This window comes from Hyla sarda, unplaced genomic scaffold (genome assembly GCF_029499605.1).
Source record: "Hyla sarda isolate aHylSar1 unplaced genomic scaffold, aHylSar1.hap1 scaffold_547, whole genome shotgun sequence".
Taxonomy (NCBI): domain Eukaryota; kingdom Metazoa; phylum Chordata; class Amphibia; order Anura; family Hylidae; genus Hyla; species Hyla sarda.
Window position 1 is genome coordinate 67363 of NW_026610558.1, and position 72089 is coordinate 139451.

Sequence of the window (72089 nt, forward strand, 5' to 3'; positions counted from 1 at the left end):
TGCGCTCAGTACTGAATTATGGAGTATGTATTGGTGTCAGAGAGTTTTCTTACACGTTTCTGGTTGTATTTCTCTGTATCTAGAAGATCTAGTCCTGCCTCTTGTCTAGGGTAAAAACACAATTAGGGATTACAATGAGTGAGGATTGGCATTATAGGGTGTGGTCGTGGCTTATAAAATTTGTGACAATACCTCCAGCCAGAAGCCCACAAAGAGTCCAGTAGAAGCAGAAGAGCCCTTGTACTGTTTCTATCTCTTCTAGTTCAAGAAGATTAATGCAGAAACAGATGGACTGAAGTCAGTTCTTGGGTAATATATTTAAAACTCACTCAGCGGGGGGCGCCATGACAGACCCAGAGCTGGTGAGAGCATGCCCATTGTATCAGCCTTATTCATATGGGTGCCAAAACATGGAGGCTAAGATCTAGTGAAGCAACTGATCTGTGACAGCCACAGTGCCCATAAAATACAACAAACCATGGGAAACTAAAGATAGTAGGAGAAGGCGAAACGTTCAAATACTTGGGAGTAAATGTTGGAAGGCAAGTTTCAAAATATCGGGAATTAAATATGTGACTCTTTCTTAGGAAGATAAAAACAAGAATTAAAATTTGGATAGGTCTACCACTTAGAATTAATGTTGAGCGGCATAGGCCATATTCGAATTCGCGAATATTCACGAATATATGGACGAATATTCGTCATATATTCGCTAATTTCGCATATTCGTAATATTCGCCTTTTATTTTCGCATATGCGAAAATTAACATACGAAAATTAGCATATGCAAAAAAATTAACATAAGCGAAAATTTGCATATGCGAAAATTCGCACGCTGGTCTCACACAGTAGTATTAGAGCCTTCATTACACCACACAAGCTGGAAGCAGAAAGGGATGATCACTGTGATGTGTACTGTGATAAAAAAAAAAAATATTCGTAATTACGTATATATAGCGCTATATTCGCGAAAATTCTAGAGCAACACTACTTAGTATGGCAGATAGGATCAGTCTACTAAAGATGATAATCCTGCCCCAGCCCTTGTTTGTGTTGACCAATAGTCTGGTATGGTTAGGAGAAAGAATATTTAAGGAAATTGAAGCCATGGAAAGGGAAAAAAACAAGAATGAAATTAGGATACTTATGTAGGGAAATAAAAATGGAGGATTAGCTGTCGCAGACTTCAGATTCTATTACATAGCGGCCCAGTGAAGTATGTGAAGAACTGGAAGGAAACAGAGAAGTGTGAGGAGATGGGAGAATTCTTAGAATCCAGGTTGGGTGCCAGGGAACCAATAGCACAGATGGTGGATAAGGTTTGGGCACAAATGAAGAAGGTAATGAAGGTGGAAGGCGCCATAGACTGTACAAGATTATTTAACAATAAGAAATTTAAGGAATTTGAGGGACAGGAGTGGAGATTTTGGGATAATTATAATTGAAAATATGTTGCAGATCGAGGTGATCTATGATGGTTTATCTGTAAGGGGAGGAGCTCTGTCCGACCAAGCTCAACAATTTTAAGATGAAGAGGGGTTAATATAAATTTTTATAATTATAATTTTTGTTTCCTCTGTGTGTTTTTCTTCTTCTCCTTTTCACTCCCTTATTCCTCTCCTTTTGCCTTTTTCTTGTAGCTGTCTCCCTTTCCCTCTTACCCTGGGCTCTCCCTTTCCCCCATTATGATGAAATAGTAATTGTGAGATTGAGGACCCCTCCACTGGATTAAGTGAATGAATAATAGAACGAGTAATCTCCTTATTAATTCTTAAAGAGACGGGGTTGTGAAATAGTTGTTTAAAATACTCCCCGAAATTGTTGATCCTGGAGTTTGTGTGAACAGATAGTCAGGGAGGAGTGCGGTGTGAAGGCGCAGGGAAGAAGGTTAAGAAAAGGGGAAAAAAGAGAGAAAGAAAATGTAAAAATGCAGGATGAATGAGAGAGAATAAAGAAATGAGAAGGGGAAATGTAATGGGGGGGGGGGGGGAGATTGCAAGTTGGAATTGGGGGGTGGGGGGATTGGAGATATCATTATTGATCTATTTTGTTTTGGTTTATTTTGTATACTTATATGGTGGTTTAGTTAGGGATATGATGTGGGAGGGAAAGGAGAGGAGAGGTATTATTTAAATGTGAGTGATGAGGGTCGGACAGGGCATTGGAACCGGACTTGAGAAAAAGAAAAATACAAAAAACCTCCATGATCCCCCCACATCAAACCTCCCTGATCCCCCCACATCAAACCTCCCTGATCCCCCCACATCAAACCTCCCTGATCCCCCCACATCAAACCTCCCTGATCCCCCCACATCAAACCTCCCTGATCCCCCCACATCAAACCTCCCTGATCCCCCCACATCAAACCTCCCTGATCCCCCCCACATCAAACCTCCCTGATCCCCCCACATCAAACCTCCATGATCCCCCCACATCAAACCTCCCTGATCCCCCCCACATCAAACCTCCCTGATCCCCCCACATCAAACCTCCCTGATCCCCCCCACATCAAACCTCCATGATCCCCCCACATCAAACCTCCATGATCCCCCCACATCAAACCTCCCTGATCCCCCCCACATCAAACCTCCCTGATCCCCCCCACATCAAACCTCCCTGATCCCCCCACATCAAACCTCCATGATCCCCCCACATCAAACCTCCCTGATCCCCCCCACATCAAACCTCCCTGATCCCCCCCACATCAAACCTCCCTGATCCCCCCCACATCAAACCTCCATGATCCCCCCACATCAAACCTCCATGATCCCCCCACATCAAACCTCCCTGATCCCCCCCACATCAAACCTCCCTGATCCCCCCCACATCAAACCTCCATGATCCCCCCACATCAAACTTCCATGATCCCCCCACATCAAACCTCCCTGATCCCCCCACATCAAACCTCCCTGATCCCCCCCACATCAAACCTCCATGATCCCCCCACATCAAACCTCCATGATCCCCCCACATCAAACCTCCCTGATCCCCCCCACATCAAACCTCCATGATCCCCCCACATCAAACCTCCATGATCCCCCCACATCAAACTTCCCTGATCCCCCCCACATCAAACCTCCCTGATCCCCCCCACATCAAACCTCCATGATCCCCCCCGACATCAAACCTCCATGATCCGCCCACATCAAACCTCCCTGATCCCCCCCACATCAAACCTCCCTGATCCCCCCCCCACATCAAACCTCCATGATCCCCCCACATCAAACCTCCCTGATCCCCCCACATCAAACCTCCCTGATCCCCCCCCACATCAAACCTCCCTGATCCCCCCCACATCAAACCTCCACGATCCCCCCACATCAAACCTCCCTGATCCCCCCACATCAAACCTCCATGATCCCCCACAGCAAACCTCCATGATCCCCCACATCAAACCTCCATGATCCCACAAAACAAACCTCCATGATCCCCCCCACATCAAACCTCCATGATCCCCCCACATCAAACCTCCCTGACCCCCCCCCCACATCAAACCTCCCTGATCCCCCCACATCAAACCTCCCTGATCCCCCCACATCAAACCTCCCTGATCCCCCACAACAAACCTCCATGATCCCCCACATCAAACCTCCCTGATCCCCCCACATCAAACCTCTATGATTCTCCACAGCAAACCTCCATGATCCCCCACAACAAACCTCCATGATCCCCCCACATCAAACCTCCATGATCCCCCCACATCAAACCTCCCTGATCCTCTACAACAAACCTCCATGATCCCCCCACAACAAACCTCCATGATCCCACAAAACAAACCTCCATGATCCCCCACATCAAACCTCCATGATCCCCCCACATCAAACCTCCCTGACCCCCCCCACATCAAACCTCCTTGATCCCCCCACATCAAACCTCCCTGATCCCCCACATCAAACCTCCATGATCCCCCCCACATCAAACCTCCATGATCCCCCCACATCAAACCTCCATGATTCTCCACAGCAAACCTCCATGATCCCCCACATCAAACCTCCATGATCCCCCCACATCAAACCTCCATGATCCCCCCACATCAAACCTCCATGATCCCACAAAACAAACCTCCATGATCCCCCACATCAAACCTCCCTGACCCCCCCCCACATCAAACCTCCCTGATCCTCTACAACAAACCTCCCTGATCCTCCACAACAAACCTCCATGATCCCCCCACATCAAACCTCCCTGATCCTCCACAACAAACCTCCATGATCCCACAAAACAAACCTCCATGATCCTCCACAACAAACCTCCGTGATCCTCCACAGCAAACCTCCCTGATCCCCCACAACAAACTTCCATGATCCCCCAAAACAAACCTCCATGATCCCCCACAACTAACCACCATGATCCCCCACAACAAACCTCCATGATCCCCCACATCAAACCTCCATGATCCCCCCCCACATCAAACCTCCATGATCCCACACAACAAACCTCCATGATCCTCCACAACAAACCTCCATGATCCTCCACAACAAACCTCCATGATCCCCCACAACAAACCTCCATGATCCCCCACAACAAACCTCCATGATCCCCCCACATCAAACCTCCGTGATCCTCCACATCAAACCTTCGTGATCCTCGACATCAAACCTCCATGATCCCCCACAACAAACCTCCATGATCCCACACAACAAACCTCCATGATCCCCCACAACAAACCTCCATGATCCCCCCCACAACAAACCTCCATGATCCTACACAACAAACCTCCATGATCCTACACAACAAACCTCCATGATCCCCCACAACAAACCTCCATGATCCCCCCACATCAAACCTCCGTGATCCTCCACAGCACACCTCTGTGATCCCCCACATCAAACCTCCATGATACCCCCACAACAAACCTCCATGATCCCCCCACATCAAACCTCTGTGATCCTCCACAACAAACCTCCATTATCCCCCACAACAAAGCTCTGTGATCCCTCACATCAAACCTCCCTGATCCTCCACAACAAACCTCCATGATCCCACACAACAAACCTCCATGATCCTCCACATCAAACCTTCGTGATCCCCCACAACAAACCTCCATGATCCTCCACAACAAACCTCCATGATCCTCCACAACAAACCTCCATGATCCCACACAACAAACCTCCATGATCCTCCACAACAAACCTCCATGAACCCCCCCACAACAAACCTCCATGATCCCCCACATCAAACCTCCATGATCCCCCCACATCAAACCTCCATGATCCCCCCACAACAAACCTCCATGATCCCACAAAACAAACCTCCATGATCCCCCACATCAAACCTCCATGATCCCCCCACATCAAACCTCCATGATCCCACAAAACAAACCTCCATGATCCCCCACATCAAACCTCCCTGACCCCCCCCCCCCCCACATCAAACCTCCCTGATCCTCTACAACAAACCTCCATGATCCCCCCACATCAAACCTCCATGATCCTCCACAACAAACCTCCATGAACCCCCCCACAACAAACCTCCATGATCCCCCACATCAAACCTCCATGATCCCCCCCCACATCAAACCTCCCTGATCCTCCACAACAAACCTCCATGATCCCACAAAACAAACCTCCATGATCCTCCACAACAAACCTCCGTGATCCTCCACAGAAAACCTCCCTGATCCCCCACAACAAACTTCCATGATCCCCCAAAACAAACCTCCATGATCCCCCACAACTAACCACCATGATCCCCCACAACAAACCTCCATGATCCCCCACATCAAACCTCCATGATCCCCCCACATCAAACCTCTATGATCCCACACAACAAACCTCCATGATCCCACACAACAAACCTCCATGATCCTCCACAACAAACCTCCCTGATCCCCCACAACAAACTTCCATGATCCCCCACAACAAACCTCCATGATCCCCCACAACAAACCTCCATGATCCCCCACAACTAACCACCATGATCCCCCACAACAAACCTCCATGATCCCCCACATCAAACCTCCATGATCCCCCCACATCAAACCTCCATGATCCCACACAACAAACCTCCATGATCCCACACAACAAACCTCCATGATCCTCCACAACAAACCTCCATGATCCTCCACAACAAACCTCCATGATCCCACACAACAAACCTCCGTGATCCCCCACATCAAACCTCCGTGATCCTCCACAACAAACCTCCATGATCCTCCACAACAAACCTCCATGATCCCCCACAACAAACCTCCCTGATCCTCTACAACAAACCTCCATGATCCTCCACAACAAACCTCCATGATCCTCCACAAAAAACCTCTGTGATTCCTCACATCAAACTCCATGATCCTCCACATCAAACCTCCGTGATATTCCAGAACAAACCTCCGTGATCCTCCACAGCAAACCTCCCTGATCCCCCACAGCAAACTTCCATGATCCCCCACAACAAACCTACATGATCCTCTGCAACAAACCTACATGATCCTCCACAGCAAACCTATATGATCCACCACATCAAACCTCCATGATCCTCCACAACAAGCCTCCATGATCCTCCACAACAAACCTCCATGATCCTCCACAACAAACCTCCATGATCCTCCACAGCAAACCTATATTATCCACCACATCAAACCTCCATGATCCTCCACAACAAGCCTTCATGATCCTCCACAACAAACCTCCATGATCCTCCACAACAAACCTCCATGATCCTCCACATCAAACCTCCGTGATATTCCAGAACAAACCTCCGTGATCCTCCACAGCAAACCTCCCTGATCCTCCACAGCAAACCTCCATGATCCTCCACAACAAGCCTTCATGATCCTCCACAACAAACCTCCGTGATCCTCCACAACAAACCTCCCTGATCCTCCACAGCAAACCTCCATGATCCCCCACAACAAATCTCCATGATCCCCCACAACAAAAATCCATGATCCCCCACAACAAATCTCCATGATTCTTCACAACAAACCTCCATGATCCTCCACGACAAATCTCCATGATCCCTCACAACAAACCTCCATGATCCTCGACAACAAACCTCCATGATCCCCCACATCAAACCTCCATGATCCTCCACAACAAACCTCCATGATCCTCCACAACAAACCTCCATGATCCTCCACAACAAACCTCCGTAATCCTCCACAACAAACCTCCACGATCCTTCACAACAAACCTCCATGATCCTGCACAACAAACCTCCATGATTCCCCACAACAAACCTCCATGATCCTCCACAACAAGCCTCCATGATCCTGCACAACAAACCTCCCTGATCCTGCACAACAAACCTCCATGATTCCCCACAACAAACCTCCATGATCCTCCACAACAAGCCTCCATGATCCTTCACAACAAACCTCCATGATCCTGCACAACAAACCTCCATGATTCCCCACAACAAACCTCCATGATCCTCCACAACAAACCTCCCTGATCCTACACAACAAACTTCCGTGATCCCCCCACAACAAACCTCCATGATCCTCCACAACAAACATCATACAGTTGAGAAGTCCGGAGCGCTCCTAGTGATATTGTTATATTCTCCCATCATATCCATGTGTTTCTCATATCCATGTGTTGTATCTGGTTTTGCAGCCTTGTTCACCATTATAGCCATAGACTAGAGTGACCCTTTTTCTGGACATTCCCTTTAAGGATTCAGTTTCTGGAGATGTGAATATTACGGCTTCTCCTTTTCCCCCCTCCACAGCAAACCTATATGATCCACCACATCAAACCTCCATGATCCTCCACAACAAACCTCCATGATCCTCCACAACAAACCTACATGATCCTCCACAGCAAACCTATATGATCCACCACATCAAACCTCCATGATCCTCCACAACAAGCCTCCATGATCCTCCACAACAAACCTCCATGATCCTCCACAACAAACCTTCATGATCCTCCACATCAAACCTCCGTGATATTCCAGAACAAACCTCCGTGATCCTCCACAGCAAACCTCCCTGATCCCCCACAACAAACTTCCCTGATCCCCCACAACAAACTTCCATGATCCTCCACAACAAACCTACATGATCCTCCACAGCAAACCTATATGATCCACCACATCAAACCTCCATGATCCTCCACAACAAGCCTCCATGATCCTCCACAACAAACCTCCATGATCCTCCACAACAAATCTCCATGATCCTTCACAACAAACCTCCATGATCCTCCACAACAAACCTCCATGATCCCTCACAACAAACCTCCATGATCCTCCACAACAAACCTCCATGATCCCCCACATCAAACCTCCATGATCCTCCACAACAAACCTCCATGATCCTCCACAACAAACCTCCATGATCCTCCACAACAAACCTCCGTAATCCTCCACAACAAACCTCCATAATCCTTCACAACAAACCTCCATAATCCTTCACAACAAACCTCCATGATTCCCCACAACAAACCTCCATGATCCTCCACAACAAGCCTCCCTGATCCTGCACAACAAACCTCCCTGATCCTACACAACAAACTTCCGTGATCCCCCCACAACAAACCTCCATGATCCTACACAACAAACATCATACAGTTGAGAAGTACGGAGCGCTCCTAGTGATATTGTTATATTCTCCCATCATATCCATGTGTTTCTCATATCCATGTGTTGTATCTGGTTTTGCAGCCTTGTTCACCATTATAGCCATAGACTAAAGTAACCCTTTTTCTGGACATTCCCTTTAAGGATTCAGTTTCTGGAGATGTGAATATCACGGCTTCTCCTTTTCCCCCCTCAGGTGTCCAAGAGATCCAGTGCACGTTGGACGACCGTAAAGTTTTCCTCCACGAGCTCTCAGACGTCAGCTTCAGCGAGTGCAAGTTCTCCTTATCTCTGACCGATTTCTTGATCATTATATTCTCTGGAGTCGCCGTTTCCATTGCTGCCATTTTCTCGAGTTTCTTCTTGGCCACCACCGTGCACTGTTTCCACAGATGTGCGCCGAGCAAGGATGAAGATGAGGATGAGGACGATGACTAAGACCCTTCACCGGCTTTGTCTCAATGTCTTCACCTTGTGGGACCCCAAAACTACAATGGCCCATTGGTTATATAGGATAAACTGTGTTCATTGTAGAACAGAAAGGCCAAACTGGAAAATCGGCTTAAAGGGAACCTGTCCCATTATAAATGGCGTCCAATCTGTGGGCGCCATGTTATAGAGCAGTAGGAGCTGAGAAGATTGACAGATAGTCTTGCAAAGATATTTTGCCATTTATCCATGTAAAGCTAGGATCATTCTGGGCTAAGGAGTAAATAGGGCATTCCTACTTACAGCTCTCTATGTGCACACATATTCACAGATAGCTGTAGGACCGCCCACATGACTCATTAGACCAAAATGAGAAGAGGTAACCATGAATAAATGAAAAGTTATCCCGGAACTTTCTTCTGCTGTTTAACATGGCGCCCACAGATTGGACTACATTTTAATAATGACAGCTTCCCTTTCATAGTAGAAGACACCTAAATGGCACCCTGATGGGGTTTCCACAGGTGAGCAGACACTTTACAGAGCCCCATGGGCCTCCTCAGTCCGGGAAGATGCCAATTCTTGATCTGTCTTTATGGCATGTAAGAAAATATTTTAAGATGGATTTCCTCTTTAATTCCTTATGGTGAAACCATATTCTAGTGTTAAACACCAATTTACATGGCAAACCATAAGAGCCCTGCTATGTGCTGATAAGGTCCGACAGAACAAAACTTACCCGTCCACAGGAAGGAGCATCTAGTCAGCGACTACCTGAGTCATGTCCTGACTCTTGTATATGGTGTGCAGGGTGGGGCACAGACACATGGTAGTAGAGTGCATTTCCTTCTGCTTTGTGGGCTACAATTTCCTCCATTGTCTTCCAGCCAAATGCTTCTCAGCAAACCTCCGCCCCTCAGTCGCCCCTCAGTCGCCCCTCAGTAGGCCTCCATAAACCCTGGGTAGGATTTCCCTTCATGCATCATTTACTGCCAGACTGAGCTTAAAGGGTTTGTCCTGTCAGATCCTAATTTATTTAACCTTTATGACGCATCAGAAAAGTAAGTGAGACCCTGATGTCTATTGTTTGGACCGTGGCTTAGAACGAGATGTCCCAGATCCCAGTTCTTGGCTGGAAACTAGGACCATGGAGGTGAACATAAATGGTCTCTTATTAGTTATTTTATTCTTTTCTATGGGGGAGGGGGGGGGGGGGTTATGCAGGTTATCCAATTAGGCCATGAAAAGTCCTGAAAATGCAATAAAAATCTGATTTATACAAAAAGAAAACCTTATCCCAAAAAATCTACTGAACATTACAACTGTTGATTCTTTGCAATAAACATTTAGCCTGAGACTTCTGTCTCCAAAAAATGCAAAGCAGGGGGAGTAGGTGACGTATCCACCATAAAGAGTCCACCATAAAGAATCCACCATAAAGAGTACAACATATAGAGTCCTCCATAAAGAGTCCTCCATAAAGAGTCCACCGCCATAAAGAGTCCACCATAAAGAGTCCAACATATAGAGTCCGCCATAAAGAGTCCACCACCATAAAGAGTCCACCATAAAGAGTCCAACATATAGAGTCCTCCATAAAGAGTCCACCACCATAAAGAGTCCACCATAAAGAATCCACCATAAAGAGTCCAACATATAGAGTCCTCCATAAAGAGTCCTCCATAAAGAGTCCACCACCATAAAGAGTCTACCACCATAAAGAGTCCACCACCATAAAGAGTCCAACATATAGAGTCCTCCATAAAGAGTGCTCCATAAAGAGTCTGCCACCATAAAGTGTCCACCATAAAGAATCCACCATAAAGAGTCCTCCATAAAGAGTCCACCACCATAAAGAGTCCTCCATAAAGTGTCCACCATAAAGAGTCTACCATAAAGAGTCCAACATAAAGAGTCCACCATAAAGAGTCCAACATAAAGAGTCCACCATAAAGAGTCCACCATAAAGTGTCCACCATAAAGAGTCCTCCATAAAGAGTCCACCACCATAAAGAGTCCACCATAAAGAGTCCACCATAAAGTGTCCACCATAAAGGGTCTACCATAAAGAGTCCACCATAAAGAGTCCACCATAAAGAGTCTACCGTAAAGAGTCCACCATAAAGAGTCCAACATAAAGAGTCCACCATAAAGAATCCACCATAAAGAGTCCTCCATAAAGTGTCCACCATAAAGAATCCACCATAAAGAGTACAACATATAGAGTCCTCCATAAAGAGTCCTCCATAAAGAGTCCACCGCCATAAAGAGTCCACCATAAAGAGTCCAACATATAGAGTCCGCCATAAAGAGTCCACCACCATAAAGAGTCCACCATAAAGAGTCCAACATATAGAGTCCTCCATAAAGAGTCCACCACCATAAAGAGTCCACCATAAAGAATCCACCATAAAGAGTCCAACATATAGAGTCCTCCATAAAGAGTCCTCCATAAAGAGTCCACCACCATAAAGAGTCTACCACCATAAAGAGTCCACCACCATAAAGAGTCCAACATATAGAGTCCTCCATAAAGAGTGCTCCATAAAGAGTCTGCCACCATAAAGTGTCCACCATAAAGAATCCACCATAAAGAGTCCTCCATAAAGAGTCCACCACCATAAAGAGTCCTCCATAAAGTGTCCACCATAAAGAGTCTACCATAAAGAGTCCAACATAAAGAGTCCACCATAAAGAGTCCAACATAAAGAGTCCACCATAAAGAGTCCACCATAAAGTGTCCACCATAAAGAGTCCTCCATAAAGAGTCCACCACCATAAAGAGTCCACCATAAAGAGTCCACCATAAAGTGTCCACCAAAAAGGGTCTACCATAAAGAGTCCACCATAAAGAGTCCACCATAAAGAGTCTACCGTAAAGAGTCCACCATAAAGAGTCCACCATAAAGAGTCCAACATAAAGAGTCCACCATAAAGAATCCACCATAAAGAGTCCTCCATAAAGTGTCCACCATAAAGAGTCCACCATAAAGAGTCCACCATAAAGAGTCTACCATACACAACTGCAGACGTCTCATTCTTCAGGGACCAAATCATCTTCTATATTCTTATCATTATTCAACATGTTACAATAGACATTTTTACCTGATATGTGATGTACCTCCATGTCAACTGCAAAGGGACTGGACAGGCTCTAGAGAGGAAGCCTATCCTTCTCTAGTATCTCCATATACATAGAAATAATACACAGTTATAGAGAGGAAGCCTATCCAGAACCTTCTCTAGTATCTCCATATATATATATATATAGAAATAATATACAGTTATAGAGAGGAAGCCTATCCAGACCCTTCTCTAGTATCTCCATATATATATATATATAGAAATAATATACAGTTATAGAGAGGAAGCCTATCCAGACCCTTCTCTAGTATCTCCATATATATATAGAAATAATATACAGTTATAGAGAGGAAGCCTATCCAGAGCCTTCTCTAGTATCTCCATATATATATATATATAGAAATAATATACAGTTATAGAGAGGAAGCCTATCCAGACCCTTCTCTAGTATCTCCATATATATATAGAAATAATATACAGTTATAGAGAGGAAGCCTATCCAGACCCTTCTCTAGTATCTCCATATATATATATATAGAAATAATATACAGTTATAGAGAGGAAGCCTATCCAGACCCTTCTCTAGTATCTCCATATATATATATATAGAAATAATATACAGTTATAGAGAGGAAGCCTATCCAGACCCTTCTCTAGTATCTCCACATATATATATAGAAATAATATACAGTTATAGAGAGGAAACCTATCCAGACCCTTCTCTAGTATCTCCACATATATATATAGAAATAATATACAGTTATAGAGAGGAAGCCTATCCAGACCCTTCTCTAGTATCTCCATATATATATATATATATATAGAAATAATATACAGTTATAGAGAGGAAACCTATCCAGACCCTTCTCTAGTATCTCCACATATATATAGAAATAATATACAGTTATAGAGAGGAAGCCTATCCAGACCCTTCTCTAGTATCTCCATATATATATATAGAAATAATATACAGTTATAGAGAGGAAGCCTATCCAGACCCTTCTCTAGTATCTCCATATATATATATATATATATATATATATATATATATATATAGAAATAATATACAGTTATAGAGAGGAAGCCTATCCAGACCCTTCTCTAGTATCTCTCTATATATATATAGAAATAATATACAGTTATAGAGAGGAAGCCTATCCAGACCCTTCTCTAGTATCTCCATATATATATATAGAAATAATATACAGTTATAGAGAGGAAACCTATCCAGACCCTTCTCTAGTATCTCTCTCTATATATATATATAGAAATAATATACAGTTATAGAGAGGAAGCCTATCCAGACCCTTCTCTAGTATCTCCATATATATATATATATATATAGAAATAATATACAGTTATAGAGAGGAAGCCTATCCAGACCCTTCTCTAGTATCTCTATATATATAGAAATAATATACAGTTATAGAGAGGAAGCCTATCCAGACCCTTCTCTAGTATCTCCATATATATATATATATAGAAATAATATACAGTTATAGAGAGGAAGCCTATCCAGACCCTTCTCTAGTATCTCCATATATATATATAGAAATAATATACAGTTATAGAGAGGAAGCCTATCCAGACCCTTCTCTAGTATCTCCATATATATATATATATAGAAATAATATACAGTTATAGAGAGGAAGCCTATCCAGACCCTTCTCTAGTATCTCCATATATATATATAGAAATAATATACAGTTATAGAGAGGAAGCCTATCCAGACCCTTCTCTAGTATCTCCATATATATATATAGAAATAATATACAGTTATAGAGAGGAAGCCTATCCAGACCCTTCTCTAGTATCTCCATATATATATATATAGAAATAATATACAGTTATAGAGAGGAAGCCTATCCAGACCCTTCTCTAGTATCTCCATATATATATATATATATATAGAAATAATATACAGTTATAGAGAGGAAACCTATCCAGACCCTTCTCTAGTATCTCCATATATATATATATATATATATATATATATATATATATATAGAAATAATATACAGTTATAGAGAGGAAGCCTATCCAGACCCTTCTCTAGTATCTCTCTATATATATATAGAAATAATATACAGTTATAGAGAGGAAGCCTATCCAGACCCTTCTCTAGTATCTCCATATATATATATAGAAATAATATACAGTTATAGAGAGGAAACCTATCCAGACCCTTCTCTAGTATCTCTCTCTATATATATATATAGAAATAATATACAGTTATAGAGAGGAAGCCTATCCAGACCCTTCTCTAGTATCTCCATATATATATATATAGAAATAATATACAGTTATAGAGAGGAAGCCTATCCAGACCCTTCTCTAGTATCTCCATATATATATATATATATATAGAAATAATATACAGTTATAGAGAGGAAGCCTATCCAGACCCTTCTCTAGTATCTCCATATATATATATAGAAATAATATACAGTTATAGAGAGGAAGCCTATCCAGACCCTTCTCTAGTATCTCCATATATATATATATAGAAATAATATACAGTTATAGAGAGGAAGCCTATCCAGACCCTTCTCTAGTATCTCCATATATATATATAGAAATAATATACAGTTATAGAGAGGAAGCCTATCCAGACCCTTCTCTAGTATCTCCATATATATATATAGAAATAATATACAGTTATAGAGAGGAAGCCTATCCAGACCCTTCTCTAGTATCTCCATATATATATATATAGAAATAATATACAGTTATAGAGAGGAAGCCTATCCAGACCCTTCTCTAGTATCTCCATATATATATATAGAAATAATATACAGTTATAGAGAGGAAGCCTATCCAGACCCTTCTCTAGTATCTCCATATATATATATAGAAATAATATACAGTTATAGAGAGGAAGCCTATCCAGACCCTTCTCTAGTATCTCTATATATATATATATAGAAATAATATACAGTTATATATCAGACAGGAGGCTCATATCTTATGCATTATTCTTTCTTTAATAATGCCCATAGCAGAACTATTCAGTAATCAATTCAAACAGAAAAAACTTCAACTCCCAGCAGTCCTAGGGCCACAGAAGCCACTCCTCGTCTGTAGCCACTATATAAGGACTGCCCATACATAGATCCTCCTCTTTCTTTCTGCTCATAGCAGACCTAAGATAAGTATACTCTATGTGTTTGATTTACTGTTCACTTATATAGCGATTTTTATTACTGTATATTACCCTTGAGACCTGTGTGGTACTATCCCTTAGGTGGTTAGTACTCACACTGCAAGAATTTTTTCTTTTCCCTTTTCTCCTGTATTCTCTGCTGTGAGAGCCGGAAATCTTCCGGTGCCGATTTCCTCTCCCCTATCGCCGCTTCGTCCGCATCTCCGCATCTCCGCATCTCCGTATCTACCTTCCCCTCCCCCTCCCTTCCCTGCGCCATTTTACCTTCTTCTCCGTCCGAGTTCGCGCGCGCGGGCTGGGGCGGAGCCTTTCCCCTGGTTGGTCCGCTCCTCTTTGTGGCCTGCGCTCGGGAAGGGGCGGCGTTCGGCGTACAGTGTGGTTGAGAGGCGCTCCTGCGACCTCCAATCAGGACCCAGAGGGACGTAGTCTCGCGAGACTTCGTCCCCTGGGCTCATATACTCCGGGCTTACCTCACACCACAGCGCCAGTGCTACGCTAGCGGTGTGGAGGTCGGAGCCCGTTTTCTATCAGTAGGTTTTTTACCCAGTAGGTTTTTTACCAGCTCTAACGGAATTTATTCCGCTTTATTAGATTCTTAGTTGTGCCTGGGTCAGTTATTTTACCCACTTTCCAGTGAAATTCTTTATCCCTATCCTAAAGTTAGTATGGCTGAAGAACCCTCATCTGTCCCCCTCAGAGGGGAGGGTCCTTCCCTGGATGCAGCACAATTTATGACTGCCACCCAGATCCAGGACTTAATTAATAAGTCAGTCCAAGCGGCCCTGGCCTCATCCATAATGCCCTCTGGCCTGCAACAACAGGTTCCCAATATCTCGGCTCCCCTTCATGGCGGAGATCCACATGTAAAAAAGGGCAAGGCTTCCCATAAAAGGAAGCACACCTCTGACTCCCCGGCAGGGGAAGATAATAACATGCTCCAGACAGCCCCTACCCCGGTCTGTCAACCCCAGCATCCCTCTGACTCCGCTCGACCCCTGGGCCTCGGGGAGTTACATGGCAAGAGGCGTAAGTCCGCTAAGCGCACTAAACCTGACTCCTATGTAGACTCCTCTACTGAGGACTCTTCGGGTTCATCTAATGAGTCTGAGGACTACGAGTCAGACCCAAATGTTGAACAGGATGCTGGGGATACGGCGCTCGTCACCGACGCCAACCCTGCCATGCAGGGCAATGTTGTCCTGGATTCCACAGGAGAGCCCCTTTTTCACCCAGACGCGATCTCCCATCCGAGATCAGGCGACTGGTCTCCACTTCCCCACGTGGCCCAATATGTAGAGCTCTGGGCTCGTAAATCCCTGGATAGGTCCAGCCGCAATAAGCTGAGGGCAGAATGCCCTAGACCCTTTATCCCCAATAAGGTGGTGGCTACCCCGGAGGTGGACCCCATCCTGATGAAATACTTATTAAAATCGGGTAAATTTCCTAAGAAGGGAATAGAACGTTCCTTCAAAACCATACAGGAGCGTATCCTGGATTTAATGGGTCCACTCATTAAGATCCTTAATTTAGCCGAGCATGCTGCGGCGTCGGAAGAACCCGTGGACGTCCGTCAGCTCCGCGGCTGGGCCCAGAGAGCCATTTGCCTGGCAGGTACTGCCAACACCACCTGCTCAGTCGAGAGACGCCGGTCAATCCTGATGCGCCTCGACCCGCAACTATCCCATTTGGCCGAGACCGAACCCGGTCCCTCGGCAGCAGGCATGCTTTTCGGTGATAGTTTGATGAAGGACGTCAACAGATTTGTCGGCCTTTTTACCGGCTTAGATAAGGCCCAAACTTCCCTTAAAAAATCGGGGTCCAGTAATATTTTTCCCCGGGCCGGCAGAAGTAGAGGCCGATCTGCCGGCCGTTCTGCTCCCTACAGGCCACAGGGCAGACCAGTGGCCCAATACCAGTATTCCCAGGCTCCTCCTTCCTACACCGTTCCAGTGGTCCAACCATCCCCATTCTTCCCTCCTCGTGGTCGACCCTGGAGAAGTCGTGGCGGACGTGGATACCCCCGCTCCCGTCCTTCTACCGGTGAGTGTACCATACAGACCACTTTCTCATATACCTGTGGGGGGGCGACTGATGTATTTTACCCAAGCCTGGTCTGCGATTACGGCAGACGTGTGGGTCCTTCAGACAGTGGCGGGGTTTTCACCTAGAACTCCAGTCCTTACCGGTTCTGGGTGTAATTCCAGCCCCTATCCGGTTCTCGGAGCAAAACGCGATCCTCATAGACAACGAGGTGCGAGATCTCCTGTCCAAACATGCGATCATGGAGTCCGACCAATCTTCCCTAGGGTTCATAAGCAATCTCTTCCTAGTAAGGAAGAAAGGGGGCGGCTACCGCCCGGTCATAAACCTGAGAGACCTAAACCAACATGTCATGTATCGCCATTTCAAAATGGAGGGAATTCACTCACTCCGGGATCTTTTGCTGCCAGGAGACTGGCTGGTGAAGGTGGACTTGAAGGACGCCTACCTTACCGTTCCCATTCACCCGGAGTCACAACAGTTCCTCCGTTTTCTTTGGAGGGGCAGATTGTGGCAGTTTACGTGCCTTCCGTTCGGCCTATCATCCGCCCCGTGGTGCTTCACCAAACTGATGAAACCGGTGGTGGCGGCTCTGAGGAGCAGGGGGGTTCGTCTGATCATTTACTTAGACGACCTTCTTATCATGGCCCGATCCAAATCTCAGGCCTCCCTTCACATGTCGTGGACAATATCGTTGCTACATACTCTAGGCTTCGTGGTCAACCGAGAAAAGTCGGTTCTCGTCCCGGCTCAGGAAATGGAGTTCCTGGGTTTCTTGGTGGACACCAATCGCGCACTACTGCGGCTCCCCAAGTTCAAACTAGCCCTGATCCGCAAAGAAATCAAGGCGGTTTTGCGCAAAGGATGCTTGTCATTAAGGATTCTGGCGCGCCTGGTGGGGCTCCTGGCGGCTTCCATCCAGGCCATCTTTCCGGCCCCTCTGCACTACCGAGCCCTTCAGAGGCTCAAGATCTTACATCTGCGCCAAGGTCTCAGGTACGCGGACAAAGTACCCCTCTGTCCGGCGGCTACCGAGGAGTTACATTGGTGGCTTCGTCATGCGGTCGAGTGGAATGGCAAGGCCATTTTCAACCCGCGTCCGGACGTCATCATAGAGTCGGACGCGAGCCGTCTTGGCTGGGGCGCTCGATGCGGGGAGATTTCCACAGGAGGGACTTGGTCCGCATCGGAAGTCGACCTGCATATCAATGCACTGGAGCTTCTGGCGGCTTTCTTTGCCGTCAAGAGCTTCATGCCTCGTTCGTCCAACTGTTGTGTGTTATTACGCATGGACAACGTGGCGGCGGTTCAGTACGTCAACCGCTTGGGGGGTACCAGATCCAAGATCCTGGCAGACCTGGCCAAGGAATTTTGGCACTTTTGCCTAGCTTGCAACATTATCCCGGTAGCGGAGTACATTCCAGGGGTCTCCAACACGGTGGCCGATTGGAATTCTCGCTACCTTCTCGATTCCAGCGACTGGCGCCTGGACCGTTCAATTTTTCTGCAGTTGCTTCATCTTTGGGGCCCGTTAGGCGTGGACCTTTTCGCTTCTCGTCTCAACCACCAACTGCCTTGTTTCTTCAGCTGGAGACCGGATCCAGAAGCGTCTGCGGTAGACGCTCTCCGCCTCCTCTGGCCGAGGGGAACTCACTATGCCTTTCCTCCTTTCCAGTTGATCCCCAGGGTCCTCTTGCATACGACGAACCAGAGGGCGACGGTTGTGCTGATCACACCTTGGTGGCCGACACAACCATGGTTCCCTCTTCTTTTGGGGATGATCGTGGATTATCCCCGACTGTTACCCCAAGTTCCTCACCTTCTCACCAACCCGGCCGGGAGCCTCCATCCCCTGGTGATGGAGGGCAACCTGCCTCTCCTAGCGTGGTTGGTTTCGGGATCCCGGACACGGATCAAGACCTTTCAAGATCAGCTAGGGATCTCCTCGCCCTGGCCTGGGCCCCCGGGACTAGATCGGCATATCGATCAGCCTGGAGACTCTGGGTTCGTTGGTGTGATCAACGGCAGGTTGATCCCGTACATGCACCTGTGTCTGTAGTAGTAAACTTTCTGCCACATTCTTTTGAGTCTGGCAAATCCTATAGCTCCATTAATGTGTACCGATCGGCTATTGCGGCTTATCACTGCCCTGTGGACTCTTTGCCGATTGGCAAACACCCGTTGGTTTGTAGACTTTTACGCGGTATTAAATTTAAACGTCCCCCTCGGCCTAGGTATCAATCGACCTGGGATGTCTCCAGGTTGCTCGATATGTTTGCCTCATGGGTGGACAATGACGTCCTTTCCCTGAAACTGTTGTCTTATAAACTGACGGTCCTTCTTTGTTTGGTATCCATCAAACGTGTCTCGGACGTGAAAGCTTTGGATATCTCTAGGCGACAATTTTCGCCTCAGGGAGTCAAATTCTCGGTGGTCCGTAGGACCAAGACAGGTATTCACTCGGTTTTTTACCCGTTTTTTCCCGCGCATCCACGGCTTTGCGTGGTTCGTTGTTTACAGGCGTACGAATCACAGACGGCGGATCTGCGCTCTCCGGATTTCTCTCAGCTCCTGGTCTCATATGTCAGACCACATCATCCAGTTTCCTCCGCTACTCTAGCACGCTGGGTGCGGTCTGCCATGGAGATGGCAGGTATAGATGTGTCTCTGTTTGGAGCTCACTCTTCCAGGGGCGCTATGGCTACGAAAATCGTCACATCAGGGGGCTCCCTCTCTGACTTATTGATGGCGGCCGATTGGTCTTCGGAGACCACCTTTCGCCATTTCTACTTCAGGCCGGAGGACCACGTGTCTATGTCAGTCTTATAATACTCTGATTGTTATTGTTCTTACTGTCATTGCTGGTTGTTAGCTTTGAACTTGCATAAGATATGAGCCTCCTGTCTGATATATAAATCGAGATTTTCCTAGCTTGTGACGGAAAATATTAGTTATATGAAGACAGGAGGCGAGTATCTTCCCTCCCTACCCACCCTGTTATGATTCTTTGTTCTCTTTGCAGGATATTGAAAGCAGAGGCGGTTTTCCTGAGTTCGGATGACCTGTTTGGTTCCTGTTATTTGGTTCCTCTATAGTCCCCGTTGGGACGAAGCTGAAGTTCCCTTTGCTCCGGGTTTCTGCTGTTCCGGGCTGAATGACCGACGGCTGCTGTTCGTCGCGGATGTCTGGGTGGAGTTATCTTCTGTGCGGTTCTGGTTCGCATCAAGAAAGAGGAGGATCTATGTATGGGCAGTCCTTATATAGTGGCTACAGACGAGGAGTGGCTTCTGTGGCCCTAGGACTGCTGGGAGTTGAAGTTTTTTCTGTTTGAATTGATTACTGAATAGTTCTGCTATGGGCATTATTAAAGAAAGAATAATGCATAAGATACTCGCCTCCTGTCTTCATATAACTAATATTTTCCGTCACAAGCTAGGAAAATCTCGATTTATAGAGAGGAAGCCTATCCAGACCCTTCTCTAGTATCTCCATATATATATATATAGAAATAATATACAGTTATAGAGAGGAAGCCTATCCAGACCCTTCTCTAGTATCTCCATATATATATATATAGAAATAATATACAGTTATAGAGAGGAAGCCTATCCAGACCCTTCTCTAGTATCTCTATATATATATATAGAAATAATATACAGTTATAGAGAGGAAGCCTATCCAGACCCTTCTCTAGTATCTCCATATATATATATATAGAAATAATATATAGTTATAGAGAGGAAACCTATCCAGACCCTTCTCTAGTATCTCCATATATATATATAGAAATAATATACAGTTATAGAGAGGAAGCCTATCCAGACCCTTCTCTAGTATCTCCATATATATATATAGAAATAATATACAGTTATAGAGAGGAAGCCTATCCAGACCCTTCTCTAGTATCTCCATATATATATATATAGAAATAATATACAGTTATAGAGAGGAAGCCTATCCAGACCCTTCTCTAGTATCTCCATATATATATATATAGAAATAATATACAGTTATAGAGAGGAAGCCTATCCAGACCCTTCTCTAGTATCTCCATATATATATATAGAAATAATATACAGTTATAGAGAGGAAGCCTATCCAGACCCTTCTCTAGTATCTCCATATATATATATATAGAAATAATATACAGTTATAGAGAGGAAGCCTATCCAGACCCTTCTCTAGTATCTCCATATATATATATATAGAAATAATATACAGTTATAGAGAGGAAGCCTATCCAGACCCTTCTCTAGTATCTCCATATATATATATAGAAATAATATACAGTTATAGAGAGGAAGCCTATCCAGACCCTTCTCTAGTATCTCTATATATATATATATATAGAAATAATACACAGTTATAGAGAGGAAGCCTATCCAGACCCTTCTCTAGTATCTCCATATATATATATATAGAAATAATATACAGTTATAGAGAGGAAGCCTATCCAGACCCTTCTCTAGTATCTCCATATATATATATATAGAAATAATATACAGTTATAGAGAGGAAGCCTATCCAGACCCTTCTCTAGTATCTCCATATATATATATAGAAATAATATACAGTTATAGAGAGGAAGCCTATCCAGACCCTTCTCTAGTATCTCCATATATATATATAGAAATAATATACAGTTATAGAGAGGAAACCTATCCAGACCCTTCTCTAGTATCTCCATATATATATATATAGAAATAATATACAGTTATAGAGAGGAAGCCTATCCAGACCCTTCTCTAGTATCTCCATATATATATATATAGAAATAATATACAGTTATAGAGAGGAAGCCTATCCAGACCCTTCTCTAGTATCTCCATATATATATATATATATATATATATATATATATATATATAAATAATATACAGTTATAGAGAGGAAGCCTATCCAGACCCTTCTCTAGTATCTCCATATATATATAGAAATAATATACAGTTATAGAGAGGAAGCCTATCCAGACCCTTCTCTAGTATCTCCATATATATATATATAAATAATATACAGTTATAGAGAGGAAGCCTATCCAGACCCTTCTCTAGTATCTCCATATATATATTTATATATATATATATAAATAATATACAGTTATAGAGAGGAAGCCTATCCAGACCCTTCTCTAGTATCTCCATATATATATATAGAAATAATATACAGTTATAGAGAGGAAGCCTATCCAGACCCTTCTCTAGTATCTCTCTCTATATATATATATAGAAATAATATACAGTTATAGAGAGGAAGCCTATCCAGACCCTTCTCTAGTATCTCCATATATATATATATAGAAATAATATACAGTTATAGAGAGGAAGCCTATCCAGACCCTTCTCTAGTATCTCCATATATATATATAGAAATAATATACAGTTATAGAGAGGAAGCCTATCCAGACCCTTCTCTAGTATCTCCATATATATATATATAGAAATAATATACAGTTATAGAGAGGAAGCCTATCCAGACCCTTCTCTAGTATCTCTCTCTCTCTCTATATATATATATATATATATATATATATATATATAGAAATAATATACAGTTATAGAGAGGAAGCCTATCCAGACCCTTCTCTAGTATCTCCATATATATATATAGAAATAATATATAGTTATAGAGAGGAAGCCTATCCAGACCCTTCTCTAGTATCTCCATATATATATATATACATATATATATATATATATGTAGAAATAATATACAGTTATAGAGAGGAAGCCTATCCAGACCCTTCTCTAGTATCTCTCTCTCTATATATATAGAAATAATATACAGTTATAGAGAGGAAGCCTATCCAGACCCTTCTCTAGTATCTCCATATATATATATAGAAATAATATACAGTTATAGAGAGGAAGCCTATCCAGACCCTTCTCTAGTATCTCCATATATATATATATATATATATATATATATATAGAAATAATATACAGTTATAGAGAGGAAGCCTATCCAGACCCTTCTCTAGTATCTCCATATATATATATATATAGAAATAATATACAGTTATAGAGAGGAAACCTATCCAGACCCTTCTCTAGTATCTCCATATATATATATATATATATATATATATATAGAAATAATATACAGTTATAGAGAGGAAGCCTATCCAGACCCTTCTCTAGTATCTCCATATATATATATATAGAAATAATATACAGTTATAGAGAGGAAGCCTATCCAGACCCTTCTCTAGTATCTCCATATATATATATATATATATATAGAAATAATACACAGTTATAGAGAGGAAGCCTATCCAGAACCTTCTCTAGTATCTCCATATATATATATATAGAAATAATATACAGTTATAGAGAGGAAGCCTATCCAGACCATTCTCTAGTATCTCCATATATATATATATAGAAATAATATACAGTTATAGAGAGGAAGCCTATCCAGACCCTTCTCTAGTATCTCCATATATATATATATAGAAATAATATACAGTTATAGAGAGGAAGCCTATCCAGAACCTTCTCTAGTATCTCTATATATATAGAAATAATATACAGTTATAGAGAGGAAGCCTATCCAGAACCTTCTCTAGTATCTCCATATATATATATATATAGAAATAATACACAGTTATAGAGAGGAAGCCTATCCAGACCCTTCTCTAGTATCTCCATATATATATATATAGAAATAATATACAGTTATAGAGAGGAAGCCTATCCAGAACCTTCTCTAGTATCTCCATATATATATATATATATATATATAAATAATATACAGTTATAGAGAGGAAGCCTATCCAGACCCTTCTCTAGTATCTCCATATATATATATATATAGAAATAATATACAGTTATAGAGAGGAAGCCTATCCAGACCCTTCTCTAGTATCTCCATATATATATATATAGACATAATATACAGTTATAGAGAGGAAGCCTATCCAGACCCTTCTCTAGTATCTCCATATATATATAGAAATAATACACAGTTATAGAGAGGAAGCCTATCCAGACCCTTCTCTAGTATCTCCATATATATATATATATATATATAGAAATAATATACAGTTATAGAGAGGAAGCCTATCCAGACCCTTCTCTAGTATCTCCATATATATATATAGAAATAATATACAGTTATAGAGAGGAAGCCTATCCAGACCCTTCTCTAGTATCTCCATATATATATATATAGAAATAATATACAGTTATAGAGAGGAAGCCTATCCAGACCCTTCTCTAGTATCTCCATATATATATATATATAGAAATAATATACAGTTATAGAGAGGAAGCCTATCCAGACCCTTCTCTAGTATCTCCATATATATATATATAGAAATAATATACAGTTATAGAGAGGAAGCCTATCCAGAACCTTCTCTAGTATCTCCATATATATATATATAGAAATAATATACAGTTATAGAGAGGAAGCCTATCCAGACCCTTCTCTAGTATCTCCATATATATATATATATAGAAATAATATACAGTTATAGAGAGGAAGCCTATCCAGACCCTTCTCTAGTATCTCCATATATATATATAGAAATAATATACAGTTATAGAGAGGAAGCCTATCCAGACCCTTCTCTAGTATCTCCATATATATATATATATAGAAATAATATACAGTTATAGAGAGGAAGCCTATCCAGACCCTTCTCTAGTATCTCCATATATATATATATATATATATATATATATAGAAATAATATACAGTTATAGAGAGGAAGCCTATCCAGACCCTTCTCTAGTATCTCCATATATATATATAGAAATAATATACAGTTATAGAGAGGAAGCCTATCCAGACCCTTCTCTAGTATCTCCATATATATATAGAAATAATACACAGTTATAGAGAGGAAGCCTATCCAGACCCTTCTCTAGTATCTCCATATATATATATAGAAATAATATACAGTTATAGAGAGGAAGCCTATCCAGACCCTTCTCTAGTATCTCCATATATATATATATAGAAATAATATACAGTTATAGAGAGGAAGCCTATCCAGACCCTTCTCTAGTATCTCCATATATATATATATATAGAAATAATATACAGTTATAGAGAGGAAGCCTATCCAGAACCTTCTCTAGTATCTCCATATATATATATAGAAATAATATACAGTTATAGAGAGGAAGCCTATCCAGAACCTTCTCTAGTATCTCCATATATATATATATATAGAAATAATACACAGTTATAGAGAGGAAGCCTATCCAGACCCTTCTCTAGTATCTCCATATATATATATATAGAAATAATATACAGTTATAGAGAGGAAGCCTATCCAGACCCTTCTCTAGTATCTCCATATATATATATATAGAAATAATATACAGTTATAGAGAGGAAGCCTATCCAGAACCTTCTCTAGTATCTCCATATATATATATATATATATATATATATATATAAATAATATACAGTTATAGAGAGGAAGCCTATCCAGACCCTTCTCTAGTATCTCCATATATATATATATATAGAAATAATATACAGTTATAGAGAGGAAGCCTATCCAGACCCTTCTCTAGTATCTCCATATATATATATATAGAAATAATATACAGTTATAGAGAGGAAGCCTATCCAGACCCTTCTCTAGTATCTCCATATATATATATATATAGAAATAATATACAGTTATAGAGAGGAAGCCTATCCAGACCCTTCTCTAGTATCTCCATATATATATATATATATATATATATAGAAATAATATACAGTTATAGAGAGGAAGCCTATCCAGACCCTTCTCTAGTATCTCCATATATATATATAGAAATAATATACAGTTATAGAGAGGAAGCCTATCCAGACCCTTCTCTAGTATCTCCATATATATATAGAAATAATATACAGTTATAGAGAGGAAGCCTATCCAGACCCTTCTCTAGTATCTCCATATATATATATATATATATATATATATATATATATATATAGAAATAATATACAGTTATAGAGAGGAAGCCTATCCAGACCCTTCTCTAGTATCTCCATATATATATATATATAGAAATAATATACAGTTATAGAGAGGAAGCCTATCCAGACCCTTCTCTAGTATCTACATATATATATATATATAGAAATAATATACAGTTATAGAGAGGAAACCTATCCAGACCCTTCTCTAGTATCTCCATATATATATATATATATATATAGAAATAATATACAGTTATAGAGAGGAAGCCTATCCAGACCCTTCTCTAGTATCTCCATATATATATATATAGAAATAATATACAGTTATAGAGAGGAAGCCTATCCAGACCCTTCTCTAGTATCTCTATATATATATATAGAAATAATATACAGTTATAGAGAGGAAGCCTATCCAGACCCTTCTCTAGTATCTCCATATATATATATATATAGAAATAATATACAGTTATAGAGAGGAAGCCTATCCAGAACCTTCTCTAGTATCTCCATATATATATATATAGAAATAATATACAGTTATAGAGAGGAAGCCTATCCAGACCCTTCTCTAGTATCTCCATATATATATATAGAAATAATATACAGTTATAGAGAGGAAGCCTATCCAGACCCTTCTCTAGTATCTCCATATATATATATATAGAAATAATATACAGTTATAGAGAGGAAGCCTATCCAGACCCTTCTCTAGTATCTCCATATATATATATAGAAATAATATACAGTTATAGAGAGGAAGCCTATCCAGACCCTTCTCTAGTATCTCCATATATATATATATAGAAATAATATACAGTTATAGAGAGGAAGCCTATCCAGACCCTTCTCTAGTATCTCCATATATATATATATATATATATATATATATATATAGAAATAATATACAGTTATAGAGAGGAAGCCTATCCAGACCCTTCTCTAGTATCTCCATATATATATATATATAGAAATAATATACAGTTATAGAGAGGAAGCCTATCCAGACCCTTCTCTAGTATCTACATATATATATATATATAGAAATAATATACAGTTATAGAGAGGAAACCTATCCAGACCCTTCTCTAGTATCTCCATATATATATATATATATATATAGAAATAATATACAGTTATAGAGAGGAAGCCTATCCAGACCCTTCTCTAGTATCTCTATATATATATATAGAAATAATATACAGTTATAGAGAGGAAGCCTATCCAGACCCTCTTCTCTAGTATCTCCATATATATATATATATAGAAATAATATACAGTTATAGAGAGGAAGCCTATCCAGACACTTCTCTAGTATCTCCATATATATATATAGAAATAATATACAGTTATAGAGAGGAAGCCTATCCAGACCCTTCTCTAGTATCTCCATATATATATAGAAATAATACACAGTTATAGAGAGGAAGCCTATCCAGACCCTTCTCTAGTATCTCCATATATATATATATATAGAAATAATATACAGTTATAGAGAGGAAGCCTATCCAGACCCTTCTCTAGTATCTCCATATATATATAGAAATAATACACAGTTATAGAGAGGAAGCCTATCCAGACCCTTCTCTAGTATCTCCATATATATATAGAAATAATACACAGTTATAGAGAGGAAGCCTATCCAGACCCTTCTCTAGTATCTCCATATATATATATATAGAAATAATATACAGTTATAGAGAGGAAGCCTATCCAGACCCTTCTCTAGTATCTCCATATATATATATATATATATATATATATATATATATATATATATATATAGAAATAATATACAGTTATAGAGAGGAAGCCTATCCAGACCCTTCTCTAGTATCTCCATATATATATAGAAATAATATACAGTTATAGAGAGGAAGCCTATCCAGACCCTTCTCTAGTATCTCCATATATATATATAGAAATAATATACAGTTATAGAGAGGAAGCCTATCCAGACCCTTCTCTAGTATCTCCATATATATATATAGAAATAATATATAGTTATAGAGAGGAAGCCTATCCAGACCCTTCTCTAGTATCTCCATATATATATATATAGAAATAATATACAGTTATAGAGAGGAAGCCTATCCAGACCCTTCTCTAGTATCTCCATATATATATATAGAAATAATATACAGTTATAGAGAGGAAGCCTATCCAGAACCTTCTCTAGTATCTCCATATATATATATATATAGAAATAATACACAGTTATAGAGAGGAAGCCTATCCAGACCCTTCTCTAGTATCTCCATATATATATATATAGAAATAATATACAGTTATAGAGAGGAAGCCTATCCAGAACCTTCTCTAGTATCTCCATATATATATATATATATATATATATATATAATAATATACAGTTATAGAGAGGAAGCCTATCCAGACCCTTCTCTAGTATCTCCATATATATATATATATAGAAATAATATACAGTTATAGAGAGGAAGCCTATCCAGACCCTTCTCTAGTATCTCCATATATATATATATAGAAATAATATACAGTTATAGAGAGGAAGCCTATCCAGACCCTTCTCTAGTATCTCCATATATATATAGAAATAATACACAGTTATAGAGAGGAAGCCTATCCAGACCCTTCTCTAGTATCTCCATATATATATATAGAAATAATATACAGTTATAGAGAGGAAGCCTATCCAGACCCTTCTCTAGTATCTCCATATATATATATATAGAAATAATATACAGTTATAGAGAGGAAGCCTATCCAGACCCTTCTCTAGTATCTCCATATATATATATATATATAGAAATAATATACAGTTATAGAGAGGAAACCTATCCAGACCCTTCTCTAGTATCTCCATATATATATATATATATATATAGAAATAATATACAGTTATAGAGAGGAAGCCTATCCAGACCCTTCTCTAGTATCTCCATATATATATATATATATAGAAATAATATACAGTTATAGAGAGGAAGCCTATCCAGACCCTTCTCTAGTATCTCCATATATATATATATATAGAAATAATATACAGTTATAGAGAGGAAGCCTATCCAGACCCTTCTCTAGTATCTCCATATATATATATAGAAATAATATACAGTTATAGAGAGGAAGCCTATCCAGACCCTTCTCTAGTATCTCCATATATATATATAGAAATAATATACAGTTATAGAGAGGAAGCCTATCCAGACCCTTCTCTAGTATCTCCATATATATATATATATAGAAATAATATACAGTTATAGAGAGGAAGCCTATCCAGACCCTTCTCTAGTATCTCCATATATATATATATAGAAATAATATACAGTTATAGAGAGGAAGCCTATCCAGACCCTTCTCTAGTATCTCCATATATATATAGAAATAATACACAGTTATAGAGAGGAAGCCTATCCAGACCCTTCTCTAGTATCTCCATATATATATATAGAAATAATATACAGTTATAGAGAGGAAGCCTATCCAGACCCTTCTCTAGTATCTCCATATATATATATATAGAAATAATATACAGTTATAGAGAGGAAGCCTATCCAGACCCTTCTCTAGTATCTCCATATATATATATAGAAATAATATACAGTTATAGAGAGGAAGCCTATCCAGACCCTTCTCTAGTATCTCCATATATATATATATAGAAATAATATACAGTTATAGAGAGGAAGCCTATCCAGACCCTTCTCTAGTATCTCCATATATATATATATATATAGAAATAATATACAGTTATAGAGAGGAAGCCTATCCAGACCCTTCTCTAGTATCTCCATATATATATATATATATATATAGAAATAATATACAGTTATAGAGAGGAAGCCTATCCAGACCCTTCTCTAGTATCTCCATATATATATATATAGAAATAATACACAGTTATATATCAGACAGGAGGCTCATATCTTATGCATTAATCTTTCTTTCTTTAATGCTCATAGCAGAAACATCATGCAATTTTTTCAAAACAAAAAACTACAATTCCCAGCAGTCCCCTGTATACTCCTCCCCTCCCAGCCTGACTGGCTGCTATAAAAGGGGGCTGCTTGTAGATCCTCTTCCTCTTTCTTTCTGCTCTGGCAGCAAGTTAAGTATATGATCTGTCTCATATGGTTTTCTTTGTTTCCTTTCTAATTATATTGTCATATAGGATCATATACGGTTCATTCATATATGATTGTCCTGTATTTTTGTGATTTTATTGTTTTATTATTATTATAATTATTATTCTTATATGTTATATCTGTCTTCTTCTACTTACAGATTGTGAGTCTGTAATTTGAGTCGCACGCTTCGCGATCCTTCTTTTCTGTCCCAATTCTTTCCTTTCCTCCCCCCCCCTTTGTTCCTTCCTTTCCCCTTCTTTTCCCGCTTGTAGTCTTACCCGACTCCATATTGGGGGAGGGCCTTAGCGTCTTCTTGTCGGCGTTCCCGCCGTCTCTCTCTCTTTTCGCGGGCTTAGAGGGTCGGGGGCGTGTTCTAGTGACGCGCTCCTGACGCGCACGCTTACATCATTGACCGCGCGTCCTATCACAGAACTCGCGACCGTAGTCTCGTGAGATTACGCCCGCGAGCGCTGTAACTGAGTTACGCCTCCTCGCTCCGGCGCCAGTGTTGTGCGAGAGGAGTGAGGGAGCGGCAGCATCGCGTACGGTCTGTCTGTATATGTGGCAACGTTTGTCCTATGAACATACCTTTCAGAGCTTAGCTTGTTATACGTATCCAGGGCTGTTAACCCTTACCTGGCTGTAGATACCGCGGTATATATATTTTATTCTACCTTAGTCCTAGCTACTTGTAGCTTCTAGTCTTATCATGTCTGAGGACAACCATTTTATTACTCCTGTCCCCACATTGTCCGGAGTTGCTGGTAAAGCTGGAGATCTAGAAACTTCCCATTTCTTGTCAGCAGCACAAATTCAGGACCTTATCAATAAGTCCGTCCAAGCTGCTTTAACATCTGCAGCTTGGCCTACTGTACCACAGGCCACTACATCTGGCATCCGGACTACAGGGGGTAAAGCCCCTTCTAAACGAAAACATGTATCAGCTCAACTCGACTCCCCGGCAGGGGAAGATAATAATATGTCCCAGACAGGACCCAACCCGGCCTGTCACGCCCCACATCAATCTGAACAAGTACGACCCTTGGGCCTCAAGGAGACAATAAAGAGGCATAAGACCGCCAGACGGTCTAAACCTAATTCTTTTGACACCTCTAATGATGACTCATCTATCGAATCGGAGGTAGCTGATGATGATGATTCAGAGTCTGCGGACTCAGATGCGGGGCTCATGGCAGACTTTGATGATGCCACAGTAAACACGCCAAGCGAGGCGATTCTAGATACACTAGGGCAGCCATTTTTCAGCCCTGATGCTATTTCGCATCCACGATCAGGAGACTGGGCACCGCTACCTCAGGTCGCTCAGTATATAGAGTTCTGGACCAGAAGGGCTATCGACCGGTCCAACCGCAACAAATTACGGGCAGAATGCCCTAGACCCTTTATCGCAAAGAAAGTGACACTGACGCCGGAAATAGACCCCGTCTTGCTCAAATACCTGACGCGGTCCGGTAGATACGCTAAAAAAGGGATAGAGCGTTCTTTCAAGCTCATCCAAGATAGAATTTTGGATATGTTAGGGCCACTAACCAAAATTCTTAATCTATCAGAACAGGCGGCCTCCACGGCCCAACCGGTCGACTTAGAGCAGCTAAGAGGCTGGGCCCAAAGAGCCGTGTGTATGCTCGGTAGTGCAAACACTACCTGTTCAATTGAAAGGAGGAGATCAATCCTCATGAAACTGGACCCTCAGCTATCACACTTAGCTGAGAGCGAACCAGGTCCCTCTGCCGAGGGTATGTTGTTTGGAGAGGACTTACTCAAGAATATTAACAAATTTGTGTCCCTCTTCACGAGCCTTGACAAGGCCCAATCTTCACTGAAGAAGGCGGGCCAATCCGTCAAGGTTTTTGGCAAGGCCGGCAGAAGCAGAGGCCGATCTGCCGGCCGCAACGCTTCTTTCAGGCCCTACAACAGACCAGGTGCCCAACAATATCAGCCCGTACACCAGCCGTATGCTTTGCCAGTGGCTCAACCCGCACCATTTTTCCCCCCCCGGGGTCGACCATGGAGAGGACGCGGGGGACGTGGTTATCCCAGGTCACGCCCGACAACTGGTGAGTACCCTTCCACTTTCTCTACCACATACCTTAGTGGGGGGCAGACTAATGTATTTTACCCACGTCTGGTCCACGATTACGGCAGACGCCTGGGTTCTCAACACTGTGAAGGGATACATCATAGAATTCCTGTCTGTGCCAACTCTAAATGTTATTCCACACCCAATACGATTTTCTACTCCAAATGTAGCCCTCATAGACGAGGAACTACAGGAACTTCGGATAAAAGGGGCGGTTCAGGAAGTAGACCCCCAGTCGCCAGGGTTTGTCAGCAACCTCTTCTTAGTCAAGAAGAAGGACGGCGGCTATCGCCCGGTCATAAACTTAAGAGATCTAAACCAACATGTGACATATCGTCATTTCAAGATGGAAGGGATCCATCTATTAAGAGACCTCCTGTGGCCAGGGGACTGGCTAGTAAAAATCGACTTAAAGGACGCGTATCTCACCGTCCCAATGCACCCTTCTTCACAGAAATTCCTAAGATTTCTTTGGAGAAACAGAATGTGGCAATTCACTTGCCTTCCATTCGGTTTGTCATCGGCCCCGTGGTGTTTCACCAAGTTGATGAAACCCGTGATAGCTGTTCTTCGGAGCAGAGGGGTGAGACTCATAATATATCTGGACGATCTACTGATCATGGCACGGTCCAGGTCTCAAGCTCTGCTACACAAGCAGTGGACAGTGGCTCTGTTAGAGGAATTAGGATTCCTCATCAACCACAAGAAGTCGGTGCTACACCCGGCCCAAGAGATGGAATTTTTGGGTTTTCTAGTGGACACCCAACTAGCCGTTTTACGTCTACCAACATCAAAACTGGCTCTGATTCGCAAGGAAATCAGAGCGGTTTTACGCAAGGGTCAAACTTCTTTGAGGCTGATCGCACGGATAGTCGGTTTACTGTCGGCTTCCATTCAGGCGATCTTCCCAGCTCCACTCCATTATCGAGCACTCCAACGCCTCAAAACCCTGCATCTCCGGCAGGGTTTACGGTACGCCGACGAGGTAACACTATGTCCCGAATCGGTGTCGGAGTTGCATTGGTGGTTGCGTCATGCCGTAGAATGGAACGGCAGGACGATATTCAACTCCTGTCCGGATGTGATCATAGAATCCGATGCGAGTCGCCAAGGCTGGGGAGCTCGTTGCGGGCGAGACTCCACCGGCGGGATATGGTCAGAAGAGGAATCTCTTCTCCATATCAACGCTCTGGAACTCCTGGCAGCGTTTTTCGCTATCAGGAGCTTCCTGAGACAGAAGTCCAATTGTTGCGTATTATTACGCATGGACAACGTGGCGGCAGTACAATATGTCAACCGCCTGGGAGGCACGAGATCCAGAATTTTGACGGACATTGCGTCCGATTTTTGGCATTTCTGTCTGTCCCGGAATATCTTTCCTATAGCGGAATATCTTCCAGGGGTCGCCAACGAGGTGGCGGACTGGAATTCTCGCTACTTGACCGACTCCAGCGATTGGACCCTGGATCGGTCGGTTTTCCTGGCGCTCCAAGAATTATGGGGCCCACTACATACGGACCTCTTTGCTTCACGCCTCAACTGTCAGTTACCCCGATTTTACAGTTGGAGGCCGGACCCGGAAGCGTCTGCAGTAGACGCACTCCGCCAGAAGTGGGCGACAGGGACACATTATGCGTTCCCTCCGTTCCCTCTGATTATCAGAGTCCTTCTTCAAGTTGCGACTCAGAAAGCGACGGTGGTTCTGCTCACTCCATGGTGGCCGACGCAACCGTGGTTTCCTCTCCTGTTGGGGATGTCAATGGACTATCCCAGATTAATTCCGCACTCACCTCGTCTCCTAACGAATCCAGCCAAGGGTCTTCACCCTCTGGTTCTGGAGGGCAATCTCACACTCCTAGCGTGGTTGGTTTCGGGGTGCCAGACCCAGGTGGCGAACTTTCACAATCAGCTAGAGATCTCCTCGCCTTGGCCTGGGCCCCCGGGACTAGATCGGCGTATCGATCTGCATGGGCCTTGTGGGTTCGTTGGTGTGATCAACGACAAGTTGATCCCACTCAAGCACCTGTTCCAGTCATAGTGAACTACCTGGCGGATTCTTTTGAGATGGGAAAATCTTATAGTTCTCTAAATGTGTACAGATCCGCCATCTCGGCATATCATTGCCCAGTGGACTCGTTACCGGTTGGTAAACATCCGTTAGTGTGTCGTCTCCTCAGGGGAGTTAAATTTAAACGTCCTCCTCGTCCTAGGTACCATTCTACTTGGGATGTCTCCCGGGTGTTGGATACGTTTTCCTCTTGGGAAGACAACGAGATATTGTCATTGAAACTCCTGTCTTTTAAGTTGACTACATTATTATGTCTTGTTTCCATTAAAAGAGTATCGGACGTTAGAGCCCTTGACATCTCTAGACGTCAATTCTCACCTGAGGGAGTACGCTTTTCCGTGGTTCGACGAACCAAAACGGGTTTGCAATCAGTATTCTATCCCTTTTTTCCGTCGCACCCCAAACTTTGTGTGGTGCGTTGTCTCCAGATGTACGAGACTCGGACAGCGTCGGTACGGTCGCTTAATCATAGCCAATTGTTAATATCTTACGTGCAGCCGCACCTACCGGTTTCCTCGGCCACTTTGGCCAGGTGGGTGAGATCAGCCATGGAATTAGCAGGGATTGATATTTCCCTATTCGGTGCTCACTCGTCTAGAGGAGCAATGGCCACGAAAGTGGTGACTTCAGGAGGTTCCTTGTCAGACCTCTTGTTGGCGGCTGATTGGTCGTCGGAGACGACTTTTCGCCATTTCTATTTCAGGCCAGAGGAACATGTGTCGATATCTGTTCTTTAACTGTTATGTTTTGTCTTCTTTTATTTGAAGTTAGCTTTAAACTTGCATAAGATATGAGCCTCCTGTCTGATATATAAATCGAGATTTTCCTAGCTTGTGACGGAAAATATAAGTTATATGAAGACAGGAGGCGAGTATCTTCCCTCCCGACCCAACCCTATTATACTGTTTGTTGTCTTTCCAGGGTATTGAACGGAGATGGTGAAGACGTCCTAATATTGTAGAAGACTGATGTTTTCTGTCGACATTGTTCATTAACAGTTTTGCGGTCCTGTTGGCCGACGGTTCGGAAGGGTCCAAGTGGCACGGTTCCGGTGTTCGATGGTTCGGTTGCTGTTCAAGAAATTCGCATAAAGAAAGAGGAAGAGGATCTACAAGCAGCCCCCTTTTATAGCAGCCAGTCAGGCTGGGAGGGGAGGAGTGTACAAGGGACTGCTGGGAATTGTAGTTTTTTGTTTTGAAAAAATTGCATGATGTTTCTGCTATGAGCATTAAAGAAAGAAAGATTAATGCATAAGATACTCGCCTCCTGTCTTCATATAACTTATATTTTCCGTCACAAGCTAGGAAAATCTCGATTTATAGAGAGGAAGCCTATCCAGACCCTTCTCTAGTATCTCCATATATATATATATATAGAAATAATATACAGTTATAGAGAGGAAGCCTATCCAGACCCTTCTCTAGTATCTCCATATATATATATATATATAAATAATATACAGTTATAGAGAGGAAGCCTATTCAGACCCTTCTCTAGTATCTCCATATATATATATATAGAAATAATATACAGTTATATATCAGACAGGAGGCTCATATCTTATGCATTATTCTTTCTTTAATAATGCCCATAGCAGAACACTTTGGTATTCAATTTAATAAAAGAAAAAACTACAACTCCCAGCAGTCCTAGGGCCACAGTAGTCACTCCTCCTCCGTAGCCCCTATATAAGGACTGCCCCCATATAGATCTTCCTCTTTCTTTCTGCTCATGGCAGACCCAAGATAAGTATACTCCATATTCAATAATTATACTTTCTATTCCTATAAGTGATGTTACTCTATAGGTGATATATTCCATAGGTGATATTATTTTATAGGTTACTGTAGTAATACCTTTTTCTTTTACCCTCTGTACTTCTTCCCAGCGCCGGTTTACCCCGATTCTGGGCTCCTTTTTCTCCCTGTCGCCGCTCCGGCGTTTTCCGTTACTCCTGCGATTAGATCGCGATTAGTTCGCGATTCTCCCCCCCCCCCCCCTCTTTTCGCCATTTTGCGCTTCTCCTCCGAGTTCGCGCGCGCGGGCTGGGGGCGGGGTTTTCTCCCTCTGGCTGGCCGCTTTCACTGCGGCCGGCTCTCAGTAAAGGGGCGGCACCTCCGCGATCTGCGATCTCCTATTAGGACTCAGAGGAACGTAGTCTCGCGAGACTTCGTCCCCTGAGTGTAAAACTCCGGGCTCCCCTCCCACCGCACGACAGTGCTTCGCCTGCGGTGTGGAGGATCGGAACCCGGTACTGTGTCTCAATAGGTAGTGTAGTTGCCCCACATTGTCTCCCTGCGGATCGGAATTTATTCCGCCTCCGTGTATATTAGGCATTCTTACTCCTTAGTTCCCCCCTTTTTAACACCCTGTTACCATGGCTGAGGAACCTTCACCTGCCCCTCTCAGAAGTGAACCCCTCTCTCTGGACTCGGCACATTTTATGTCCGCCACCCAGATTCAGGACCTAATTAACAGGTCGGTCCAAGCAGCCCTGGCCTCCTCCATGTTGCCCTCTGGCCCGCATCAGCCGGGTCCCCATGCCCCAGTCCCTTCTCTTCACGGTGGAGAGCCACAGATAAAGAAGGGCAAAGCTTCCCATAAAAGGAAGCATACCTCTGACTCCCCGGCAGGGGAAGATAATAATATGCTCCAGGCAGCCCCTACCCCGGTCTGCCAACCCCAGCATGCTTCAGACTCCGCTCGACCCCTGGGCCTCGGGGAGTTACGTGGCAAGAGGCATAAGTCCGCTAGGCGGGCAAAACCCGATTCATATGTGGACTCCTCTACTGAGGATTCTTCGGGTTCTTCCAATGAGTCTGAGGACTACGAGTCCAATCCCAATATGGAAGATGCTGGGGATACGGCGCTCGACTCCGACGCCAACCCTGCCACGCAGGGCAAGGTTATCCTAGATGCCCTAGGAGAGCCCCTGTTCCACCCAGACGCAATCTCTCACCCGAGATCAGGCGACTGGTCACCATTCCCCCATGTGGCCCAATATGTAGAACTCTGGGCACGCAAGTCTCTAGATAGGTCCAGCCGCAATAAGCTGAGGGCCGAATGCCCTAGACCTTTCATCCCCAATAGAGTGGTGGACACCCCTGAGGTGGATCCCATCCTGATGAAGTATCTGTTGAAATCAGGTAAATTCACCAAGAAGGGCATAGAGCGCTCCTTCAAAACTATACAGGAGCGTATCCTCGACTTAATGGGTCCCCTCACTAAAATCCTAAACTTAGCGGAGCACGCTGCTGCAACGGACGAACCCGTGGACGTCCGTCAGCTCCGTGGGTGGGCTCAGAGAGCCATTTGCCTGGCAGGTACGGCCAACACCACCTGCTCAGTTGAGAGGCGCCGGTCGATCCTTATGCGCCTCGACCCTCAACTGTCCCACCTGGCCGAGACCGAACCGGGTCCCTCGGCAGCAGGCATGCTTTTTGGGGACAGTCTGATGAAAGACGTCAATAGATTCGTTGGCCTCTTTACGGGCTTAGATAAGGCCCAAAATTCCTTAAAAAAATCGGGGTCCTCTAAAATTTTTCCCCGGGCCGGCAGAAGTAGAGGCCGATCTGCCGGCCGTTCTGCTCCCTACAGGCCACAGGGCAGAGCTTTCGCCCAATACCAATATCCACAGACCCCCCCTTCATACACAGTACCCGTGGTTCAACCATCACCATTCTTCCCTCCTCGAGGCCGTCCCTGGAGAGGTCGTGGCGGACGTGGATACCCCCGTTCTCGCCCTTCTACCGGTGAGTGTACCTTCTACTCCTCAGTCTCACATACCTGTGGGGGGTCGACTGATGTATTTTTCCCACGCCTGGTCTGCGATTACAGCAGACGCATGGATTCTTCAGACAGTGGGGGGATTTCACATAGAATTCCAATCCTTGCCGATGCTGGGTGTCATCCCACACCCTATTCACTTTTCCGACCAAAACGTTGTCCTCATAGACAACGAGATACGGGATCTCCTGTTCAAGCATGCGATCGTGGAATCCGATCCATCTTCCCTAGGGTTCGTAAGCAACCTCTTCCTCGTGAAGAAGAAAGGGGGCGGCTATCGTCCGGTCATAAACCTACGAGACCTAAACCAACATGTCACGTATCGCCATTTCAAGATGGAGGGGATCCATTCCCTCCGGGACCTCCTGATGCCAGGAGACTGGCTGGTGAAGGTGGACTTGAAGGACGCCTACCTCACAGTCCCCATTCACCCAGAGTCACAACAGTTCCTCCGTTTCCTTTGGAAAGGCCGCATGTGGCAATTTACCTGCCTCCCGTTCGGCCTATCGTCCGCCCCGTGGTGTTTCACCAAACTGATGAAACCGGTGGTAGCGGCTCTGAGGAGCAGGGGGGTTCGTCTGATCATTTACTTAGACGACCTTCTCATCATGGCCCATTCCAAATCTCAGGCCTCCCTTCACATGTCATGGGCGATATCACTACTGCATTCTCTGGGCTTCATAATCAACCGAGAAAAATCGGTCCTGACTCCAAGTCAGGAGATGGAGTTCCTGGGTTTCTTGGTGGACACCAACCGCGCACTACTGCGACTTCCCAAGTCCAAATTAGCCCTGATCCGCAAAGAAATCAGGGCAGTTTTGCGCAAAGGTTGCTTGTCCTTACGGATTCTGGCACGACTGGTGGGTCTCCTGGCGGCTTCCATACAAGCCATCTTTCCGGCCCCCTTGCACTGCCGAGCCCTTCAGAGGCTCAAGATCTTACATCTACGCCAGGGCCTCAGATACGCGGACAAGGTACCCCTTTGTCCGGCTGCTATCGAAGAGTTACACTGGTGGCTTCGACATGCCGTCGAGTGGAACGGCAAAGCCATCTTCCACCCTTACCCAGACGTCATCATAGAGTCGGACGCGAGCCGACTTGGCTGGGGCGCCCGATGCGGGGAGATTTCCACCGGGGGGACCTGGTCCGTCAAGGAGATCGATCTGCATATCAATGCATTGGAGCTTCTGGCAGCGTATTTTGCAGTCAAGAGTTTCATGCCTCGTTCGTCCAATTGTTGTGTGTTACTACGCATGGACAACGTGGCGGCGGTCCAATACATCAACCGTTTGGGGGGCACCAGGTCCAAGATCCTGGCGGATCTTGCCAAAGACTTCTGGCATTTTTGCCTGGCCCGCAACATTATCCCGGTAGCGGAGTACATTCCGGGGGTCTCCAATACGGTGGCCGATTGGAACTCTCGCTATCTCATCGATTCCAGCGACTGGCGGCTGGATCGCTCCATCTTCCTGCAACTACGGCAACTGTGAGGTCCGTTGCAAGTGGACCTTTTCGCGTCCCGCCTCAATCGGCAACTGCCCCGTTTTTTCAGCTGGAGACCGGACCCAGAGGCATCTGCGGTAGACGCTCTCCGCCTCGTCTGGCCGACGGGAACGCATTATGCTTTTCCTCCCTTTCAGTTGATCCCCCGGGTTCTCCTACATGCGACGAACCAGAGAGCGACGGTTGTGATGATCACCCCTTGGTGGCCGACGCAGCCATGGTTTCCCCTCCTTCTGGGGATGGCTGTGGATTATCCCAGAGTGCTACCCCACTTTCCACACCTTCTCACCAACCCGACCGGGGATCTCCATCCTCTGATCATGGAAGGCAAACTTCCTCTCCTAGCGTGGTTGGTTTCGGGGTCTCAGACGCGGATCACGACCTTTCAAAATCAGCTAGGGATCTCCTCGCCCTGGCCTGGGCCCCCGGGACTAGATCGGCTTATCGATCAGCCTGGAGGCTCTGGGTTCGTTGGTGTGATCAACGGCAGGCTGATCCCGTACATGCACCTGTGTCTGTAGTGGTGAACTATCTGGCAGATTCTTTTGAATCTGGCAAATCCTACAGTTCCATTAATGTATACCGATCGGCTATTGCGGCTTACCATTGCCCTGTGGACTCCCTACCGATCGGCAAACACCCGCTGGTTTGTAGACTTTTGCGCGGCATAAAATTTCAACGTCCCCCTAGGCCTAGGTATCATTCGACCTGGGATGTCTCCAGGCTGCTCGATATGTTTACTTCATGGCCGGACAATGACGACCTCTCCCTGAAAAGGTTGTCATATAAGTTGACGGTCCTTCTTTGTTTGGTGTCCATCAAACGTGTCTCCGACGTGAAGGCTTTGGACGTCTCTAGACGACAATTTTCGCCTCAGGGAGTGAGATTCTCGGTGGTCCGTAGGACCAAGACGGGTATTCATTCGGTTTTTTATCCGTTTTTTCCTGCGCACCCGAAGCTTTGCGTTGTTCGTTGCCTACAGGCGTACGAATCACAGACGGCGGATCTGCGCTCTCCGGATTCCCCTCAGCTCCTCGTCTCTTATGTCAGACCCCATCTTCCAGTTGCCTCCGCTACTCTAGCGCGTTGGGTACGTTCCGCCATGGACATGGCGGGTATTGATATATCTCTGTTCGGAGCTCACTCGTCCAGGGGCGCTATGGCTACGAAGATAGTCACGGCAGGGGGCTCCCTCTCCGACTTATTGATGGCGGCTGATTGGTCTTCAGAGACCACCTTCCGTCAGTTCTACTTCAGACCGGAGGACCACGTGTCTATGTCAGTCTTATAATACTCTAGCTGTTTATTATTTCTTTGTCTTAACTAATTGTTAGCTTCGAACTTGCATAAGATATGAGCCTCCTGTCTGATATATAAATCGAGATTTTCCTAGCTTGTGACGGAAAATATTAGTTATATGAAGACAGGAGGCGAGTATCTTCCCTCCCTACCCACCCTATTACGACTTTTTGTTCTCTTTACAGGATATTGAACGCGAAGGCGGTGTTCCTGAGTTTGGTTGACCGGTCGTTTTCCGGCTGTTTGGTTCCTCTACGGTCCCCGTTGGGACGAAGTTGGGTTTTCCCTGCCATCTAGGCTTCTGCTGCCCGAGGTCGAAGGACCGAGTGTTCGCGTGCAACTGTGGATGTCTGGATAAAGTCGTTTGTGCGGTTCTGATTCGCATGAAGAAAGAGGAAGATCTATATGGGGGCAGTCCTTATATAGGGGCTACGGAGGAGGAGTGACTACTGTGGCCCTAGGACTGCTGGGAGTTGTAGTTTTTTCTTTTATTAAATTGAATACCAAAGTGTTCTACTATGGGCATTATTAAAGAAAGATAATGCATAAGATACTCGCCTCCTGTCTTCATATAACTAATATTTTCCGTCACAAGCTAGGAAAATCTAGATTTATAGAGAGGAAGCCTATCCAGACCCTTCTCTAGTATCTCCATATATATATATATATATATATATATAGAAATAATACACAGTTATAGAGAGGAAGCCTATCCAGACCCTTCTCTAGTATCTCCATATATATATATAGAAATAATATACAGTTATAGAGAGGAAGCCTATCCAGACCCTTCTCTAGTATCTCCATATATATATAGAAATAATATACAGTTATAGAGAGGAAGCCTATCCAGACCCTTCTCTAGTATCTCCATATATATATATAGAAATAATATACAGTTATAGAGAGGAAGCCTATCCAGACCCTTCTCTAGTATCTCCATATATATAGAAATAATATACAGTTATAGAGAGGAAGCCTATCCAGACCCTTCTCTAGTATCTCCATATATATAGAAATAATATACAGTTCTAGAGAGGAAGCCTATCCTGACCCTTCTCTAGTATCTCCATATATATATATATATAGAAATAATATACAGTTATAGAGAGGAAGCCTATCCAGACCCTTCTCTAGTATCTCCATATATATATATAGAAATAATATACAGTTATAGAGAGGAAGCCTATCCAGACCCTTCTCTAGTATCTCTATATATATATATAGAAATAATATACAGTTATAGAGAGGAAGCCTATCCAGACCCTTCTCTAGTATCTCCATATATATATATAGAAATAATATACAGTTATAGAGAGGAAGCCTATCCAGACCCTTCTCTAGTATCTCCATATATATATATAGAAATAATATACAGTTATAGAGAGGAAGCCTATCCAGACCCTTCTCTAGTATCTCCATATATATATATATAGAAATAATATACAGTTATAGAGAGGAAGCCTATCCAGACCATTCTCTAGTATCTCCATATATATATATATAGAAATAATATACAGTTATAGAGAGGAAGCCTATCCAGACCCTTCTCTAGTATCTCCATATATATATAGAAATAATATACAGTTATAGAGAGGAAGCCTATCCAGACCCTTCTCTAGTATCTCCATATATATATATATAGAAATAATATACAGTTATAGAGAGGAAGCCTATCCAGACCCTTCTCTAGTATCTCCATATATATATATAGAAATAATACACAGTTATAGAGAGGAAGCCTATCCAGACCATTCTCTAGTATCTCCATATATATATAGAAATAATATACAGTTATAGAGAGGAAGCCTATCCAGACCCTTCTCTAGTATCTCCATATATATATATAGAAATAATATACAGTTATAGAGAGGAAGCCTATCCAGACCCTTCTCTAGTATCTCCATATATATAGAAATAATATACAGTTATAGAGAGGAAGCCTATCCAGACCCTTCTCTAGTATCTCCATATATATATATAGAAATAATATACAGTTATAGAGAGGAAGCCTATCCAGACCCTTCTCTAGTATCTCCATATATATATATATATATATATAGAAATAATATACAGTTATAGAGAGGAAGCCTATCCAGACCCTTCTCTAGTATCTCCATATATATATATATAGAAATAATATACAGTTATAGAGAGGAAGCCTATCCAGACCCTTCTCTAGTATCTCCATATATATATATATAAATAATATACAGTTATAGAGAGGAAGCCTATCCAGACCCTTCTCTAGTATCTCCATATATATATATATATATAAATAATATACAGTTATAGAGAGGAAGCCTATCCAGACCCTTCTCTAGTATCTCCATATATATATATATATAGAAATAATATACAGTTATAGAGAGGAAGCCTATCCAGACCCTTCTCTAGTATCTCCATATATATATATATATAGAAATAATATACAGTTATAGAGAGGAAGCCTATCCAGACCCTTCTCTAGTATCTCCATATATATATATATATATATATAGAAATAATATACAGTTATAGAGAGGAAGCCTATCCAGACCCTTCTCTAGTATCTCCATATATATATATATAAATAATATACAGTTATAGAGAGGAAGCCTATCCAGACCCTTCTCTAGTATCTCAATATATATATATATAGAAATAATACACAGTTATAGAGAGGAAGCCTATCCAGACCCTTCTCTAGTATCTCCATATATATATATAGAAATAATATACAGTTATAGAGAGGAAGCCTATCCAGACCCTTCTCTAGTATCTCCATATATATATATATAGAAATAATATACAGTTATAGAGAGGAAGCCTATCCAGACCCTTCTCTAGTATCTCCATATATATATATATATAGAAATAATATACAGTTATAGAGAGGAAGCCTATCCAGACCCTTCTCTAGTATCTCCATATATATATATATATAGAAATAATATACAGTTATAGAGAGGAAGCCTATCCAGACCCTTCTCTAGTATCTCCATATATATATATAGAAATAATATACAGTTATAGAGAGGAAGCCTATCCAGACCCTTCTCTAGTATCTCCATATATATAGAAATAATATACAGTTATAGAGAGGAAGCCTATCCAGACCCTTCTCTAGTATCTCCATATATATATATATATAGAAATAATATACAGTTATAGAGAGGAAGCCTATCCAGACCCTTCTCTAGTATCTTCATATATATATATAGAAATAATATACAGTTATAGAGAGGAAGCCTATCCAGACCCTTCTCTAGTATCTCCATATATATATATAGAAATAATATACAGTTATAGAGAGGAAGCCTATCCAGACCCTTCTCTAGTATCTTCATATATATATATAGAAATAATATACAGTTATAGAGAGGAAGCCTATCCAGACCCTTCTCTAGTATCTCCATATATATATATATATATATAAATAATATACAGTTATAGAGAGGAAGCCTATCCAGACCCTTCTCTAGTATCTCTCTCTCTCTCTCTCTATATATATATATATATATATATATATATATATATATATATATATATAAATAATATACAGTTATAGAGAGGAAGCCTATCCAGACCCTTCTCTAGTATCTCCATATATATATATATATATATAAATAATATACAGTTATAGAGAGGAAGCCTATCCAGACCCTTCTCTAGTATCTCTCTCTCTCTCTCTATATATATATATATATATATATATATATATATATATATATATATATATATATATATAAATAATATACAGTTATAGAGAGGAAGCCTATCCAGACCCTTCTCTAGTATCTCCATATATATATATAGAAATAATATACAGTTATAGAGAGGAAGCCTATCCAGACCCTTCTCTAGTATCTCCATATATATATATAGAAATAATATACAGTTATAGAGAGGAAGCCTATCCAGACCCTTCTCTAGTATCTCCATATATATATATAGAAATAATATACAGTTATAGAGAGGAAGCCTATCCAGACCCTTCTCTAGTATCTCCATATATATATAGAAATAATATACAGTTATAGAGAGGAAGCCTATCCAGACCCTTCTCTAGTATCTCCATATATATATATAGAAATAATATATAGTTATAGAGAGGAAGCCTATCCAGACCCTTCTCTAGTATCTCCATATATATATATATATATATATATATATATATATATATATATATATAGAAATAATATACAGTTATAGAGAGGAAGCCTATCCAGACCCTTCTCTAGTATCTCCATATATATATATATAGAAATAATATACAGTTATAGAGAGGAAGCCTATCCAGACCCTTCTCTAGTATCTCCATATATATATATATATATATATATATATATATATATATATATATAGAAATAATATACAGTTATAGAGAGGAAGCCTATCCAGACCCTTCTCTAGTATCTCCATATATATATATATAGAAATAATATACAGTTATAGAGAGGAAGCCTATCCAGACCCTTCTCTAGTATCTCCATATATATATATATATATAGAAATAATATACAGTTATAGAGAGGAAGCCTATCCAGACCCTTCTCTAGTATCTCCATATATATATATAGAAATAATATACAGTTATAGAGAGGAAACCTATCCAGACCCTTCTCTAGTATCTCCATATATATATATATATAGAAATAATATACAGTTATAGAGAGGAAGCCTATCCAGACCCTTCTCTAGTATCTCCATATATATATATATATATAGAAATAATATACAGTTATAGAGAGGAAGCCTATCCAGACCCTTCTCTAGTATCTCCATATATATATATAGAAATAATATACAGTTATAGAGAGGAAGCCTATCCAGACCCTTCTCTAGTATCTCCATATATATATATATATATAGAAATAATATACAGTTATAGAGAGGAAGCCTATCCAGACCCTTCTCTGGTATCTCCATATATATATATATAGAAATAATATACAGTTATAGAGAGGAAGCCTATCCAGACCCTTCTCTAGTATCTCCATATATATATATATATATAGAAATAATATACAGTTATAGAGAGGAAGCCTATCCAGACCCTTCTCTAGTATCTCCATATATATATATATAGAAATAATATACAGTTATAGAGAGGAAGCCTATCCAGACCCTTCTCTAGTATCTCCATATATATATATATAGAAATAATATACAGTTATATATCAGACAGGAGGCTCATATCTTATGCATTATTCTTTCTTTAATAATGCCCATAGCAGAACAAAATTCAATAAACAATCAGTGTAAAGAAAAAACTACAACTCCCAGCAGTCCCGGGACCACAGCAGCCACTCCTCGTCTGTAGCCCCTATATAAGGACTGCCCACATATGGATCCTCCTCTTTCTTTCTGCTCATGGCAGAGCATACAGCTAAGTACTATCTGTGATTAATACTTTGATTTTTCCTTACTTGTTAGTCATATCTAGTATAGATATTGTGGTGTTGGGAGAAGATATTCGCGATTATCTTCACCCATTCGCATTCTATGCGATTTTACTCCGTTTCGGACAACTATTTCCCCGGCGCTAGTTTTTTCTCCTTGCTCCGGTTCATCACCCCACTACTCTCTCCAACTCTCCGCTCCTCATACCTTCCACAGCTTTCCATCCCCCCCCTCTCCCGGCGCCATTTTACCTTCTTCTCCTACGTTTTTGCGCTTCGCGCGTGCGGGATAGGGGCGGATCTTTCGCGTGCCGGCCGCATTTCTTCGCGGCCTACACGCTGAGAGGGGCGGAGTTTCCTTTCGTCACTGGACCGCGCTCCCGCGCCTTCCAATCAATGCCCAGCCGGACGTAGTCTCGCGAGACTTCGTCCCCGGGTACAAGGACTCTCGGGCTCACCTCCCACCGCTGCGTCAGTGCAACGCTAGCGGTGTGGAGGACGGAGCCTGTACCACTACTTCCCTTTACATATAATTGTAGGTAGATTTCAGGAATTTATTCCTTTCCCTCTTCAACCATTCTCTCTTCCCTCTAGTTTCTCCTACAGATAACCTGATAGATTGCAGGAATTTATTCCTCCCCTTCATCAATTCTCTCTTGTCCCACTAGTTCTCCCACAGATTACCTGTTAGTCACTATGGCTGAGGAACCCTCATCTGCTCCCAGTAGAGGGGAGAGCTCTTTAGACTCGGCCCAATTTATGACCGCAAACCAGATACAGGACTTGATTAACAAGTCGGTTCAGGCGGCTTTGGCCTCCGCCATGGTAACCTCTGGATCAATACCAGCGGTATCCTGTGCATCTGTCCCGCCATTCCAAGGCGGTGAACCGCCAATTAAGAAGGGAAAGGTTTCCCATAAAAGGAAACATACATTGGCGACATCTGACTCCCCGGCAGGGGAAGACAATAATGTGCTCCAGGCAGCTCCTACCCCGGCCTGCCAACCCCAGCATCCATCAGACTCCACTCGACCCCTGGGCCTCAGGGAGTTACATGAGAAGAGGCACAGATCCGCTAGACGGACCAAACCCGACTCTTACGTAGATTCCTCTGACGAGGATTCGTCGGGATCATCCAGCGAGTCTGACGACTTTGAATCCAACCCTAATATCGAGGATGCTGGGGATACGGCGTTCGACACCGACGCCAACCCTGTTACACAGGGCACTGTGATCCTAGACTCCCTAGGTGAACCCCTTTTTCACCCTGATTCCATCTCTCATCCACGATCGGGTGAATGGTCCCCACTTCCTCACGTGACCCAGTATGTGGAGCTCTGGGCTCGTAAGTCCCTAGACAGGACCAGCCGTAACAAGCTGAGAGCTGAGTGTCCCAGGCCCTTTATTCCCAATAAAGTAGTGGCAACCCCCGAAGTGGACCCCATTTTGATGAAATACCTGATGAAATCGGGTAAATTCCCTAAAAAGGGAATAGAACGCTCATTTAAAACTATCCAGGAGCGTATCTTAGACTTAATGGGCCCTCTCACTAAGATACTCAACCTGTCTGAGCAGGCCGCTACGACAGATCAGCCTGTCGATACCCGTCAACTCCGGGGGTGGGCCCAGAGGGCCATATGCCTGGCAGGTACGGCCAACACCACCTGCTCGACTGAACGTCGTAGGTCGATCTTTATGCGCCTCGACCCGCAGCTGTCCCACCTAGCTGAAACTGAGTCTGGGCCTGCAGCAGCAGGAATGCTCTTTGGGGACAACTTGATGAAGGACATCAACAGGTTTGTCGGCCTGTTTACAGGGCTGGATAAAGCCCAAACTTCATTAAAGAGATCAGGGGCAAATAAGCTTTTTCCTCGGGCCGGCAGAGGTAGAGGCCGATCTGCCGGCCGCACCCCCTCCTATAGGCCACAGGGCAGACCCTCTGCCCAATACCAGTACCCTCAGGCTCCTCCGTCCTACACTGTCCCAATGGCACAACCGTCGCCTTTCTTCCCTCCCAGAGGTCGACCTTGGCGCGGACGTGGCGGACGCGGATATCCCCGTTCCCGTCCAACTACCGGTAAGTGTGCCAGATATTCCACATGCTCACATCCCTGTGGGGGGGCGCCTGATGTATTTTTCCCACGCCTGGTCTGCGATTATGGCAGACGCGTGGATCCTACAGACAGTAGCGGGATTTCACATAGAACTCCAATCTCTACCGGTCCTGGGTATACAGCCAGCCCCTATCCGTTTTTCACAACACAACATGTTGCTCATAGACAACGAGATTCAAGATCTCCTGTCCAAACAGGCGATCCGAGAGATCGATCCTTCTTCCCTGGGGTTCGTAAGCACGCTTTTCCTAGTGAAGAAAAAAGGGGGCGGTTACCGTCCGGTCATAAACCTTCGGGAACTAAACCAACATGTCACGTATCGCCATTTCAAGATGGAGGGAATTCACTCCCTTCGCGATTTGTTACAACCAGGCGATTGGCTGGTGAAAGTGGATTTGAAAGACGCTTACCTCACCGTCCCTATCCACCAAGATTCACAGCACCTTCTTTGTTTCCTCTGGAGACACCACATGTGGCAATTTACTTGCCTTCCGTTCGGCCTGTCATCAGCTCCGTGGTGCTTCACCAAACTGATGAAACCAGTGGTGGCATCCTTGAGGAGCAGAGGGGTCCGTCTGATCATTTATCTGGACGACCTCCTCATCATGGCCCACTCCAAAGCGCAAGCTTCTCTCCACATGTCATGGACGGTGCTACTTCTGCAGAATCTGGGATTCATAATCAACCGAGAAAAATCGGTTTTGATCCCTCTGCAAGAGATGGAGTTCCTTGGCTTCTTGGTGGACACCAATCAAGCCGTTCTCCGCCTTCCCAAATCCAAACTGGCCCTGATCCGCAAGGAAATCAGAGCGGTCTTACGCAGAGGGTGCTTATCCTTAAGGGTACTAGCGCGCTTGGTGGGCCTATTAGCAGCCTCTATCCAAGCCATCTTCCCGGCCCCCTTGCATTACAGGGCCCTTCAGAGACTCAAGATTATGCACCTGCGCCAGGGCCTCAGGTATGCGGACGAAGTTCCTCTTTGTCCGGCAGCCATCGAGGAGTTGCAGTGGTGGCTTCGTCATGCCGTCGAGTGGAACGGCAAAACCATATTCAATTCCTGCCCGGACGTCATCATAGAGTCGGACGCGAGTCGCCTCGGCTGGGGCGCGCGGTGCGGGGAGGCTTCCACAGGAGGGACTTGGTCCGCCACGGAGGTCGCCCTGCACATCAATGCCTTGGAGCTCTTAGCGGCATTTTTTGCCCTCAAGAGCTTCTTGCCACAAGCGTCCAATTGTTGCGTTTTGTTACGCATGGACAACGTGGCGGCGGTCCAATACGTCAACCGCCTAGGGGGCACCAGGTCCAAGATGCTTGCAGATCTTGCCAAGGACTTCTGGCATTTCTGTCTAGATCGCAACATTATCCCGGTGGCGGAGTATATTCCGGGGGTCTCCAACACGGTGGCCGACTGGAATTCTCGCTACTTACTAGATTCCAGCGATTGGCGGCTGGATCGATCAGTTTTTCTACGGTTGAGACAGCTTTGGGGTCCATTGTGTACGGATCTTTTCGCTTCTCGCCTCAATCATCAATTACCTCGTTTTTTCAGCTGGAGACCGGACCCAGAGGCGTCGGCAGTCGACGCTTTCCGTCTCATCTGGCCCAGGGGAACGCACTACGCGTTTCCCCCATTCCAGATGATCTCCAGGGTTCTTCTACATACGATGAACCAGAAGGCGACGATTGTACTGATCACCCCCTGGTGGCCCACACAACCGTGGTTCCCTCTCCTTCTGGGGATGGCAGTGGACTACCCCAGACTTCTGCCCCAATTTCCACAGCTCCTCTCCAACCCGACCGGGGATCTCCACCCTCTGGTGTTGGAGGGCAACCTTCCTCTCCTAGCGTGGTTGGTTTCGGGGTCCCGGATGCGGACCAGGATCTTTCAAGATCAGCTAGGGATCTCCTCGCCCTGGCCTGGGCCCCCGGGACTAGATCGGCTTATCGATCAGCCTGGAGGCTCTGGGTTCGTTGGTGTGATCAACGACAGATTGATCCCGTACATGCACCTGTGTCTGTAGTGGTGAACTACTTGGCGGATTCCTTTGAATCCGGCAAATCTTATAGTTCCATCAACGTTTACCGATCGGCTATCGCGGCTTACCATTGCCCAGTAGACTCTTTGCCGGTGGGCAAACAACCACTGGTATGTAGACTGTTGCGTGGCATTAAGTTTACCCGGCCCCCGCGGCCGAGATATCAGTCGACCTGGGATGTCTCCAGGTTGCTCGAGATGTTTGTCTCTTGGGAAGACAATGACGATCTTCCCCTAAAACTGTTGTCGTATAAACTGACTGTTCTTTTATGTTTGGTGTCTATCAAACGCGTCTCGGACGTGAAGGCTTTGGATGTCTCTAGGCGACAATTTTCGCCTCAGGGAGTCAAGTTTTCCGTGGTCCGACGGACCAAGACAGGTATCCACTCGGTTTTTTACCCGTTTTTTCCCGCGCATCCTCGACTTTGTGTGGTTCGTTGCCTACAGGCGTATGAATCGCAGACTGCAGATTTACGGTCTCCGGATTTCTCACAACTTCTTATATCCTATGTCAGACCCCACCATCCGGTGGCCTCCGCTACCTTGGCACGTTGGGTGCGTTCCGCCATGGATATGGCGGGCATAGACGTCTCCCTGTTTGGAGCTCATTCTTCTAGGGGTGCGATGGCTACTAAAATAGTCACAGCAGGGGGCTCCCTTTCTGACTTGCTCATGGCTGCTGATTGGTCTTCAGAGTCTACCTTTCGCCGGTTCTACTTCAGACCGGAGGACCATGTTTCCATGTCAGTTTTGTAATACTATTTCTGATTTTGTTTTCTCTGTCGTTACTTATTAGCTTTGAACTTGCATAAGATATGAGCCTCCTGTCTGATATATAAATCGAGATTTTCCTAGCTTGTGACGGAAAATATTAGTTATATGAAGACAGGAGGCGAGTATCTTCCCTCCCTACCCACCCTGTTATGATTTTTTATTGTCTTTTCAGGATACTGAAGGCATTGGCTGGTTTCCTGTCTACAAATAACCTGTTGGTTAAGCACTGCTGGAGTTCTCTACAGTCCCCGTTGGGACGAAGTTAGGCCGTCGATTGGCCTCGTTTCCTGAGTTCTGGCCTTACTGGCCGAAGATTGAAGGAGCGGCGTGGATGTCTGGCTGGCGTTTCGGCTTCCTATGCGGCTCTGATTCGCGTGAAGAAAGAGGAGGATCCATATGTGGGCAGTCCTTATATAGGGGCTACAGACGAGGAGTGGCTGCTGTGGTCCCGGGACTGCTGGGAGTTGTAGTTTTTTCTTTACACTGATTGTTTATTGAATTTTGTTCTGCTATGGGCATTATTAAAGAAAGAATAATGCATAAGATACTCGCCTCCTGTCTTCATATAACTAATATTTTCCGTCACAAGCTAGGAAAATCTCGATTTATAGAGAGGAAGCCTATCCAGACCCTTCTCTAGTATCTCCATATATATATATATATAGAAATAATATACAGTTATAGAGAGGAAGCCTATCCAGACCCTTCTCTAGTATCTCCATATATATATATATATATATATATATATATATATATATATAGAAATAATATACAGTTATAGAGAGGAAGCCTATCCAGACCCTTCTCTAGTATCTCCATATATATATATAGAAATAATATACAGTTATAGAGAGGAAGCCTATCCAGACCCTTCTCTAGTATCTCCATATATATATATAGAAATAATATACAGTTATAGAGAGGAAGCCTATCCAGACCCTTCTCTAGTATCTCCATATATATATATATAGAAATAATATACAGTTATAGAGAGGAAGCCTATCCAGACCCTTCTCTAGTATCTCCATATATATATATATATATATATAGAAATAATATACAGTTATAGAGAGGAAGCCTATCCAGACCCTTCTCTAGTATCTCCATATATATATATATATAGAAATAATATACAGTTATAGAGAGGAAACCTATCCAGACCCTTCTCTAGTATCTCCATATATATATATATAGAAATAATATACAGTTATAGAGAGGAAACCTATCCAGACCCTTCTCTAGTATCTCCATATATATATATATATAGAAATAATATACAGTTATAGAGAGGAAGCCTATCCAGACCCTTCTCTAGTATCTCCATATATATATATAGAAATAATATACAGTTATAGAGAGGAAGCCTATCCAGACCCTTCTCTAGTATCTCCATATATATATAGAAATAATATACAGTTATAGAGAGGAAGCCTATCCAGACCCTTCTCTAGTATCTCTATATATATATATATAGAAATAATATACAGTTATAGAGAGGAAGCCTATCCAGACCCTTCTCTAGTATCTCCATATATATATATATATATAGAAATAATATACAGTTATAGAGAGGAAGCCTATCCAGACCCTTCTCTAGTATCTCCATATATATAGAAATAATATACAGTTATAGAGAGGAAGCCTATCCAGACCCTTCTCTAGTATCTCCATATATATATATATATATATATATATATATATAGAAATAATATACAGTTATAGAGAGGAAGCCTATCCAGACCCTTCTCTAGTATCTCCATATATATATATATATAGAAATAATATACAGTTATAGAGAGGAAGCCTATCCAGACCCTTCTCTAGTATCTCCATATATATATATATAGAAATAATATACAGTTATAGAGAGGAAGCCTATCCAGACCCTTCTCTAGTATCTCCATATATATATATAGAAATAATATACAGTTATAGAGAGGAAGCCTATCCAGACCCTTCTCTAGTATCTCCATATATATATATAGAAATAATATACAGTTATAGAGAGGAAGCCTATCCAGACCCTTCTCTAGTATCTCCATATATATATATATAGAAATAATATACAGTTATAGAGAGGAAGCCTATCCAGACCCTTCTCTAGTATCTCCATATATATATATAGAAATAATATACAGTTATAGAGAGGAAACCTATCCAGACCCTTCTCTAGTATCTCCATATATATATATAGAAATAATATACAGTTATAGAGAGGAAGCCTATCCAGACCCTTCTCTAGTATCTCCATATATATATATATATATAAATAATATACAGTTATAGAGAGGAAGCCTATCCAGACCCTTCTCTAGTATCTCCATATATATATATATATATAAATAATATACAGTTATAGAGAGGAAGCCTATCCAGACCCTTCTCTAGTATCTCCATATATATATATATATAGAAATAATATACAGTTATATATCAGACAGGAGGCGAGTATCTTATGCATTATTCTTTCTTTAATAATGCCCATAGCAGAACACTTTGGTATTCAATTTAATAAAAGAAAAAACTACAACTCCCAGCAGTCCTAGGGCCACAGTAGTCACTCCTCCTCCGTAGCCCCTATATAAGGACTGCCCCCATATAGATCTTCCTCTTTCTTTCTGCTCATGGCAGACCCAAGATAAGTATACTCCATATTCAATAATTATACTTTCTATTCCTATAAGTGATGTTACTCTATAGGTGATATATTCCATAGGTGATATTATTTTATAGGTTACTGTAGTAATACCTTTTTCTTTTACCCTCTGTACTTCTTCCCAGCGCCGGTTTACCCCGATTCTGGGCTCCTTTTTCTCCCTGTCGCCGCTCCGGCGTTTTCCGTTACTCCTGCGATTAGATCGCGATTAGTTCGCGATTCTCCCCCCCCCCCTCTTTTCGCCATTTTGCGCTTCTCCTCCGAGTTCGCGCGCGCGGGCTCGGGGCGGGGTTTTCTCCCTCCTGGCTGGCCGCTTTCACTGCGGCCGGCTCTCAGTAAAGGGGCGGCATCTCCGCGATCTGCAATCTCCTATTAGGACTCAGAGGAACGTAGTCTCGCGAGACTTCGTCCCCTGAGTGTAAAACTCCGGGCTCCCCTCCCACCGCACGACAGTGCTTCGCCTGCGGTGTGGAGGATCGGAACCCGGTACTGTGTCTCAATAGGTAGTGTAGTTGCCCCACATTGTCTCCCTGTGGATCGGAATTTATTCCGCCTCCGTGTATATTAGGCATTCTTACTCCTTAGTTCTCTACTTTAGTCTCCCCCCCTTTTTAACATTTCTGTTACCATGGCTGAGGAACCTTCACCTGCCCCTCTCAGAAGTGAACCCCTCTCTCTGGACTCGGCACATTTTATGTCCGCCACCCAGATTCAGGACCTAATTAACAGGTCGGTCCAAGCAGCCCTGGCCTCCTCCATGTTGCCCTCTGGCCCGCATCAGCCGGGTCCCCATGCCCCAGTCCCTTCTCTTCACGGTGGAGAGCCACAGATAAAGAAGGGCAAAGCTTCCCATAAAAGGAAGCATACCTCTGACTCCCCGGCAGGGGAAGATAATAATATGCCCCAGGCAGCCCCTACCCCGGTCTGCCAACCCCAGCATGCTTCAGACTCCGCTCGACCCCTGGGCCTCGGGGAGTTACATGGCAAGAGGCATAAGTCCGCTAGGCGGGCAAAACCCGATTCATATGTGGACTCCTCTACTGAGGATTCTTTGGGTTCTTCCAATGAGTCTGAGGACTACGAGTCCAATCCCAATATGGAAGAAGATGCTGGGGATACGGCGCTCGACACCGACGCCAACCCTGCCACGCAGGGCAAGGTTATCCTAGATGCCCTAGGAGAGCCCCTGTTCCACCCAGACGCAATCTCTCACCCGAGATCAGGCGACTGGTCACCACTCCCCCATGTGGCCCAATATGTAGAACTCTGGGCACGCAAGTCTCTAGATAGGTCCAGCCGTAATAAGCTGAGGGCCGAATGCCCTAGACCTTTCATCCCCAATAGAGTGGTGGACACCCCTGAGGTGGATCCCATCCTGATGAAGTATCTGTTGAAATCAGGTAAATTCACCAAGAAGGGCATAGAGCGCTCCTTCAAAACTATACAGGAGCGTATCCTCGACTTAATGGGTCCCCTCACTAAAATCCTAAACTTAGCGGAGCACGCTGCTGCAACGGACGAACCCGTGGACGTCCGTCAGCTCCGTGGGTGGGCTCAGAGAGCCATTTGCCTGGCAGGTACTGCTAACACCACCTGCTCAGTTGAGAGGCGCCGGTCGATCCTTATGCGCCTCGACCCTCAACTGTCCCACCTGGCCGAGACCGAACCGGGTCCCTCGGCAGCAGGCATGCTTTTTGGGGACAGTCTGATGAAAGACGTCAATAGATTCGTTGGCCTCTTTACGGGCTTAGATAAGGCCCAAAATTCCTTAAAAAAATCGGGGTCCTCTAAAATTTTTCCCCGGGCCGGCAGAAGTAGAGGCCGATCTGCCGGCCGTTCTGCTCCCTACAGGCCACAGGGCAGAGCTTTCGCCCAATACCAATATCCACAGACCCCCCCTTCATACACAGTACCCGTGGTTCAACCATCACCATTCTTCCCTCCTCGAGGCCGTCCCTGGAGAGGTCGTGGCGGACGTGGATACCCCCGTTCTCGCCCTTCTACCGGTGAGTGTACCTTCTACTCCTCAGTCTCACATACCTGTGGGGGGTCGACTGATGTATTTTTCCCACGCCTGGTCTGCGATTACAGCAGACGCATGGATTCTTCAGACAGTGGGGGGATTTCACATAGAATTCCAATCCTTGCCGATGCTGGGTGTCATCCCACCTCCTATTCACTTTTCCGACCAAAACGTTGTCCTCATAGACAACGAGATACGGGATCTCCTGTTCAAGCATGCGATCGTGGAATCCGATCCATCTTCCCTAGGGTTCGTAAGCAACCTCTTCCTCGTGAAGAAGAAAGGGGGCGGCTATCGTCCGGTCATAAACCTACGAGACCTAAACCAACATGTCACGTATCGCCATTTCAAGATGGAGGGGATCCATTCCCTCCGGGACCTCCTGATGCCAGGAGACTGGCTGGTGAAGGTGGACTTGAAGGACGCCTACCTCACAGTCCCCATTCACCCAGAGTCACAACAGTTCCTCCGTTTCCTTTGGAAAGGCCGCATGTGGCAATTTACCTGCCTCCCGTTCGGCCTATCGTCCGCCCCGTGGTGTTTCACCAAACTAATGAAACCAGTGGTAGCGGCTCTGAGGAGCAGGGGGGTTCGTCTGATCATTTACTTAGACGACCTTCTCATCATGGCCCATTCCAAATCTCAGGCCTCCCTTCACATGTCATGGGCGATATCACTACTACATTCTCTGGGCTTCATAATCAACCGAGAAAAATCGGTCCTGACTCCAAGTCAGGAGATGGAGTTCCTGGGTTTCTTGGTGGACACCAATCGCGCACTACTGCGACTTCCCAAGTCCAAATTAGCCCTGATCCGCAAAGAAATCAGGGCAGTTTTGCGCAAAGGTTGCTTGTCCTTACGGATTCTGGCACGACTGGTGGGTCTCCTGGCGGCTTCCATACAAGCCATCTTTCCGGCCCCCTTGCACTGCCGAGCCCTTCAGAGGCTCAAGATCTTACATCTACGCCGGGGCCTCAGATACGCGGACAAGGTACCCCTTTGTCCGGCTGCTATCGAAGAGTTACACTGGTGGCTTCGACATGCCGTCGAGTGGAACGGCAAAGCCATCTTCCACCCTTACCCAGACGTCATCATAGAGTCGGACGCGAGCCGACTTGGCTGGGGCGCCCGATGCGGGGAGGTTTCCACCGGGGGGACCTGGTCCGTCAAGGAGATCGATCTGCATATCAATGCATTGGAGCTTCTGGGAGCGTATTTTGCAGTCAAGAGTTTCATGCCTCGTTCGTCCAATTGTTGTGTGTTACTACGCATGGACAACGTGGCGGCGGTCCAATACATCAACCGTTTGGGGGGCACCAGGTCCAAGATCCTGGCGGTTCTTGCCAAAGACTTCTGGCATTTTTGCCTGGCCCGCAACATTATACCGGTAGCGGAGTACATTCCGGGGGTCTCCAATACGGTGGCCGATTGGAACTCTCGCTATCTCATCGATTCCAGCGACTGGCGGCTGGATCGCTCCATCTTCCTGCAACTACGGCAACTGTGGGGTCCGTTGCAAGTGGACCTTTTCGCGTCCCGCCTCAATCGGCAACTGCCCCGTTTTTTCAGCTGGAGACCGGACCCAGAGGCATCTGCGGTAGACGCTCTCCGCCTCGTCTGGCCGACGGGAACGCATTATGCTTTTCCTCCCTTTCTATTGATCCCCCGGGTTCTCCTACATGCGACGAACCAGAGAGCGACGGTTGTGATGATCACCCCTTGGTGGCCGACGCAGCCATGGTTTCCCCTCCTTCTGGGGATGGCTGTGGATTATCCCAGAGTGCTACCCCACTTTCCACACCTTCTCACCAACCCGACCGGGGATCTCCATCCTCTGATAATGGAAGGCAAACTTCCTCTCCTAGCGTGGTTGGTTTCGGGGTCTCAGACGCGGATCACGACCTTTCAAAATCAGCTAGGGATCTCCTCGCCCTGGCCTGGGCCCCCGGGACTAGATCGGCTTATCGATCAGCCTGGAGGCTCTGGGTTCGTTGGTGTGATCAACGGCAGGCTGATCCCGTACATGCACCTGTGTCTGTAGTGGTGAACTATCTGGCAGATTCTTTTGAATCTGGCAAATCCTACAGTTCCATTAATGTATACCGATCGGCTATTGCGGCTTACCATTGCCCTGTGGACTCCCTACCGATCGGCAAACACCCGCTGGTTTGTAGACTTTTGCGCGGCATAAAATTTCAACGTCCCCCTAGGCCTAGGTATCATTCGACCTGGGATGTCTCCAGGCTGCTCGATATGTTTACTTCATGGCCGGACAATGACGACCTCTCCCTGAAAAGGTTGTCATATAAGTTGACGGTCCTTCTTTGTTTGGTGTCCATCAAACGTGTCTCCGACGTGAAGGCTTTGGACGTCTCTAGACGACAATTTTCGCCTCAGGGAGTGAGATTCTCGGTGGTCCGTAGGACCAAGACGGGTATTCATTCGTTTTTTTATCCGTTTTTTCCTGCGCATCCGAAGCTTTGCGTTGTTCGTTGCCTACAGGCGTACGAATCACAGACGGCGGATCTGCGCTCTCCGGATTCCCCTCAGCTCCTCGTCTCTTATGTCAGACCCCATCTTCCAGTTGCCTCCGCTACTCTAGCGCGTTGGGTACGTTCCGCCATGGATATGGCGGGTATTGATATATCTCTGTTCGGAGCTCACTCGTCCAGGGGCGCTATGGCTACGAAGATAGTCACAGCAGGGGGCTCCCTCTCCGACTTATTGATGGCGGCTGATTGGTCTTCAGAGACCACCTTCCGTCAGTTCTACTTCAGACCGGAGGACCACGTGTCTATGTCAGTCTTATAATACTCTAGCTGTTTATTACTTCTCTGTCTTAACTAGTTGTTAGCTTCGAACTTGCATAAGATATGAGCCTCCTGTCTGATATATAAATCGAGATTTTCCTAGCTTGTGACGGAAAATATTAGTTATATGAAGACAGGAGGCGAGTATCTTCCCTCCCTACCCACCCTATTACGACTTTTTGTTCTCTTTACAGGATATTGAACGCAAAGGCGGTGTTCCTGAGTTTGGTTGACCGGTCGTTTTCCGGCTGTTTGGTTCCTCTACGGTCCCCGTTGGGACGAAGTTGGGTTTTCCCTGCCATCTAGGCTTCTGCTGCCCGAGGTCGAAGGACCGAGTGTTCGCGGGCAACTGTGGATGTCTGGATAAAGTCGTTTGTGCGGTTCTGATTCGCATGAAGAAAGAGGAAGATCTATATGGGGGCAGTCCTTATATAGGGGCTACGGAGGAGGAGTGACTACTGTGGCCCTAGGACTGCTGGGAGTTGTAGTTTTTTCTTTTATTAAATTGAATACCAAAGTGTTCTGCTATGGGCATTATTAAAGAAAGAATAATGCATAAGATACTCGCCTCCTGTCTTCATATAACTAATATTTTCCGTCACAAGCTAGGAAAATCTCGATTTATAGAGAGGAAGCCTATCCAGACCCTTCTCTAGTATCTCCATATATATATATATATATATATATAGAAATAATACACAGTTATAGAGAGGAAGCCTATCCAGACCCTTCTCTAGTATCTCCATATATATATATAGAAATAATATACAGTTATAGAGAGGAAGCCTATCCAGACCCTTCTCTAGTATCTCCATATATATATATATATATAGAAATAATATACAGTTATAGAGAGGAAGCCTATCCAGACCCTTCTCTAGTATCTCCATATATATATAGAAATAATATACAGTTATAGAGAGGAAGCCTATCCAGACCCTTCTCTAGTATCTCCATATATATATATATAGAAATAATATACAGTTATAGAGAGGAAGCCTATCCAGACCCTTCTCTAGTATCTCCATATATATATATATATATAGAAATAATATACAGTTATAGAGAGGAAGCCTATCCAGACCCTTCTCTAGTATCTCCATATATATATATATATAGAAATAATATACAGTTATAGAGAGGAAGCCTATCCAGACCCTTCTCTAGTATCTCCATATATATATATATATATAGAAATAATATACAGTTATAGAGAGGAAGCCTATCCAGACCCTTCTCTAGTATCTCTATATATATATATATAGAAATAATATACAGTTATAGAGAGGAAGCCTATCCAGACCCTTCTCTAGTATCTCCATATATATAGAAATAATATACAGTTATAGAGAGGAAGCCTATCCAGACCCTTCTCTAGTATCTCCATATATATATATATAGAAATAATATACAGTTATAGAGAGGAAGCCTATCCAGACCCTTCTCTAGTATCTCCATATATATATATATAGAAATAATATACAGTTATAGAGAGGAAGCCTATCCAGACCCTTCTCTAGTATCTCCATATATATATATAGAAATAATATACAGTTATAGAGAGGAAGCCTATCCAGACCCTTCTCTAGTATCTCCATATATATATATAGAAATAATATACAGTTATAGAGAGGAAGCCTATCCAGACCCTTCTCTGGTATCTTCATATATATATATATATAGAAATAATATACAGTTATAGAGAGGAAGCCTATCCAGACCCTTCTCTAGTATCTTCATATATATATATATATATATAGAAATAATATACAGTTATAGAGAGGAAGCCTATCCAGACCCTTCTCTAGTATCTCCATATATATATATAGAAATAATATACAGTTATAGAGAGGAAGCCTATCCAGACCCTTCTCTAGTATCTCCATATATATATATATATAAATAATATACAGTTATAGAGAGGAAACCTATCCAGACCCTTCTCTAGTATCTCTCTCTATATATATAGAAATAATATACAGTTATAGAGAGGAAGCCTATCCAGACCCTTCTCTAGTATCTCCATATATATATATAGAAATAATATACAGTTATAGAGAGGAAGCCTATCCAGACCCTTCTCTAGTATCTCCATATATATACATAGAAATAATATACAGTTATAGAGAGGAAGCCTATCCAGACCCTTCTCTAGTATCTCCATATATATATATATATATATAGAAATAATATACAGTTATAGAGAGGAAGCCTATCCAGACCCTTCTCTAGTATCTCCATATATATATATATATATAGAAATAATATACAGTTATAGAGAGGAAGCCTATCCAGACCCTTCTCTAGTATCTCCATATATATATATATAGAAATAATATACAGTTATAGAGAGGAAGCCTATCCAGACCCTTCTCTAGTATCTCCATATATATATATATATATAGAAATAATATACAGTTATAGAGAGGAAGCCTATCCAGACCCTTCTCTAGTATCTCTATATATATATATAGAAATAATATACAGTTATAGAGAGGAAGCCTATCCAGACCCTTCTCTAGTATCTTCATATATATATATATAGAAATAATATACAGTTATAGAGAGGAAGCCTATCCAGACCCTTCTCTAGTATCTCCATATATATATAGAAATAATATACAGTTATAGAGAGGAAGCCTATCCAGACCCTTCTCTAGTATCTCCATATATATATATATATAGAAATAATATACAGTTATAGAGAGGAAGCCTATCCAGACCCTTCTCTAGTATCTCCATATATATAGAAATAATATACAGTTATAGAGAGGAAGCCTATCCAGACCCTTCTCTAGTATCTCCATATATATATATATAGAAATAATATACAGTTATAGAGAGGAAGCCTATCCAGACCCTTCTCTAGTATCTCCATATATATATATATAGAAATAATATACAGTTATAGAGAGGAAGCCTATCCAGACCCTTCTCTAGTATCTCCATATATATATATATAGAAATAATATACAGTTATAGAGAGGAAGCCTATCCAGACCCTTCTCTAGTATCTCCATATATATATATATATAGAAATAATATACAGTTATAGAGAGGAAGCCTATCCAGACCCTTCTCTAGTATCTCCATATATATATATATATAGAAATAATATACAGTTATAGAGAGGAAGCCTATCCAGACCCTTCTCTAGTATCTCCATATATATATATATATAGAAATAATATACAGTTATAGAGAGGAAGCCTATCCAGACCCTTCTCTAGTATCTCCATATATATATATATAGAAATAATATACAGTTATAGAGAGGAAGCCTATCCAGACCCTTCTCTAGTATCTCCATATATATATATATATATATAGAAATAATATACAGTTATAGAGAGGAAGCCTATCCAGACCCTTCTCTAGTATCTCCATATATATATATATATAGAAATAATATACAGTTATAGAGAGGAAGCCTATCCAGACCCTTCTCTAGTATCTCCATATATATATATATATAGAAATAATATACAGTTATAGAGAGGAAGCCTATCCAGACCCTTCTCTAGTATCTCCATATATATATAGAAATAATATACAGTTATAGAGAGGAAGCCTATCCAGACCCTTCTCTAGTATCTCCATATATATAGAAATAATATACAGTTATAGAGAGGAAGCCTATCCAGACCCTTCTCTAGTATCTCCATATATATATATATAGAAATAATATACAGTTATAGAGAGGAAGCCTATCCAGACCCTTCTCTAGTATCTCCATATATATATATATAGAAATAATATACAGTTATAGAGAGGAAGCCTATCCAGACCCTTCTCTAGTATCTCCATATATATATATATATAGAAATAATATACAGTTATAGAGAGGAAGCCTATCCAGACCCTTCTCTAGTATCTCCATATATATATATATATATAGAAATAATATACAGTTATAGAGAGGAAGCCTATCCAGACCCTTCTCTAGTATCTCCATATATATATATAGAAATAATATACAGTTATAGAGAGGAAGCCTATCCAGACCCTTCTCTAGTATCTCCATATATATATATATAGAAATAATATACAGTTATAGAGAGGAAACCTATCCAGACCCTTCTCTAGTATCTCTCTCTATATATATAGAAATATTATACAGTTATAGAGAGGAAGCCTATCCAGACCCTTCTCTAGTATCTCCATATATATATATATATATATATATATATAGAAATAATATACAGTTATAGAGAGGAAGCCTATCCAGACCCTTCTCTAGTATCTCCATATATATATATATAGAAATAATATACAGTTATAGAGAGGAAGCCTATCCAGACCCTTCTCTAGTATCTCTATATATATATATATATATAGAAATAATATACAGTTATATATCAGACAGGAGGCTCGTATCTTGCATTAATCTTTCTTTATTAATGCCCATAGCAGAAAAATTAAAACTTTTATTTTAATGTATTCAAAGAAAAACTTTCTCGAAACTACAACTCCCAGCAGTCCCTTTGAGGTCTCAATAGCCAATCATAGCCAGGTGACTCATATAAAGGGGCTGCAGTGTCATAACTCCTCCTCTTTCTTTCTGCTCATAGCGACAGATAAGTATAGATTTTCACTCTCTTATATAGGTGTATATTTTATCTATTATTACCTCATCTTATTGTTCAGGTATATATACTAACTTACTCTCCTGACCTCTCTCCCTGCTAGTGATTGCACCTACATTCATTGGCTGGGGTCAATCTGAGGTCAGCTTTTTTTTTTTCTGACACGGCACTTGTTGCGACAGTGTTTTTTCCCTTCCTTATCCCTGCGCACGTCGGCCTCGCGGTCGCTCTCTGCGCCCTCTTTCCCCATCTAACCTTTTTCCATTGGCGCCGTCTTTTCGGCGCCATTTTGCCTTCTTCTTCCCCTCAGGTTGCCGTTCCCGCCGCTCGCGGCCTTCCCGCGCAGCTGACGCGCGTGGAGGGGGCGGCGCGTTCTAGGGGCGGCACCTATCTACCAATCAGAGACCCGGAGAGACGTAATCTCGCGAGATTTCGTCTCTGGGCTCACAGCCTCCACTGTACCTCCCACTGAAGTGCTCAGTTCAGCGCCAGCGGTGAGGAGAATAGGAGCCTGTACGTCACTGAGCATATATATATACTCAAATACAGGTTTTTTCCCCTCTTTTATTACAGCGACTACAGGCTATAGCCTCTTAGTGCAGGTTAACCCTCTCCTGCCCTCTCTCTCTGCAGTTCAGAGTTATATATATACATATACTATATATATCTATTTACCTATAATCTGATTTTTTAGACAAACTACATTATCATGTCTGAGGAAGCCAATGCCAGTTCCCTACCGGGGCTGAGCTCCCAACCTGAGACCACGCAGTTTATGACAGCTGCGCAAATTCAAGACCTGATCAGCAAATCGGTCCAAGCGGCTCTTGCATCCGCTGTACTACCATCAGGGTCTCATCAACCTTTACCACCAATTCCGTTGTCACTCACTAATGATCCGGTGACTAAAAGAGGGAAAGCCTCACACAAGCGTAAGCACACAGTGCCCGCTTACGACTCCCCGGCAGGGGAAGATACATCCATGCTCCGGGCAGCCTCTACCACGGCCTGCCAACCCACACTACCTCCAGACTCTCACCGACCCTCGGGCCTCGAGGAGAATACAACTAAGAGGCATAGGTCCGCCAGGCGGGCAAAACCAGACTCCTATGTGGACTCCTCTGATGAGGATACGTCCGATGAGTCTGAATCCTCTGCAGAGTCTGAATCCCATGAGGAGGAAGGTGGGACTACAGCATTGCCCAACAACGCTACCCCTGAGACCCAGGGCGAAACCATACTTGACTCTCTCGGAGAGCCATTCTTCGACCCGGATGCGATTTCTCACCCCCGCTCCGGAGATTGGGCTCCTCTCCCACAAGTTTCTAATTTCATTGAACATTGGACCCGTAGGTCCCTGGAGAAGTCGAATAGAAACAAACTTAAGGCAGAATGCCCTAGACCCTCGATCCCGAGGAAAGTGACCGCTACCCCTGAGGTAGATCCTGTCCTCATGAAATATCTCACAAAAAATGGTAAATTCCCTAAGAAAGGCATTGAACGGTCCTTTAGATCGATACAAGACCGTATCCTGGACCTCCTGGGACCTTTAACGAAGATCCTAAACCTTTCTGAACAGGCAGCTGCATCCAGCCAGCCTGTAGACCTCAACCAACTTCGAGGTTGGGCCCAGAGGGCCATTTGTATGCTTGGATCCGCCAATACTACTTGTTCAACTGAAAGGCGGAGATCCATACTGATGAGGCTGGATCCTCAACTATCACATCTGGCTGAATCCGAACCAGGTCCCTCAGCCGAGGGCATGCTTTTTGGTGATACTCTTATAAAGGATATCAATAAATTTGTGGGTTTATTTACCTCTCTGGACAAGGCCCAAACGTCCTTAAGGAAATCCGGATCCTCAAATAAGGTTTTTGCTAAGGCCGGCAGAAATAAGGGCCGCTCTGCCGGCCGGTCTAATGCCTACAGGCCACCACCTAGAGCCACAGCTCAATACGCACAGGCTCCTCCATCCTACCCGCTCCCTGTGGCGCAACCCGCGCCGTTCTTCCCTCCCAGAGGTAGACCTTGGAGAGGACGTGGTGCCAGAGGCTATCCCCGTTCCCGTCCATATACCGGTGAGTACTCCTCTTCACACACACTCGCATATCCCTGTGGGGGGCAGACTGCAGTCTTTTACCCACGCCTGGTCTGCGATTACGGCAGACTCATGGATTCTCAACACCGTAGCAGGGTATCAAATAGAATTCCACTCACCTCCGGAGTTGGACATAATCCCACCCCCCATAAGATTCTCAAATCTAAACACTACCCTCATAGACAACGAATTACAGGATCTCCTGTCCAAGCGAGCAGTGATAGAGGTCAACTCGTCATCCCAGGGGTTCATCAGCAACCTCTTCTTAGTCAAGAAGAAGGGTGGCGGATTCCGCCCAGTTATAAACCTGAACCAACATGTAGTGTATCGACACTTCAAAATGGAGGGGATCCACTTCCTTCGGGACCTCCTGTGGCCAGGGGATTGGCTGATAAAGGTAGACTTAAAAGATGCCTACCTTACCGTACCCATTCATCCCTCCTCTCAACATTTTCTCCGCTTCCTTTGGAGAGGTCGAATGTGGCAATTCACTTGCCTCCCCTTCGGCCTATCATCCGCTCCATGGTGCTTCACCAAACTCCTGAAGCCCGTGGTTGCATCCCTGCGCAGCAGGGGAGTAAGGATGATCATATATCTAGACGACCTACTTATCATGGCTCGATCCAGGACTCAAGCCATTACTCATATGGATTGGACGATTTCTCTGTTAGAGGGCTTGGGTTTCCTGATCAATCACGAAAAATCTGTGCTCACCCCGGCTCAGGAAATGGAGTTCCTTGGCTTTTTGGTAGATACCAAACAAGCGGTTCTCCGCCTCCCCAAGTCCAAGCTAGCCCTTATTCGCAAGGAGATCAGGGCTGTACTTCGGAAGGGTCACGTATCACTACGTGTCCTTGCGCGTCTGGTGGGTCTACTTTCGGCCTCCATCCAGGCTATCTTTCCGGCCCCACTCCATTATCGGGCCCTCCAGAGGCTAAAAACACTGCACCTTCAACAGGGCCTCAAATATGCAGACGAGGTACCCCTCTGTCCAGAAGCCGCGGAAGAATTACAATGGTGGCTTCGTCATGCCGTCGAGTGGAATGGCAAGACCATATTCAACTCCAGCCCGGACGTCATCATAGAGTCGGATGCAAGCCGACAGGGCTGGGGTGCTCGGTGCGGAGAATCCTCCACAGGAGGGACGTGGTCCACAGAAGAGTCTCTGTTACACATCAACGCGCTGGAACTCTTGGCGGCATTTTTCGCCCTCAGAAGTTTCTTACCACACGCATACAACTGCTGTGTGTTATTGCGCATGGACAATGTAACGGCGGTTCAATACATCAACCGCCTGGGAGGTTCGAGGTCCAAAATCCTGGCGGATATCGCGAAGGATTTTTGGCACTTCTGCCTTCTCCGAGACATCACACCAGTGGCGGAATACATCCCGGGAGTTTCCAACTCAGTGGCGGATTGGAATTCCCGCTACCTGATCGACGCAAGCGATTGGAAGCTGGATCGCTTGGTTTTCCTGACGTTACAGCGGATTTGGGGTCCATTTCGGTTGGACCTATTCGCCTCACGCCTCAACCACCAGCTGCCCCAATTCTACAGCTGGAGGCCGGACCCAGAAGCTCGCGCAGTCGACGCGTTTCGACAACACTGGCCGGCAGGGACACACTATGCGTTTCCACCGTTTCCAATGATTCCCAAGGTTCTCCTTCATGTGATGAACCAGAGAGCGACAATCGTGCTGATCACCCCCTGGTGGCCGACTCAACCGTGGTTCCCTCTCCTACTTGGGATGGCGATCGATTATCCACGGTTGCTCCCTCACTTCCCTCATCTCCTCACCAATCCAACCAAGGATCTCCATCCTCTGGTACGGCAGGGCAACCTGCCTCTCCTTGCGTGGTTGGTTTCGGGGTCTCAGAATCAGATAACGAACTTTCAAGATCGGCTAGGGACCTCCTCGCCCTGGCCTGGGCCCCCGGGACACGATCGGCATATCGATCAGCCTGGGGACTCTGGGTTCGTTGGTGTGATCAACGACAGGTTGATCCAGTTCACGCTCCTGTGTCCGTAGTGATCAATTACCTAGCGGACTCCTTTGAGTCGGGAAAATCTTTTAGTTCTATCAATGTCTACCGCTCGGCCATCTCAGCGTACCATTGTCCAGTAGACACTTTACCCATCGGCAAACATCCTCTGGTTTGTCGACTCCTGAGGGGCATTAAGTTTAAACGGCCCCCGCGTCCCAAATACCAGGCCACTTGGGACGTCTCTAAAATTCTAGCCTTGTTCTCCGCATGGGCGGAGAACGATGCCCTTCCTTTACGATTACTATCCTTTAAGCTGACCGTTCTTTTATGTTTGGTCTCCATAAAACGGGTATCAGATGTGAAAGCGCTGGATGTCTCCAGGCGTCAATTCTCGCCGGATGGCGTTCGATTCTCCGTCGTTCGTAGGACCAAGACCGGGATTCACACGGTCTTTTATCCTTTCTTCCCTGATCATCCCCGGCTCTGTGTTGTTCGTTGCCTACAGGCATACGAATCTCTGACGTCGGGCTTGCGGTCTCCAGATTCCTCTCAGCTCCTTATTTCCTATGTCCGGCCCCATTCACCGGTGTCATCGGCTACTTTAGCCCGATGGGTTCGGTCCGCCATGGATATGGCGGGCATAGACGTCTCCCTGTTCGGCGCGCACTCCTCCAGGGGTGCCATGGCCACTAAGGTGGTTACTTCAGGGGGCTTGTCACGATGCCGGCTGGCAGGAGGTGGATCCTCTGTGCCAGAGAGGGATTGGCGAGGACCGTGCTAGTGGACCGGTTCTAAGTCACTACTGGTTTTCACCAGAGCCCGCCGCAAAGCGGGATGGTCTTGCTGCGGCGGTAGTGACCAGGTCGTATCCACTAGCAACGGCTCAACCTCTCTGACTGCTGAAGATAGGCGCGGTACAAGGGAGTAGACAGAAGCAAGGTCGGACGTAGCAGAAGGTCGGGGGCAGGCGGCAAGGTTCGTAGTCAGGGTGGATAGCAGAAGTTCTGGTACACAGGCTTTAGACACACAAAACGCTTTCACTAGGCACAAGGGCAACAAGATCCGGCAAGGAAGTGCAAGGGAGGAGATCAGATATAGCCAGGGAGCAGGTGGAAGCCAATTAAGCTAATTGGGCCAGGCACCAATCATTGGTGCACTGGCCCTTTAAGTCTCAGGGAGCTGGCGCGCGCGCGCCCTAGAGAGCGGAGCCGCGCGCGCCAGCACATGACAGCAGGGGACGGGAACGGGTAAGTGACCTGGGATGCGATTCGCGAGCGGGCGCGTCCCGCTGTGCGAATCGCATCCCCGACGGCCATGACAGTGCAGCGCTCCCGGTCAGCGGGACCGACCGGGGCGCTGCGGAGAGAGAGACGCCGTACGCGCTCCGGGGAGGAGCGGGGACCCGGAGCGCTAGGCGTAACAGTACCCCCCCCCTTAGGTCTCCCCTTCTCTTTGTCCGGTAACTGCCTCCCCTGGGATGAGGACACCGGGAAAGGATGGAGGGATTCCTCAACGGCAGGCAGAACAGCAGGAGTGGGAATGGGGAGGGAGGGCAGAGGGCGAGGCCTGGCACGGGGCAGTGTGACACCAGGACGAGGGCCATGAGGAGGCACCGAGGCTTGCCTGACTGGACTGGGAGGGGGGGAGAGGCACTTCTTAAGGCAGGCAGAGTCCATAACGACCTTAGGGAGACCGGATACAGGAGGAACCACAGGGTCACGGCAGGGAGTACTGGGAACCGGTTTAAGGCAGTCCTTGAAGCAAGAGGTACCCCAGCTCTTGATCTCCCCTGTGGACCAATCCAGGGTTGGGGAATGGTGTTGAAGCCAGGGTAGACCAAGGAGAATTTCGGAAGTGCAATTGGAGAGGACCAAAAATTCAATTTTCTCGTGATGAGGTCCGATGCACATTAGGAGGGGCTCCGTGCGGTAACGCACGGTGCAATCCAACCTGGCTCCGTTGACCGCGGAAATGTGGAGTGGCTTGACAAGACGGGTCATCGGGATGCGGAATTTATTCACCAAGGACTCCCGAATAAAATTCCCAGAGGCACCAGAGTCCAGGCAGGCCACGGCTGAGAGGGAAGAGCTGGCTGAAGTAGAAATCCGTACAGGCACCGTGAGACGTGGAGAAGCCGACTTAGCATCAAGAGACGCCACACCCACGAGAGCTGGGTGCGAGCGTGCGTTTCCCAGACGTGGAGGACGGATAGGGCAGTCCACCAAAAAATGTTCGGTACTGGCACAGTACAGACAAAGATTCTCTTCCTTACGGCGATTCCTCTCTTCCAGGGTCAGGCGAGACCGATCCACTTGCATGGCCTCCTTGGCGGGAGGCCTAGGCGCAGATTGCAATGGAGACTGTGGGAGAGGTGTCCAGAGATCTAAGTCTTTTTCCTGGCGGAGCTCTTGATGCCTCTCAGAAAAACGCATGTCAATGCGAGTGGCTAGATGAATGAGTTCATGCAGGTTAGCAGGAGTTTCTCGTGCGGCCAGAACATCTTTAATGTTGCTGGATAGGCCTTTTTTAAAGGTCGCGCAGAGGGCCTCATTATTCCAGGATAGTTCAGAAGCAAGAGTACGGAATTGTATGGCGTACTCGCCAACGGAAGAATTACCCTGGACCAGGTTCAGCAGGGCAGTCTCAGCAGAAGAGGCTCGGGCAGGTTCCTCAAAGACACTTCGAATTTCCGAGAAGAAGGAGTGTACAGAGGCAGTGACGGGGTCATTGCGGTCCCAGAGCGGTGTGGCCCATGACAGGGCTTTTCCAGACAGAAGGCTGACTACGAAAGCCACCTTAGACCTTTCAGTAGGAAACTGGTCCGACATCATCTCCAAGTGCAGGGAACATTGCGAAAGAAAGCCACGGCAAAACTTAGAGTCCCCATTAAATTTGTCCGGCAAGGACAGGCGGAGGCTAGGAGTGGCCACTCGCTGTGGAAGGGGTGCAGGAGCTGGCGGAGGAGATGATTGCTGTTGAAGTTGCGACTGAAGTTGGTGCACAATGGTGGACACTTCCGACAGCTGGTGGGTTAGATGGGCGATCTGTCGGGATTGCTGGGCGACCACCGTGGTGATATCAGAGATATAAGGCAGAGGAACTTCAGCGGGATCCATGGCCGGATCTACTGTCACGATGCCGGCTGGCAGGAGGTGGATCCTCTGTGCCAGAGAGGGATTGGCGAGGACCGTGCTAGTGGACCGGTTCTAAGTCACTACTGGTTTTCACCAGAGCCCGCCGCAAAGCGGGATGGTCTTGCTGCGGCGGTAGTGACCAGGTCGTATCCACTAGCAACGGCTCAACCTCTCTGACTGCTGAAGATAGGCGCGGTACAAGGGAGTAGACAGAAGCAAGGTCGGACGTAGCAGAAGGTCGGGGGCAGGCGGCAAGGTTCGTAGTCAGGGTGGATAGCAGAAGTTCTGGTACACAGGCTTTAGACACACAAAACGCTTTCACTAGGCACAAGGGCAACAAGATCCGGCAAGGAAGTGCAAGGGAGGAGATCAGATATAGCCAGGGAGCAGGTGGAAGCCAATTAAGCTAATTGGGCCAGGCACCAATCATTGGTGCACTGGCCCTTTAAGTCTCAGGGAGCTGGCGCGCGCCAGCACATGACAGCAGGGGACGGGAACGGGTAAGTGACCTGGGATGCGATTCGCGAGCGGGCGCGTCCCGCTGTGCGAATCGCATCCCCGACGGCCATGACAGTGCAGCGCTCCCGGTCAGCGGGACCGACCGGGGCGCTGCGGAGAGAGAGACGCCGTACGCGCTCCGGGGAGGAGCGGGGACCCGGAGCGCTAGGCGTAACAGGGCTCTCTGGCGGATCTGCTCTTAGCTGCGGATTGGTCGTCGGAGACGACTTTTCGCCAGTTTTACTTCAGACCGGAGTCTCATGTATCCATGTCGGTCCTGTCTAACGTGGGTTAAGCCCACCTGCTGATTTATATCGTATTGAAATGTTTGTTAGCTTTGAACTTGCAAGATACGAGCCTCCTGTCTGATATATAAATCGAGATTTTCCTAGCTAATGTGACGGAAAATATAAGTTATATGAAGACAGGAGGCGAGTATCTTCCCTCCCAACCCAACCCTATCATGGTGTTCTTTTCTTCTCTGTTTCAGGATACTGACGATGGCCTGTGTCTATGTGACGGCGGCTGAGTTGTTCCTGTTGTCCCCGTTGGGACGTTCTTTCTTCAGTTCGGTTATCTGGGAGCCAGCGGTCTGGAGACTGCTCATGCATCGGCGTTCCGGTTCCAGAGGTCCGTCGTGGAGTCGTGGAGTCAAGAGGAAGTCCATGTCCGGTTATCCTGTGTCGGCTATGGCGTCGAGTCAAGAAAGAGGAGGAGTTATGACACTGCAGCCCCTTTATATGAGCCACCTGGCTATGATTGGCTATTGAGACCTCAAAGGGACTGCTGGGAGTTGTAGTTTCAAGAAAGTTTTTCTTTGAATACATTAAAATAAAAGTTTTAATTTTTCTGCTATGGGCATTAATAAAGAAAGAATAATGCATAAGATACTCGCCTCCTGTCTTCATATAACTTATATTTTCCGTCACAAGCTAGGAAAATCTCGATTTATAGAGAGGAAGCCTATC

At 44.3% G+C, this 72089-nt stretch overlaps 1 protein-coding gene across 3 annotated transcripts; it reads left to right on the forward strand.

Moving 5' to 3' along the window:
* Positions 1-8557: 8557 nt before the first annotated feature.
* LOC130339658 (uncharacterized) lies at positions 8558-41552 on the forward strand. Of its 3 annotated transcripts, none has more exons than XM_056554037.1 (2): positions 8558-10105; positions 35358-41552. In XM_056554037.1, exon 2 carries the CDS (start codon positions 36814-36816, stop codon positions 41014-41016), a length of 4203 nt encoding a protein of 1400 aa, XP_056410012.1. In that variant the 5' UTR covers positions 8558-10105; positions 35358-36813; the 3' UTR covers positions 41017-41552. The 3 variants fall into 3 exon arrangements, with proteins under 3 accessions (XP_056410012.1, XP_056410013.1, XP_056410014.1); XM_056554038.1 differs by having other exon boundaries at positions 8558-9554; XM_056554039.1 differs by having other exon boundaries at positions 8558-9476.
* The last annotated feature ends 30537 nt before the right edge of the window (positions 41553-72089 follow it).

Bases quoted from the DNA above. Each gene is read 5' to 3' on its own strand.
- LOC130339658 (XM_056554037.1), top strand. From the start codon at position 36,814: ATGGCTGAGGAACCTTCACCTGCCCCTCTCAGAAGTGAACCCCTCTCT.